A 72,089-nucleotide genomic window follows, 5' to 3' on the forward strand; every position below is an offset into this window, starting at 1 on the left:
GCACAATAATCGTCATTATATTATTGCGCAGACTGAGAATTCTGTTGATCAAAATAATTCATAGTATTCTGCGGGTGTAAGGAACGCTGTCCTTGAGGCAACGCACCTCGTCCTCTATCCTAGGTGCTGACTGAAAACCACCACGGCCTCGTGGCACTGGCTGTCCACCAGTGCGTTGTAGTCAAACCGGACAATTAACCTTAAAATGACCTTCCTCTTTACAATAGGCACACTGATTAGGACCCAACGGAGGTCGCGGAACAAAAGGTGTGGGTTTCTGTAAAAATCTCTGAAACTGTGGAGGCTGTTGCAATTGGAGCTGACCAGAACGAGGGGGATAAGCCTGTTGCAAAAGAATCTTCGTTTTCAATACTTTAATCTTTTTCTCCACTTTATCCTTTTCTTCCTTATCCCTATTCCCATAATACTGAGCAGTAGCTAATATGTGGGCAGTCGATGAAACGGCCCATGAACTTTCTGATTGTTTCAATTTGTGCGATAATTCTGGAAGTAGATTAAAGACGAATTTATCCACGAATAATCGCTGTCCACCTTCAGTACTCATATCTTGACCACTATGGTCGATGAAAGTTTCTTTGAAACGAGTAAAGAAATCGGAGACACTTTCATCCGTCTTTTGTTTACACGCCGCTAACTTATCCCAATTAACACGCACAGCAGGCATCATCTTTTACCAGGCAATTCTGTTATCAAATCCTCGGGTTTAGCACCACCTATTTGTCCTGCATCTGCGGCCGTTATAGCAGCCCAATTGCCACCAAAAGCTTGATTAAGGTCTTCCCTACAAATATTAGCCCATAATGCTTGTGGGACTACATTTCCCATCAACAAATCAATAACTGCCAAATTCATAATACACGCATCAACAGTCAGGGACAACTCTTTATAATTCCCAGCGGGATTCTTACGAGGGTCCGGTAAAGACTCCTTAAGCGCCAACACTTCCGATCTTTTCCAAAGATCATGTAAATATATACGCTGAAAATGAGCGGGGACACCTGGAACATTACCTGCCTGTGGAACCGCATCCCTGCATATCGGAGGAACTTCTCGCATAGGATATTGTGTCATTTTACGCCGAACCGCAGGATCAGGTACAAGAGAAGCTTGAGAGAAAAAGGAAGACCGGAAAGTAACAAGTGTTTTGACAGCATGCTCTACATCAGAACCCACAATAAGTCCTTTATCAAATTGGTCCCGTATCACGAACAAACCTTGAGGAGGTAAATGCAAATCCATATCTCCCCATCCTTTGATAAGAGTATTACACATAACATTAAAGGCATACCTCTGTGTGGGTGCATTCCACTGAAGAAAAGTGTCTAAAATATCACGCACACTATACTGTGGACCACTCATGATCCAATTACGAGTGAGAGAATCTAGCTTACTCTGCTCGTCAGAATCCGGAATCTGGCTACGAGATTGCCTTCGAGACGAGGCAGGAGAAAAATGAAGAGGCCCAAGAAAAGGTGACAAAAGACCGGAAACGGTGTTAACTAATCGTTGACGAGCTGCAGGGGAATCCGACACTAGAACAGGAGACAATGTATACTGTACTGCAGGAGAAGAGCTAGTAGCAAAAGAAACTGAAGGTGAAGGGGACTGGGGCACAGAAGACTGGGGTACAGAAGTCGGTGGCAAAGGAGGTGGAGGTGGAATTACTGGAAGAGGCAATTGTGCATAAACCGGAATAACTGGGTTAGCAATATTTTGTTGAACAACAGGTTGTTATGGGGGTGCATTAGCACCCAATACATAGGGTGGAGGTAATCTCAACAAATGGGACATGAAAGGATCTTCATCAATATCCTTACGCTTTGGGGAAGTAGGCAACACAGGGTAACATCTATCTATTACCATACAATGCTGTCTTTCTGAAACTTCAATCATCTAATCAGTCTCATCATTTTTAAACTGCTGGGCAGCCTGTAAAATGTCATATTTTGCTCCTTCTTTTATTTCTTAGCTTGCTTATTTTCTTTCTGTTTGGCTTCCTTACGCCATAGGCGGAAAGAGTCAAACATTGCCGGCCGGGCTTTCCTCTTAAACAAAATCGCTTCCAAAATATTTAATATGTCAGGCTCAAAGCTACCATTTTGTGGCCACTGTAGACCACCATCTTTTTTCGTGTATCGGATCCATGTTTCATTGAAAATATTAGGACCAAGACCATGTTTCGAATAGAGCTTGTAAGTGGGAGTTCCAACCGGAGGAATCCTCTAGCCGGGAATCCCTAGAACAACCAAAACAACAACATTTCTTAAACTTACTAAATCCAGGCATTTCGTAACGAACTGGACTTTTTACAAACTTCAAGGGGTTTAAGACAATATAGTCACAGCACAAACGTAATTACAACTCGGCTTCGATAAGTGCACTGATCGAATGACAAAAACAAAACAAAGAGTGGGCGCTACCCACAAATACTTAACTAAATGTTTTCTAACACCAACAGATGTCCGTCTAACGTCTCGCGATACCAATAATTACCAGAGGGCCAAAGCAGGGCGACAGTCAGAGCAGCAGTCGTCAGCAGCCGTCGGAAAGGAGTAGCCACCCTGCAAAAGACCTTTGGTCCACTTTGACATACAAGGGTCGCTCTTGTGGTTCGCAAATTCTTCAGAATTTTCTTGCGAAGCTCCTCACGTCTCTCGGGCTGAACTACTACCACTGACGTTGCCCACACGTTGGGCGCCAGTTGGAGAACCAGGCCTTATGGGCCGGGCGGCGCAGGGCATGCCTAATATCTCCGGGTTCACCTGCCTTGTCAGACAGAGACACAAGACACTCTGTTAGGCGTAGAAAATCAAATTTATTACCTGCCGCCAAGCACAGTTGTCCAAGAAGTTACAGAATGTAGATTCTTAGGAGACTGTCACTTAACTACGTGCCTTACAATCTCTTATAGTACACATGTTTACAATGCCCACTCCCAAAACATACAAAACCAACAAATAGGAATAGTTCGAAAACAAGCTATTGAGTATCAAAAACACACCCTCCTTTCAGGCCCCGTGTGTTCTCCTCCCCTCAAGTTAATCTACAATAGTGCCCGTAATTCAATTTGCAGGTGGTAGAACATGTTTGTATGCTTCAAAGGATAGTTTATGTAACAAGAGAATACACGAAGAGAATAGCGAAGGCCAGTCAAAAAAAATAAAGTCTGAAAGAATGGTGGGACCCAAACAGTGGAGTAGGCATGGATTAATCAGTCTATACATGGATTTAACAAACTCGGCCAGGCCCTGACATCGGTTTGGTAATCAAGAACAAGGGGTTACTTTTTAACAGATGAGACACGTAGCAGCTGAAAAAGCAAAAACACTGCGTTCGCCGTGCTGCCTGAGTGAGGCAACACAAAATGGCGGCTGGACACAAAATGGCAGCTAGATACGAAGCAGAGTCGGAAACCACGGAACCTCAGTCCTTGTGGGACCCCCTAACCAGGCCTAGGGGGTCAGGGTGTTTCTACCCTGCCCCCTTTGCATGTTTTTCACGTTTATTTTGCAGCATTCGAGGCACAAGATGGCTGCCAACGCTTCCCGGTTCGGAGGGTTGACAGCCAATTAGCATAAAGCTCGTGCTCGGGAAGGTACAGAGTATGGTACTTCATCTCTAGATATATCTATGATTTTACTTTTGATTTTCTCAGGAACTACAAAACGGATTTACACCATTTAACAAAAAGCGTAATCTGCTAAACGAAATCTACTTTTTTGCAAAATTTGGTGTAATTCCGTTCAGCAGTTCGGGCTGTAGCCTCACTTAAAATTCCCTATTGAAAATTGCATGGGGAAAACACATTTTGAGACCCCCTTTTTTCTCAGCCCCCGCTTGACAAATCATCCCCAATCTTTTAGTGAAGGAGCGGAGCAGAACAGGCCATTTTCTTGGAGAATTTTGTGAAGATTCGTCGACCGGCGCCAAAGTTATTCCAAATAGTATGTTGAGGATTTCCTATGGAAACTAGGCCCTAACTATAACTACCTACTGGCAACCGCCAGTAGGTAATATATATATATATATATTCAGGTTTCTGGCCTGATATAGTTAGGAATTAGCATTTAAAAAACCTTAGAAATTAACTGAAAAAACCATAGGTTTGAGGGGTGTTATAGTTAGCTGGACATTTTACTCGTACAAAACCATTGAAATTCCTCCGATATAGTTAGTTGTACTAACTACATCTCGTGCGCCCGCAATCCATTGCTGATGATGTCACATATTACATCATTCATGACATGGTCAATGACATCACTGATGACATTTCAAATGACATCACTGATGACATCACTGATGACATCATCCAGTGAATGTGGTTTGGTTTGTTATTTAAATATCTATTATATATATATAGCAATTTGCACTGAAGAGTGAGTGGATATATAAATATATAAATATAAATATCTGGATGGAGTATTTAGTAGCAGTGTGATTGACTGTTTACTTGACTAATTTATAGTGTCTCATTAAATATATTGGTTAGTGACTAAATTGAGTGAAAATCTGTATCACTTGTCAGTTGTTGTGTAAACTGCTGCACCAGTTCGGTACTATCTATGTGACAGTCTATATTAGTTATTGATAAGTTAACTGAGAATTTGTGTGGTAGAGTGAATGTGTGTGTGGTTCGTGGGGGGTGTGTGACAGCCCAAAGATGTGTGAATACTTGATTCAGTAGGTATATGACGTTAAAACTACATGTTATAACAGTTGTTTGGGTGAGTAAATATCTTTATGAGTGTGGTGATGAGCAAATATATGTCTCAATGGTACATGTCCAACAAACTAGAAAAATAAAAGCCAGTGTATGTGTCAGTTGTTGTATATAAATAAGCATACATAAGACTCAGTGATTGTATGAGTGACTGTATGGATAACTGTATACTTGTAATAGTGATTTTATAACACTCTAAGTATGAGTTACTATCTATATGAATAAATGAAGTGGTGTTTGTATAAGTGTGTAGCTAAGTAAATGTAAGTATGATCCATTGTTTCTATAATTTAGTAGGATGACTCCATAAGCGATTAGGATGTGTGCTGGTTCTGTCTTGGTAACAGGTGAGTAAATTGGAATTCGTAGTTCGGTTGATTTTATAGGAATTTTTTTAAGTTCCAAAACTCCACACTTATACACTTTTCTGGTGAAAACCACACAATGGATTCCTATGGAAGGATATTCAAGTAACTGGTAAGTGCGGTTAAAATCACTTGATAGGATCAATACTGGGCTTAAAGTTGCAGCACTGAGGTCACTCATGATAACAGGTGAGTAAATCAGAATTCGAACTACGGCTGATTTTAGAGAAATATTTTAAAGTTACAAAACTCCACACTTCGAAACTTTTCTTGTGAAAACCACACAATGTGTGCAAACACGTCCTGTGGCACGTTTTAAGTTGGGAAATTAATTCCTCTTCATTCCTGAGGTCCAATGTGGGCCAGCTAGCCAACCAGGTACCTCCAGTACGCGCCAGGGAGTTGTTTTGTAGAGAGTTGTTCAGAGGCCACGCCCCTTTTCACAACACTCTGCAACGCAGCTCTGTGGAGCTTACTGGAGGTACCTGGTGTAGTGTTGCGCACTAGTTCTTGTGCTGTGACGCAACGACAAAGAGCGTGACCACCATTTCGGCATTGAGCGCAGAGCCCGCGAAGGTTGCGGATGTGCTCCCGGCGCTCTTCTAACGCGATAAATAAAAGTTATACTTACCTGTAGAATCTGCCTCCGCAATTCATTGGGTGGTGAATCACGGTCCTACAATTGGCGACGAGAACGGGAAGAGGGACGGCGAAGCGCCCCGAGGCCCCATGTCTACCTACGAACCCCGCAAATCACGGCCACAAGATAAAGAAAGGCCGCAGGCAGGCACACGCGGAGAGAAGAGTGTTGCAGTGGAGAGCGTACGTAACCGGCTTCCAAGCCCCACCACACACAAGGGTTGCCCCAGGATAGGAGGGCAGAGCACAGAGCGGACCGCAGGTGGGGGAGACCTACCCAACAGCGAGTGCAACAGCGGCAAGTTTAGCCCACCACCATGACAAAACGCTAAGCGTGGACCCCAGTGGCACATCAGGCATCGGGACCAATGTCTGTAGTGAGTACTACGGCCCACGACAACGGGGAAGAAAGGCAGGGAACAAGAGAATCATGTTTGTCTCCTCACCCACGCACACAAGGCCCTCTACGACCTAGGACCCAGATACCTCAACAATCGCCTGACTTTTTACACCCCCACCCACCAACTACGATCTTCCAACCAAGCCCTCACCGTGATTCCACGCATTTAAGAGCCACCATGGGAGGAAGATCCTTCTCCTACCTGGCAAGCAAGTCCTGGAACTCCCTCCTCACCCACCTCCGTCTTACCCAGGACCACCTTTCCTTCAGAAAGCAACTCAAGACCTGGCTGTTCGATCAGTAACAAACCCCTCTCCCTTAAGCGCCTTGAGACCCCCTGGGTGAGTAGCGCGCTATACAAATTTCTGATTGGATTGATTTGATTGGATTGGAGGCGAGAAACACGTCGGTGCACAGCAGCGCTGGGCACCACAAAACTAATACAATAAAATAATAACCAGCTTCTCCCTCCGGGGGCCCTGGCAGAGCATACACAACACAGCAAGGGGGCGGAGCAGTGCCTCAACAGAGCCCCATGCGCCAACACAGGCAAAGTGTGCCAGGGAATCCCAGAGGGGAGGAGGAGCAACCTGAGAGAAGAGCAGAAATGTGCACCCAGGCCTCCTCGCTCACAACGCCGGTCCCCTTCCTCCCCAGACCGGAGATCCCTCAATAAAGTGGGAAGACTGGAGAGACTACTTCATGAACTATCTAGAGGCGATGGAAGAGGAGAATAGGGAAGCCTTTCCTAGCAAAAGAAGAAAGAGAATATTACTCCATAACCTAGGTCCGGAAGGCATTAGAGTAACCCAGAATCTGGTTCCCACACCATGACAAGCGTCAGATGACGACGACACGCCATTGAAGACGTGAACAACCACTACAGACCAGCGGTATGCAAGTCCATTGATAGGTACAACTTCCAACAGAGAAAACAAGCTGTGGGGGAGTCTATAGACGAATAGGTAGCAGCACTAAAGAAACTGCCAGTCACATGTAAGTTTGGCACCCTTCATGATGAATTAATTAAAGATCAACTAGTCAAGCACACCACGAACTCCGCAATCCAGGACAAGTTGTGGGTGAACGGAGATGCATCACTGAAGTAAGTCATAGCCATGGTGAAGAAAGCGGAACTATCCAAAAGGTGCGCGGTGGCAGAAAAGAGGGAAATCCCTGCAAGGCCCATGGTCAACAGGGTCACTGAAGCAAATCCACCAGACAGGGGCAAAGTAGAAGCAGGAGACACGAAGACACAAGTCAGGTGGACATCCAGACCTTCTCGAGGGAAGAAACCCAAAAGGGACGGCAAGAACACGTGCTACAGGTGCAGCAGCCCTACCCATGCATCCCATGACAAACGTTGCCCAGCTTTCCGTGCCAAATGCATGTTCTGTGGAATCATGGGGCACTTTGAGAAAGTGTGTTGCCGCAAACAGGGAAGACCAGCAGTCAAGTACATTGCGCAGGGGCCAGAGGCTGCGCAGGGGCCAGAGGCTGACGGAGAGGGAAGATGAAGACAACGTGTTATGCATAGAAGAACATATTCTAGGCATCGATAGCGCCCGCTCCAAGAAGCTACAATGCGACCTGATTATAGGAGGAGTACAAATAAAGATGGTGGCTTCTCAGGATCCCTGTATACCATAATACAACGAACGGTGTGGGACGATTGTTTCAAACAACACCTAGGACCAAACCTGGAACCTCCAGACATTTGACCAGTCACGTTCACAGGAGAACCCATCTCCATAGTAGGGTATAGGACCCAGAAATTTGAATTTAAGAATTGAAGTGCAGACTGCAAGCTATACGTGGCCGAAAAAGGTTCTAGGATGGGTCGACCAAGGAGACTTGGGCATTCAGCTGAATCTGAGGAGCACCACACAAGCTCTGATGACCAGCCCTGAGCAACAGCCAGAGGTTGCCAGATTGAAGATAAGCTTCCCCACGGTGTTCGGAGGCAGAGTGGGAAAATTGACCAAATTCACGCACAAGATTGACCTCAAAGCGCATGCCAAGCCTGTATGCCACAAACTAAGAAACATCCCGCTGGCAATAAGAAAGACGGTACACAAGGATTTACAGAGACTGGAGGACAATGGTATCATTGAGCTAATAAATAGTGCAGAGTGGTTGGCGCCGTTGGTTGTGACGAGAAAGCCCAAAGGCAAGGTCCGCCTGTGTGTGGATCTCAGAGAACTGAACAAGAACATAATAGTTCAAAAGTTCCCGCTACCGAGAATAGACAAGATGTTGGCAAAAACGAAGAGGGTGAAATGGTTTTCCATCATTGACCTCACCTCGGCATACCACCAAATAGCCTTGCACCACACGTGACGCAAGTTGACGTCTTTCATTAACCCTATCGATTTCGCAGGATGCCTTTCGGGCTGGCATCGGTGGCGGCCGTATTTTAGAAGCTTATGCACAGACTGTTCAAGAGCACCGAAGGGGTACAGTACTTTCTAGACGACATCCTGATAATGGACAAGAACAAGACTGACCATGATGCAAAGCTGTCCATGGTGTTGAATGTCTTTGAATGCAATTGGCTCACAGCTGAATGGGAGAAGTGTTGGTTCGGAATGTCGTCAGTCACCTACTTGGGCCATGAGAACAGCGATCAGGGAATCACTCCCAAACACGCCAACGCTGAAGCTATTTGGGAGGCGCCCCCAACGAAAAGCAAAGAAGAAGTTCGCTTGTTCTTAGGAATGACCGAGTTTTATAGTAAATTTGTGCCGCATTTCGATACCAAGATGCACCACCTGCGCCAACTCCTCCGGCACAAGACATCCTTTATGTGGACGGAGGAGACACAAGATGAATTTCAGAGGATCAAAGTGGACATTGGCACGGCAGTCCCTCTACATGGGTTTGATCCGCAAGGACGATCTATACTGACCATGGATGCCAGAGAAAGGGGACTGGGTGCAGTTCTGATGCAGGAGACAACGAACTGGGAAGTGTCCACCATCAGCTTCGCGTCCCGGTCGTTGTCTCCAACGGAGTAGAAGTTCAGCGTGGTAAAAAAAGAGATGTTGGCAGAAGTCTGGGCCATAGAGAAATTTTTCTTCAAAAAACTAAGGAGTGACTCAGTGAAAAGTAAAGTATGTGTAACAAAATATAAATGTGTCAAAATATAAATGTGTTAGACTTTACAGAAGCCCCTACCCGGTTAAGGTAACTGCAAGATTGGAAAATTCCAATACTAACAACCAGGAGGTAGAAACCTAGTGTGCTATTGGTTTAACACACAACTGAAAGGGCAAGTCTACTTCTTTGTTAAAAGGACCCTCACTCACCACTAGTTGGTGACATGCTTCATCATTGGGTCCCCGCTGGGGTGGCCAGATGGCCCCCAGCGTGCTACAACGTCTGATTTACAGCAGAGCGGGTTGGTGGTGAGTGCAACAGTGATTTAACTCAAAGTGTACTAAACAAATGTGAGTGCAGAATTAAAAAATACATGGTTGAAACCAAAACAAAATATTTAATGTGGGCCAACCTGTATTGAGGTTAAAAACGTGTATGGGCGGATAAAACTAGGTTCTGGATTAGGAGACCTGTGTCCTTAGATAAGATAGATGGTCAACATGTTTCTGCTGTCAAAAAATGCAGGATCGCACAGCATTCGTCAGGACCATAGACAAATTGCACTCCGGTGGTATGTACGCGCTAAGGTACACCCTACCGTGAGGCACTTAATGTGAAAAAGAAAAAAGTCATAGTGATATTAATCATGGATATTGCCCGTGCCGGCACACTGTGGTTCACAGCAGCCAAAGTTACAGATAGAAGGAGAGAGATCCTCTTCCTGGGTTAAGACGGCGCGGGAAATGTTCACGCAGTGTAAAATTATTCCACTCGCAACTCCCCGCGTGTGACCTAAGATTCAGGACTGCCGTCTGCCCGAAGGTGAAGTTTTGCCAATTCACCTGGGGCACGAGATTCAGACTAAGGACGGACCACAAACCACTGGTCAAAGTTCTCACGTCGTGTGGGCATGCAAATGCAACCCAGCGCATTGCAAAGATGACATTAAAACTGTTGGACTACAGGTATGATGTGAAATACATCCCGGGAACGAAAAACAAAGTGGCTGATTATCTCAGTCGGGCGTCTGCCATGGAGAAGGCTCCACTCTGCTCGGAGGAAGAGGATGTCAGCGTAGCCTTCATGGAGGACCATGAAAAAATGATAAGCGCGCAGGAAGGGAAAGAAACTTATCAGAGCAACTCAGACATCAAGATGGTCAAGCAATTTATACTACAAGAATGGCCGGAGAAGAGGCACCTGAGGGCAGAGCACAGGAAGTTCTTTAAAGTACAGGAGGAATTATTTATTGAAGACCAAGGGACCTTCCTGCTCAGAGGAGATAAAGTGGTCCCCCCCTACGTCCTTGGTGCTGCGCCTTCTCACCATCCTACATGAGGGGCACCTAGGCATTGTGAAAACTAAACTACTGACAAAACAGATGTACTGGTGGCCAGCTGTGGATGGCCAGATAGAAAGGCATGTTCGAGAGTGTTTGCAATGCCAAAATGCAGACAAGTCACAAAGCTTGATGCGCCCATCCCTGGGGAAGTTCGACAACCCCTTCAACCCGTGGGAGGAGTTGTCGATAGACATCCTCGGTCTGGTGCAGGACGCACAAGGTATCCCAAAATATGTGGTGGCGCTCATGGACAGGTACTCCAAATGGCCCGAGATAGACTACAAGAGGACATGGACACGGAGAATGTGTTGAAGTTCCTTACTGCGACCTTCCTGAGGGAGGGTATTCCACGCTCCATTCTAAGCGACAATGGGCCCAAGTTCATGTCGGAAAAATGGAACACCTACATGGGGAGAAATGGCATTAAGGTCAAGCACACATTGATATATCATCCAGCCGAAAATGGCTTAGCCGAAAGGTTCAATATGGTCATCATGGGCTCAATACAATCGGCCATTGGAGCAGGAAAGAATTGGGAGAAAGAATTGAGGAGCAGGTTGTGGGCCTACAGGATCACACCAACCAGCACGGGATACAGTCCTTTCCAAATCCTAAGGGGTAGGGACCCTTTCCCCAAGGACAAAGTTACTTGGAAGGAATGCACCATCACAAGCAAATGGTCCCCGGCGGTAGTCCACCAAAATCTGGAAAGAGCACAAAGAGTATACACCGAACACTTCAACAAAAGGCGGAACGTGAAGGAGACTGTGCTAGAGAGAGGTGAGTGGGTCCGAGTCAAACTGGCCCAGTTGAGAAGAAAGGGAGACAGCAAGTTCAGCAAGATCACCCTGTTGAGAGCACCCCAGAGGGGGAAGGAGAGGAAAACTCTGGTGAAGTCGAGAGAGAAGAAGAGCTGTGAAGGATGAACGACCCGATCACCGGGGAAAGCCAAAGAAACACCGGCGAAACAACCCAGAGGGAGAATCCGGTGAGAGCGGAAAGAATAGGTTTAAGAACTCCACGAGAAGATTCTGAGAACGCCTCCAATACCTCGGTGAGACGTACCCATGCTGGCAGGACAGTGGTAAGACCAGCGAGGAACAGAGATCATGAGATGGGTGAGGTGAATAAGTGAGGAAACGCATAGACACTGTGACACTATTCCTTATTGTTTGTTCAATCTATAAAGGAGGTAGATATGTGAAGTTGCGCTCTAGTCGTTGTGCTGTGACGCAACAACGTAGAGCATGACCACCATTTCGGCAATGAGCGCGGATCCCGCGAAGGTTGCAGATGTGCAACCGGCGCTCTTCTAACGTGATAAATAAAAGTTATACTTACCTGCAGAATTTACCTTCGCAATACATTGGGTGGTGAATCACGGTCCTACACCTGGTCCTGCACCTGGTGGGCTAGTTGGCCCCTAGGGGACCTCTGAAATTAAGAGGAATTAATTCCTCAACTCAAAATATGCCATTGGGCATGTTTGCATACACATCACCTCAAGCCCCGCCCCCTACCTTCACCACTGTGAAAACACGCCCTGTGGCACGTTCTAAATTGGGGGATTAAGTCACCTTGAATACCGGGGGTCCCTGGGGGCCAACTAACCCACAAGGAACCTCCACTATGCCCCAGGGGGGTGTTTCAGAGAGGTGTAAAAAGGGGCATGGCCTCATTACACTGATCTGCAACACAGCCCCCTGGCCCATACTGGAGGTTCCTGGTGGGCTACTTGGCCCCCAGGGACCCCCAGTATTCAAGGGGAATTACTTCCCCCTCTGCAAACGCGCCAGGGGGCACGTTTGCCGAGTGGTGCAGGGAGGGGGTGTGGCCTCCTCCCCGATCCTGTTTTTTTGTAGCCCCCCTTTGTTTTGTTTTTTTTAGGGCCCTGGGGACCCCCAAAGATTTTTTTGTTTTTTTTAATGGGAAGGGGGCCGCATGGCCCCCTCCTGCGGGTAATTCCAGGCCCCGGGGACCCCATCCCCCAGGGCATGGCCACATTTTAAAAATATTTTTAAGGAGGGGGGCTGCATAGCCCCCCTCCTCAGGCCTCCTTTAAGACATTTTTTTAAAATGTTTTAATTATTTGGGGAGGGGGGCCGCGTGGCCCCGCTCCTGGGCCACTTCTAGCCCCAGGGACCCCATCCCCCTGGGCTGGCCTTCTTCGTTGGGGACAGTGGAGGGGTCCCCCATCCCCCACAGTCCCTGCTGGGTTCCCACATCCTGCAGGAGCCGGCATTGCTTTTCTACATGGGGAGCAGCTAACATGCACGGGTGGGGTGACGGACAGTAAAACACTTGGAACCCCCGGGGGCTAATTAGAATTAAAGTTCATTTTTGTTGGATCTACAGGATACGCGTATCCTACACGCATCCCGTGATTTAAAACAAAAAAGCTTTTTTGGCCTTGGGGGTCCTTGTGGGACCCTCCAAGCAGGTCTAGGGGGTCAGGTTGTTTCTACTGTCCCCGTGTTTCTTTTTTCATTTTCTTGTGCCTCAGTACTACCGAGGTACAAGATGGCTGCCAACACTTCCTGGTTTGGAGTGTTGACAGCCAATTAGCAAAAAGCTTATGCTCGAGAGGATACATGTACCCTACTTCGTCCATAGATATATCGATGATTTTACTTTTTATTTTCTCAGGAACTACTGAATGGCTTTACACCATTTAACAGAAAGCGTCATCTGTGAACCAAACTCTACCTTTTTGCCAAATTTGGTGTAATTCCGTTCAGCAGCTCGGGCTGTAGCCGCAGCTAAAGGTCCCTATGGAAAATTGCATGGGGAAAACATGTCTTGGGACCCCATCTTTTTTCTCAGCCCCCGCTTCACTAATCACCCCGAAAATTTCAGGATCGGATCGGAGCGGAGCGCCCCATCTTCTTTGAGAATTTCGTGGAGATTTGTTGACCGGTGCCAAAGTTATTCCAAATAGAATGTTGCGGATTTCCTATGGAAACTATGTCCTAACTATATCTACCTACTGGCGACTGCCAGTAGGTCATATATTTATTACCTACTGGCGGTCGCCAGTTGGTAGTTATAGTTAAAACCTAGTTTCCATAGGAAATCCGCACCATTCTATTTGGAATAACTTTGGCGCTGATGGACGAATCTTTGTGAAATTCTCCAAGAAAATGGGCTGCTCCACTCCGCTCCTTCCCTGAAAGTTTGGAGGTGATTCGTGAAGTGGGGGCTGAGAAAAAATGGGGGTCCCAAAACTTGTTTTCTCCATGCAATTTAGGGCCCTTTAGCCAGGGCTACAGCCCGTACGGCTGAACAGAATTACACCAAATTTGGCAGAGAGGTAGAGTTCGGTTCACAGATAGTGCTTTTTGTTAAATGGTGTAAATCCGTTCAGAAGTTCCTGAGAAAATCAAAAGTAAAATCATAGTGATATCTAGAGACAGAGTTCAGTACTCTGTACTGTACTCTGTACCTCCCGAGCACAAGCTGCATGCTGATTGGCTATCAACTGTCTGTTAACACTCCAAACCAGGAAGTGTTAGCAGCCATCTTGTGCCTCGGTAGAACCGAGGCACAAGAAAATAGAAAAAGAAACACGAAAAATGTGAAAAGGTGGCAGAGTAAAACTCCCTGACACTCTAGGCCTGATTAGGGGGTCCCACAAGGACCCCCAAGTCCCAAAAAAGATACATATATATTTTTTTTAAATCACGCGATACACGTATGGTACACGTGCCCTGCCGATCCCCCCCAAAAAATTGAGGCACCACTCTGCAAACGCGCCCCCTGGCGCGTTTGCATGCAGGGAAATAATTCCCCTTGAATACTGGGGTCCCTGGGGGCCAAATAGCCCACCAGGAACCTCCAGTATGCACCAGGGGGCTGCCTTGCAGAGACATGTAAAGAGACCACGCCCCTTTTTACACCTCGCTGCAACACATCCCCCTGGCGCATACTGGAGGTTCCTGGTGGGCTTCTTGGCCCCCAGGGACCCCCAGTATTCAAGTGGAATTAGTTCCCCCTCTGCAGAGGGGGAAGTAATTCCCCTTGAATATTGGGGGTCCCTGAGGGCCTAGTAGCCCACCAGGTACCTCCAGTAAGCGCCACGGAGCTGCGTTGCAGGGTGTTGTAAAAAGGGGCATGGCCCCATTACACCTCTCTGCAATGCAGTCCCCTAGTGCATACTGGAGGTTCCTGGTGGGCTAGTTGGCCCCCAGGGACCCCCAGTATGCAAGGGTATTTAGTTCCCCCTCTGCAAATGCGCCAGGCGGCTGCATTGCAGAGAGGTGTAAAAAGGGGTGTGGCCTCATTACACCTCTCTGCAATGCAACCCCCTGGTGCATATTGGAGGTTCCTGGTGGGCTAGTTGGCCCCCAGGGACCCCCAGTATTCAAGGGGAATTAGTTCCCCCTCTGCAAATGCGCCAGGGGGCTGCCTTGCAGACACATGTAAAGAGGCCATTCCCCTTTTTACACCTCTCTGCAAGGCAGCCCCCTGGCGCATACTGGAGGTTCCTGACCCCCTAGGCCTGCACAGGGGGTCCCACAAGGACCCCCAAGGCTAAAAAAAATAATATTTTTTAAAATCCTTGAATATGCGTATGGTAAGCGCACCCTGCCGATCCCCCCAAAAAAAACTTAAGGCACCACTCTGCAAACACGCCTCCCCCTGGCGCATTTGCAGAGAGGGAAATAATTCCCATTGAATACTGTGGGTCCCTGGGGGCCAAGTATCCCACCAGGAACCTCCAGTATGTGCCAGAGGTATGCCTTGCAGAGACGTGTAAAGAGGCCACACCCCTTTATTACACCTCTCTGCAACGCAGCCCCCTGGTGCATACTGGAGGTTCCTGGTGGGCTAGTTGGCCACCAAGGACCCCCAGTATTCAAGGGGAATAAGTTCCCCCACTGCAAACGCGCCATGGGGCTGCCTTGCAGAGACGTGTAAAGAGGCCACGTCCTTTATTACTCCTCTCTGCAAGGCATCCCCCTGGCACATATTGGAGGTTCCTGGTGGGCTACTTGGCCCCCGGGGATCCCCAGTATTCAAGGGGAATTAATTCCCCCTCTGCAAACGTGCCAGGGGGCTGCCTTGCAGAGACGTGTAAAGAAGCCGTGCCCCTTTTTACACCTCTCTGCAACGCAGCTGCCTGGCACATACTGGGGGTTCCTGGTGGGCTAGTTGGCCCCAGTATGCAAGGGGAATTAGTTCCCCCTCTGCAAACGTGCCAGGGGGCTGCGTTGCAGAGAGGTGTAATGAGGCCATACCCCTTTTTACAACTCTCTGTAACGCAGCTCCCTGGCGCATACTGGAGGTTCCTGGTGGGCTAAATGGCCCCCAGGGACCCCCAGTATGCAAGGGGACTTAATCCCCCAACTTAGAACGCACAACGGGGCACGTTTGCACAGTGGTGAAGGTAGGGTGGGGGCTTTAGGTGATATGTGTGCAAACATGCCCTGTGGCGCGTTTTATGTTGGGGAATTAATTCCTATTCAAAACAGATGTCCCGTATGGGCCAACTAGTCCAACAGGTACAGCCAGTAAGCGCCACAGAGCTGTTTTGCAGAGTGTTGTAAAAAGGGGGCAAACCCTCTGAACACCTCTCTGCAACGCAGCTCCCTGGCGCATACTGGAGGTATCTGATGGGCTAGTTGGCTCACAGGGGACCTCAGGATTGAAGAGGAATTAATTCCCCATCCAAGAACACACCACAGGGCGTGTTTGCACTCATGTCACCACAGGCCCCACCCTCTTCCTTCACTATTGAGCATAATATTCCTCTAAAATCAGCGCAACTACGAATTCCGATGTACTCATCTGTTATCATGAGAGATGTCAGTGCTGCATCTTTGAGCGCACTACTGATCCTGAAAAATTCTAACCATACTTACAGTAACTTGAATTTCCTTCTGTAGGCTTACTTTTCATAAGGAAATAGCAGGCTTGGTGCTTGAGCCCTAACATGTGAGGGGGTAGCGCCCAGTGTTGGACCTGAAGGAATGACAAGTGTTCCGTTTCGGGGAGGCCATAGTGTTCCCTGAGCTATGGAAATGGGATAATACCCTCTAAATCAAAGAGATGTCCCAGTGACCTACAAGGGGAAGAACGCCAGGCTTGAAAGGCTTGGGCCTCAGTACTGGGTTGAAACTCCAGGTTATCGAATAAGGGCATGAGAGGTGATGGGAATGTGGTCAGTTGTGCATGAGTATTGGTGCGATCCCAGGAGCCCATGATGGTGCTCATGATGTATGCCGCATAAAGATTAGCTGGTCGGTGAGTTTTGTGGAGAAAGGGGATCCCCTGCAGTGGTCTGCCAGCAACTGCCTGGTCTTGGAACAGCCAGTCCTTTTCTGATTCCAGCCACTGCCATTCTACCTAATATCTGGGCTGAGCAGCGTGAAAATATGACTGAAGATCAGGTACCCCCACTCCCCCCTTCTCCAGTGGTAGAATTGCGACCTGATGGTGGAAATGCGACTTGCGACCATGCCATATAAAACGTGAGAGATCTGCCTGAGTCTGCTGGATCCAGCCTAACGGCAGTCGGAGTGGATGGGTCTGGAATATGTATAAAATTTGCGGTAATATGGTCATTTTATTAGCTGCTATTCTACCTAGCCAGGATATTGTGCACTGTTTCTACCGGTGCAACTCTTTTCTGACGTGTGCTCGGAGGTTGGAGTAGTTAATGTCGATGGTGGCCTGAATGGTGGGAGCTAGCTGGATATCTAGGTACGGAATCGCCTCAGTTGACCACTGCATCGGGTGTTCCTCTTGGAGGTAGGCAAGAGTACTTGGAGAAAGGGAAAGACTTAGGGCCAGCAATGTATCCATGTTAATTTTAAAGCCTGACCCGTGGGCAAATTCGTCTAGTTCCATGAAGAGGGCTCGCATGGACGTGATCGGGTCCGAGAGGGATAGCAGGACTTCATCAGCATAAAGGCTAATGGCGTGGGTATCTCCCCCAAACTTAATACCTGTTATTAGAGGATGGTAGTGGATCTTGAGTGCTAGGGGTTCCATGTAGAGTGCGAAAAGGAGGGGGGACAGGGGGAAACCCTGTCTAGTGCCCCTCCCAATCGTGAACCCGGAAGACGTGCGGCCTTTGACGCAGACCATCGCCATTGGCGATCTGTATCAGTTTAGGATGCGAGTGCGGAGCTTTTCACCAAAGCCAGCTGCGATCAGCGCCATCTCCAAATAGGGTCAGTGCACCTTATCAAAGGCCTTTTCGCATCTATTGCCAGGAGCATATACTCACCCTGGGTGCGGGATCCTTTCTCTATTAGGTGTAGTATGCGCTTAGTGTTGTCATTTGTCTACCGCTCTGGAATAAAGCCTGCCTGGTCAGGTTCGACCAACTGTGCCATGTAGGGCGCTAATCGGGTCGCCGGTTGAGGCTGGGCTGGTGTGATTTCTCCCAATACTCTACAGTGGTGAACCAGAGGGTAGCTGTGATGAACCAGAAGGTGCAGTTGTGAACCAGAGGGTGCTGTAATGGACCAGAGGGTGGCAGTGGTGAACCAGAGGGTGGCAGTGGTGAACCAGAGGGTGCTGTGATGAACCAGAGGGTGGCAGTGATGAACCAGAGGGTGGCAGGGTTGAACCAGAGGGTGGCAGTGATGAACCAACCAGAGGGTGGCAGTGGCGAACCAGAGGGTGTCAGTGATGAACCAAAGGGAGGCAGTGGTTAACCAAAGGGTGTTGTGATGAACCAGAGGGTGGCAGTGATGAACCCGAGGGAGGCAGTGATGATCCAGAGGGTGGCAGTGGTGAACCAGAAGGTGACAGTGATAAACCAGAGAGTGGCAGTGGTGAACCAGAGGGTGACAGTGATAAACCAGAGGGAGGCAGTGATGAACCAGATGGTGGCAGGGGTGAACCAAAGTATGGCAGTGGTGAACCAGAGGGTGGCAGTGGTGAACCAGAGTGTAGCAGTGGTGAACTAGAGGGTGGTAGGGATGAACCAGAAGGTGGCAGTGATAAACCAGAGGGTGGCAGTGATGAACCAGAGGGTGGCAGCGATGAACCAGAGGGTGACAGTTGTGAACCAGAGAGTGACAGTGGTGAACCAGAGGGTGCTTTGATGAACCAGATGGTGGCAGGGGTGAACCAGAGGGTGGCAGTGGTGAACCGGAGGGTGGCAGTGGTGAACCAGAGGGTGCTGTGATGAACAGAGGGTGGCAGTGGTGAACCAGAGGGTGGCAGTGATGAACCAGATTGTGGCAGTGATGAACCAGAGGGTGGCAGGGGTGAGCCAGAGGGTGCTGTGATGCACCAGAGGGTGGTAGTGATGAACCAAAGGGTGGCAGTGGTGAACCAGAGGGTGGCAGTGATGAACCAAAGGATGACAATGATGATCCATAGGGTGGCAGTGGTGAACCAGAGGGTGGCAGTGATGAACTAGAGGGTGGCAGAGATGAATCAGAGGGTGGCAGTGGTGAACCAGAGGGTGCTGTGATGAACCAGAGGAGGCAGTGATAAACCAGAGGGTGGCAGTGGTGAACCAGAGGGTGCTGTGATGAACCAGAGGGTGGCAGTGATGAACCAGAGGGTGACAGTGATGAACCAGAGGGTGACAGTGATGAACCAGTGGGTGAAAGTGGTGAATCATAGGGTGGCAGTGGTGAACCAGATGGTGGCAGTGATGAACCAGAGGGTGGCAGTGGTGAACCAGAGGGTTGCAGTGATGAACCAGATGGTGGCAGTGATGAACCAGAGGGTGGTGCTGCTAAATTGTGGGTGTGAGCCCCCGCGCTGCTGAGCTGCCCAGGGTTTGTGAGCCCACATGCTACTGAACTGCCCCGGGGCCCAGTGGGTGTGAGCCCCCGTGCTGCTGAACTGCCCCGGAGCCCTCTCAGTGTGAAAATCGTTTGTGCTCAATTGCCTGGGAGCCCTCTCGGTGTGAGCACACATTGTGCTAAGTGCCCCCCTGCCCCAGTACATATATACTTGCATGGTACAGCACCATTATGCTCTTGCACCATGAAGTCTGGTGCCTGGATGCCCCTGATCCATGTAGGTGGTACCACCATCTGGTGCAGTCAAAATGTAAAGTCATAACTTGCTACACAGCACCAATAAACATGTGAACCCCTTGGCACCGGTATGCACATGTAGCAGGCATGGAGCACCCGCATGTCACTGCACCCTACTGCCCAGCACCAGCACATGCCTGTACGGGGCAGTTTAGTATGAGATGGGACATTGTCCACCACCAGCAGCTGCATGCGCCTGAACCCAATGATCAGAATCAGAATGGCTTTGTACCAACACGCGCAGCAGAACTATCTTGGACATCTGAAGGATTCTGGGGTCCTGTGTCAAACATATTTTTGCATCTATGAGTTTCCCGAGCGCCATCCTCGTGTAGCTCCTGTGACCAGGAGTCTGCTTTCTCCTCATCTACTGCTCTGCTCAGTCTCTGACCCTTTATAAACAAGATGCATGTGAACTCGCATAGAAGCCCCGCCCGTTTAGCCCCATCCACCACACACTAGCGGTATGAAACGTCTTCCCACCCATCCCCGCTATAATGGCCAGCTCAATCAAGGGACCTCGGCGCCTTTTGGCGTGCTTGCAAAGTGACCAGAGGGGGTGTTGTTTTTGCATTTGTCACCCCGAGTGGGACGGGTATGCTCAGACGTGAGTCCCGTGCTCTCCATGCCACTGGAATCAAGCTATCCAGGCTGATGAGGGCTGAAAGCCCGAAACCGGTCCTTGGATGCTTCTTTCAAGTCCAAGGAGGACCTGGCTTGGCAGTTCGGGCTGGACTGTTCACATAGGGCACAGGGTCAAGACTGATTTGCATATGGCTGGGTTCAAACTGGAATGGCATGGTGAGCAGAAAAACGATGGATTTAGGCCCATATCTCTGTACTGGGGTGAATGTATGACATTGTTCTGCATTCTGTCCATCACCTGTTGTTTTTGCATTTGTCACCCTGAGTGGGACGGGTATGCTCAGACGTGAGTCCCGTGCTCTCCATGCCACTGGAATCAAGCTTTCCAGGCTGATGAGGGCTGAAAGCCCGAAACCGGTCCTTGGATGCTTCTTTCCAGTCCAGGGAGGACCTGGCTTGGCAGTTTGGGCTGGACTGTTCCCATGGGGCACAGGGTCAAGACTGATATGCATATGGCTGGGTTCAAACTGGAATGGCATGGTGAGCAGAAAAACGATGGATTTAGGCCCAGATCTCTGTACTGGGGTGAATGTATGACATTGTTTTGCATTCTGTCCATCACCTGTTGCTTTTGCATTTGTCACCCCGAGTGGGACGGGTATGCTCAGACGTGAGTCCCGTGCTCCCCAGGCCACTGGAATCAAGCTATTTAGGCTGATGAGGGCTGAAAGCCCGAAACCGGTCCTTGGATGCTTCTTTCCAGTCCATGGAGGACCTGGCTTGGCAGTTCGGGCTGGACTGTTCCCATGGGGCACAGGGTCAAGACTGATTTGCATATGGCTGGGTTCAAACTGGAATGGCATGGTGAGCAGAAAAACGATGGATTTAGGCCCAGATCTCTGTACAAGGGTGAATGTATGACATTGTTATGCATTCTGTTCATCACCTGTTGTTTTGGCAAAGTTACAGGCACACGTGGTCACATATTTGTGCAAATGGCACAAAAATCCGCGAGTTTGCGGGAAAATTCGTGAACTCTCTGACTTTTTTTGCAATTTCGCACGAATTCGCGGACCGCGAATTTGCAAATTTGGCCGATACTTAGAAAATTCAGTGAGTGTGCTGGTACACTGCTGGCCTAGTGTTCTAGCATATCATAGCAGAACTCTTTTCCGCTGCCATTGTAGGTGACAGTCTAGTTGCCGGAGTGGGATACTATTGAGATTGGACTCTGGAACAGTCGAGCGTAGGTGGCAACCTGCTGGCGTGCCAAAGGCATGCCTGTGTGCACCCATTTGTGCTCTGACCGTGCTCTGAAAGTGCACAGCACCAGATCACCTGGTGGTTTTGTTTTCCATCACATCCAGATGTTAAGTTATGATAGAGAAGAGCTACTACTCTATAATATCACAAGTAAGGATGCTACCTAAACTACACTAGATCCAGGTACGATAGCGCAAGCTTTTAAAATGGCATGTCTGGGATTTAACTTCTCTATGAGAGCCCTGGGACACTACGATGTAGTAAGTTGCTCGTAGTTAATATGGGGACGCACCCTCCCTCTAAATGCACCAGCAGACAAGGTAAAGTTACTTGAGCTCTCATTAAATCAAGGGAACTAGTGACATATAAAATAGAATTTCCAAACATTCTTGAAAATCACAAACTAGATTTTGTTTATATAACTCGAAACCTGGGCTGCTCTCTTTTTGGACCCAGATATGGTCACAGAAATTCCTCTGGTTACTCTATGCACAGACTAGATAGGACCCGGAAGATAGGTGGAGGATTAGCTGTCATATATCACGACCACATGTCGGCTATCTTTTTACCATTTTATTCCTTAGATCCTTTAGCACTCTCCTTCAATATCGAACTGTCTAAAACACAATCTTTTAATTGGTTGCTAATGCATCATCCTCCCGGGCATCGAAAAACTTTTGTATAGGCTGTCAGTTTTCTCAGTTCGTGTTTATTTTCTGGATTATTCAGTTTTAGGAGATTTCAATTTTCACTTGGAGGCCCTTTCAGATAAAGATAAGGAGGATGTAATTGATGCCATGTCTTGCCTTGGCCTCAGTCAAGTGGTGAACAGTTCAACCCACAGTGTGGGTCACACATTCAATGGTGTTTTCACAAATGCCCCCCTCTCCCCCTTATAACTCAAACACAAGCCTTAACTTTGACCTTGTCGGATCACAAGGCAGTGATGTTTGAAATAAACATCATTCACAAAGGGCTCTCTGCCAGTGCGACACACTGTACCCAAACTTCACGTGCTTGGCATGCAATCCAATCTGATCAAATTAATTAACTTTTAGCTGGATTTCAACCCAATTGTACAGAGGACTTTTATCAACAAACTCTTAATTATACAAACTGGCTGAGCTCCTGATCAACACACTCTTAATTATACAAACTGGCTGATCTCCACTGTACTCTCACTCGCCCCTGATCAAGTTATGGATAAACTGAGGCGCCAGAAACGAGAGCGTATGAGACAGGAGAGTAAATGGGGAAAGGAATATATTAATTTTGAGAAAGACAAATATAAGCAAGTAATTGCAAAGAATAAGATTCTGCTAATTTGCCGAAACATTTGAATCATCACAGAATTTGGTGAAAGAACTATTCAAGCCAGTTAATAATCTCACTAATGTCCCTAATAATAGCATGGCAGGGAGTACTCAATCCTTGTGCAACACCCTTACAAAAGTCTTTCAAAATAAAGTTGAACAGGTATATAACAGGTTCTGCTCAAACATCAATACTAATTTGGAGGAAAGTAATCTAACCCTTTTCAATCAGAGAATGTCACCTTTAGTTAATTTACCCCCTCCAGCCGAGCAGGTAAAACTGCTAATTAATTCTATGAAATCAAGTGTCCCCAATTAATCTCTGCCTCCCATCGGTTGTACAATTAGCGCCTGATACCATTGCAAATCATCCTGTTGGAATTTTCAATAAAATGTTCATATCAGGATACTTCCATGAACAGTGGAAAATAGTTCCAATACTTCCTTTAATAAAAAATAGAATCTTCATCACATGGAACCACATAGTTATTATTAAATTTCTAGGTTTTTGCTCCTGGCAAAGATCATGGAGAAATCTATGAATCAGCAACTAGACAATTTAATACATAACAACCATCTCCTGGATCCCACTCAGTTCAGATTCAGGAGTGGTCTTAACATCAAAACTACCCTGATAGTGCAAACTGAGGAGACTAGGGCAGCCCTTGATCAGGGAAGAAAAGCAGCACTTATCTTATAAGACTCCTCTGCTGCATTTGATACGGTCAATCACAAATTTCAGATTGACTGTCAACAACATTGGGATCAAAAGGGCTGCACTGGCCCTTTTAAGATCAATCTGTAGCACTAAAGAAGTTCATATTGCAACTCTTCTCCTTACCGTGCAGGATCCCCTAGGTGTACTCACTGAGTCCAACGTTGTTTAACATTTATGTAACCTCTTTGACCAATTTGATTAAATCATTCAGCTTTTTCTTGACATCGTAAGCCGATGACACTCAGATAGTCGTCTCCCTTTCCAACCACAACATTAATACTGGAAACAGATTCCATAATTGCATGCAGGCAGTGAGCAACTGAATGAATAATAATTGCCTGAAGTTAAACTCTGGGAAGACAGAGGCCCTCCTGTTTGGTTAGGAGGTCTCATTTTGGTCCCTGTCATAGTTTTCTCAAGAGATAGGAGCATTTCCAAATCCGGTCAGGAAGGTAAAAAACTTAGGAGTTATAGTAGACAACAATCTAGCCTACGGAGATCAAGTGAATACTATTATCTCATCTTCTATGCTCTAAAGATGATAAAGAAAATCCACCCTTACATTCCACTTGCTTCAGATTCTGTTGTGACAGACTTAGATTTGTCCAAAATGGACTATTGTAATGGTCTCTATTAAAACATGCACCAGCAGTTAGTGAATGAGCTCCAAACTCTTCAGAATGCTGCTGCATGTATGTTGCTCAGGATACCCAAATTTCATTTACCATCTCAAGCTTTGCGGAAGCTTCGTTGACTACCTATCAAGAAGTGGCTTACCCTCAAGGCCTTGTGCATTGCCTGTAAGGTGCCTCTCAACACAGGCCTGGAGGATTTGAAGGGCAATTTTAAATGGTACTATCCTAGCTGGTCTTTGCGTTCTACTGGGACAAATATATTTGGTCCCTAAATTCAAACACGCTTCATTTGGAGGGAGAAGTTTTGTCATTTGTACATCTAAATTATGGAAAACTCTCCCCTAAAAATCAAATCCATTACAAATCTTCTATCTTTCAGGAAAGTTCTAAAAATTTGGCTCTTCAGTAATCAGTAACAGGTTATTTTCTTGACCTCTTTGGACGGTGGCAGTGCCAAAACAACTCAGAGTGTTTACACACTTTAGATGTATTATTATTATGATATAACATAAGATAACATTTAAAACCCAGCTCACGGACTAACTGTGGTCGAAACAATATGGCTTCCTGTAAAATTTCTAAGGGCTTAAATAACCCAATCAAATGCTGTTTTGTTATCACAATGTACCCCGATATACCATTAAATTACTGGGGTATGCGGCTGCCCAATATATAGGTACATTTGGTACCTTATAACTTTAAAACTACTGAACCAGTCTAGAACTACTACTAAAAATGACCCTTTGCACCCTAAAATCTATATTTTGGCAAAATGTCATATATGTATCCGTTCCGCCATTTTCCAGCAGGATCTATTTAAACAACTCTCTACCACACCCTACTCTACTTCACTGTACCACATGCCACTCCACTCTATGACACATCATTCCACTCGAAAACTGTCCACTACATGTTACAACAGTCCATTGCACTCTACGACACTGCACACTACTTTACTCATTGACACACAACTCTACCCTAGGACACACCACTCTACTCATCTCTATCAACTCCACTCCACTCTGCAGTATTCCGCTCCACTTTGAGCCACCCTCTGCCACTTTACTACTCTCTACTTTATAACACCCACCTATTTGACTATACTCCACAGTACTAAAGTACTCCAACCTATAGCACACCACTCTGCATCACTGTATTCCACTACACTCTATTGAGCAGTCTATTCCACTCCCATCTGAGACAGCGTACAACATTCCATTCCAGTCCACTCTACACTGCTCCACTTTATAACCCTCTTCTCCAATGTATGCGCATTCACCACTGAATGCCACTCTATGACACCAATGCACAGAATAGCATCGCACTTCACAGTATGATACACCACTCCACTCTATGACATTCCACTGAATTTTATGACAGACCACTAAAATGTATACTATTCTAGTCTGCAACACTCCAGTTTATGCCACTCCACTCTATGCCACATATTTCACAAAACAATACTATATGACACGCCACTCTATGCCAACAACTGTATACCCTTCACTCCACCCTTTTACATGCCACTCCACTGTATGATATGCCACTGCACTGTATGACACTCCACTCCACTCCACTCTATGACACTCCACACCACTCATCTCTGCGAGAGGTCACTCCACTGTACGACAAGCCATTCCATTCTACGACATAAGACTCCATTCTATGGTACTCCATTTTATACCCCTCTACTCTAAGACACTGTATCACATCCCCAGCTATGATACACAACTCCACTGTACTTTATGACATGCCACTATGCTCTATGCCGCTCCAATCTACTTAACTACACGAAACCTGATAATAAGCCACTCCACTCCACTCTTCTCCACTCCCCTCTACACCATTCTACTCAATGTCACTCCACTCTACGCGTCTCCACTGTATGCTATGACACTCTAAGCCATGGCATTCTATGTCATGTAAATGTAAATGTACAGGAATTTATATAGCGCAAATCACCGAGCGATTTCTAAGCGCTTGCTTAGGGAACCCGTCCTGGTATTCCCCTGTGAGATAACCCCGGCAGGGTATCCGCAAGGTGAAAGCCAGGCATCCCGCCGCGAGGTGCTGTTGTGGAGATTAAGCAACCTATTGCCCAGAGTCGCAGAGTGTGAACCCGTGAATCGAGTAGGCACCGGAGCGAGAATTGTCGAGTCCATGGACATTTTAGGACTCAAGACACCGCCGAGCCGGGAATTGAACCCTGGTCCCGGGCTGACCTCTGCTTCCAGGTCTGCCTCCTCTAACCAGTGAGCCACACTTCTCCACGACACTCTATGCCACATCATCTATGACCCTCCACCTTATGACACTTCATACCACTTTATGCCTCTCTAAAACACTGTTCTAGGACAGTCTATGGTATACTCTCCATACCCTACCGTCCACTTTACTCCACTCTACACCACCACTCCACTCTACGACAGTTCACTGCACTCTATGCTCTCCACTGTATGACAGTGCGCTCAACTGTAAGACATTCAACTCTTCTCTATGATTCTCTGCGACACTTCGCTCTATGTCATGACACTCCACTCTATTACACTTCTCTGTACGACACGCAGCAGCTCTCTAACATACGCCTCTCGAGTCTGAGACATGCCAGTCCAATGTACTCTACTCAAATCTATGACATCCCTGTTCACTCTGCACCATTGCACCCTGTGCCCTTCTACTTGAAGACACTATAGCATATGCCACTTGATGACATGCTACTCCACTCTACTGTATGAAAAAGCACTGCACTCTATGCCACTTCACTCTACAACACTCTACTACACTCTATGCCAATGCACTCCACTAATTGAATATGTATAACACGCCACTCTATGACTCTCCAGTCCATTCTAGTGTATAACACACTACTGAACTCTGGGCCACTGCACTCTACAGCACTCTGCTCTACTGTATGCCATCACACTCTTTGCAACGTTAATCCACACTACAACACTGTATGACATGCCACTCCTCTCCACTCTAGGACACATCCCTCCACTCTGTGACATGCCACACCACTCTACAATACTCAACTCTACAGTACCACCAGCCACTCCAATCTACGACACACCACTCCACTCCACTCTACGTTACTTCACTCTATGATGCACCATGCCACTCCACTTGATGTTACTTAACTATATGTTGCAACATAACGCTGTACCCCACTCCTTTCTATTCCACTCTATGACACTCCACTTTACACCAATACACTCTTCATCACTCTCCCAGTGACACTCTACCTGAAAACATTCCACTCTGATTTAAAACACATTTTTATTTGAAAAACACATTGAAATTGAGGGAAACAACCTAATGTTAAAGCTTAGTTATAACTATTCTTTCTATACACCCCCAAAGTAAACTACACAAACATTAGAAATTCTAAAGTTGTAGTTACTTAAGTTTATAATTTACTCACCCCGTCATTTCAGTATGAATGGCGCACCTCCACACACTATGTTGTTAACTCACTAGGCATACTACATTTAATATACTTAGCACTGTACCATGACAGTGTTCTCATAAATAACATCATGTGAAATGATTCCACATGGTATAAGTAATGTATTAAGAACGGGTGTACGCACTTCATCTTAATAGCTTGACTTATAGGTACTATAGAATTGTAACTACAATATATGAGTCCTAACTATCAGAGACAGTAAAGATATTTGATGCAAGTAACTTACTAGCTATCATAGAAAGTACTCCCATCACATGCTCACAACCCATATTTAAATAAAAGGTATTTGATGCATGTAACTTATTAGGGTCCAGTACAATGCAAAATGGATCTTCATTAACAGCCTGAAATTCTGTTAGAGGCATAAATTTAGTGCTGAAATGTCATGTATTTAATGACGTTCAAGAGTATCCCTCTTAAGCCAATAAACTAAACTCTTTTATAAAGTATTGAGAGTTTACATTTCATGATAGACTTTCTGTCCTTTATTATAAATGTTGTAAATGTTCAGGCACTACCAAGTTGGAAAGTCAGTTAACGGATGCCAAATGCATCAAACTTTGCAGATGTCCTCCTTTTTTCTCTTCATTGGCCAAAGATGCAAAATGTTATAGTGATTCATTGTGGGGGTGAATAGAAAAATGGGGGGGGGGGCGCTAAAATAATTTTTTTACCACTGTGTTTTACATAGTCTATTGAGATATCTGTAGTGCCAAAATGCAAGTCAGATTTCTTTTAAAATTGGCAAGAATATAGTTTATGGGGTAAAAAAGGGTAATTTAGGAAGTAGATGTTATATAGTTATGAAGTTTAAATGTTTGAAGGCACAAAATCTTAGTAATATATTTGGGAACAGTATACAGCAGCATTTTTGCGCTATACCGTGGAACATGCCAATGGCAAAGCTGTATATAATTGGGTAATAAAAACCCTTACTAAATTTTATAAAGGCATTTTTTTTAGCCCACACTTAGGGGCTGATTAAGATCTCGGTTGGAAAGCCACCGACCGCTAGTCAGTAGCTTTCCGACTAACACAGTCGGTTTCCGGTCCGACCACAGAATTACGATGTCAGTTGTCGGGGCATGAATAGGCTGGTCATTCCGACGTTGTTCGACTGGCTCTCAGAGTCTTGTGGCTGGTCCGAACCGCACCATAATCCCCTTTAGACGGTGTTTCCACCATCGGGATTATGATTTCGGTTTTCCACAAGCTTTCCATGCCGGCCTTTCCAACACTGAGAGGTTGTCAGAAGGCGACTTTGGGGGCCCCTAGCACGGCCCCCTTGCCTCTGCGTCCTACATTTGGTGACCAAATGCCAGAAACCGGTCCCCGGAAGCTTGTTTCTGGTCCAGGGAAGGCATGGCTTAGCAGTTTGGGCTGGACTGTTCCCATGAGGCACAGGGTCAGACTGATTTGCATATAGCCATGTCTGAACTAGGGTGGCAAAGTGGGCTAAAGAACAGTGATGGATTAAACCCAGATCTTTTGACTGGGTGTGAGTGTTTGATTGGTTGAGATGCTCCGTCCATTACCAACCCCTTTTGTACCGCTTTTGGCCGCCATAAGTGTGGCAGGGTATGCTCAGACGTGAGTCCCTTGCTCACTTTGCCACTGGATTCAAGCAAGCCGGGCTGAAGACGGCTGTAATGCCTGAAACCGGTCCTCGGAAGCTTGTTTCCGGTCCGGGGAAGGCATGGATTGGCAGTTCGGACTGGACTGTTCCCATGAGGCACAGGGTCAGACTGATTTGCATATAGCCATGTCTGAACTAGGGTGGCAAAGTGGGCTAAAGAACAGTGATGGATTAAACCCAGATCTTTTGACTGGGTGTGAGTGTTTGATTGGTTGAGATGCTCCGTCCATTACCAACCCCTTTTGTACCGCTTTTGGCCGCCATAAGTGTGGCAGGGTATGCTCAGACGTGAGTCCCTTGCTCACTTTGCCACTGGATTCAAGCAAGCCGGGCTGAAGACGGCTGTAATGCCAGAAACCGGTCCTCGGAAGCTTGTTTCCAGTCCAGGGAAGGCATGGCTTGGCAGTTTGGCTGGACTGTTCCCATGAGGCACATGGTCAGACTGATTTGCATATTGCCATGTCCGAACTGGGGTGGCAGAGTGGGCTAAAGAACGGTGATGGATTAAACCCAGATCTTTTGACTGGGTGTGAGTGTTTGATTGGTTCAGATGCTCCGTCCATTACCACCCCCTTTTTTACCACTTTTGGCTGCCATAAGTGTGGCAGGGTATGCTCAGACGTGAGTCCCTTGCTCACTTTGCCACTGGTTTCAAGCAAGCCGGACTGAAGGCTTCTGTACTGCCAGAAACCGGTCCTCAGAAGCTTGTTTCCGGTCCAGGGAAGGCATGGCTTGGCAGTTCGGGCTGGACTGTTCCCATAAGGCACAGGGTCAGACTGATTTGCATTTAGCCATGTCTGAACTGGAGTGGCAGAGTGGGCTAAAGAACGGTGATGGATTAAACCCAGATCTTTTGACTGGGTGTGAGTGTTTGATTCGTTCACATGCTCCGTCCATTACCACCCCCTTTTGTACTGTTTTTGACCAAAGAGGTACCTAGGGTGCCCTGGTTATCAATGCACAGTGTGGCAGGCACCATGGAATACCTGCCACAGGGTGTTGTGTTTTAAACACCCCCCCCCCATTTCTTCAAGAGAGACTGTATTACGGTTAGTTTATTGCCTTAACACATGCTCACATAGAGAAATATGGGAGTCCAACCGAACAGTGTTTGGTCATATTGTAATCAGGTGATCGGAACCGCCGACCCGAGGTCAGTCAGTCCCAAGACCGATATGGTGTCGGACAGAGGCAACTTCGACCAATATCTTAATAAGCCCCTTAGTCTGTGATTTTGGGTTTAAGTTGAATTATAGTGTACTGCGGTTTTATAAGTACATAGGAAGGAATCTCTCAATATTTCACCCTTACAGAATTAAAAGGCAGCCATTTTGTTTAGACCACACTGTCCGAATTCTGGCTTTTAAGAGGAAATGAAGGGCCAAATGTATAATGTTTTTTTGCGTGCTTAAATGGGTTTAAGACCTGTTTGCGCCCTCAAAACAATGGTGGCCCATGTACTAATCCTATTTTGCGAGTCACAAATCACTTTTCGACTTGCATAATAGGATTAGCGACTCGCTATTAGGAAGGGGCGTACCAAGGGCGTCCCTTCCGAATAGCAACTCCTTAAGCTATGCAAGAATGTTTTGCGACTGCAATTGTAGATGCAAAACACTCGCAGTTTACCACCCATCTCAGAAGGGTGGTAAAGCAGTCGCAAATGGGAAGGCTTCCCCATTGGACCCTTTCCTATTTGTGAATGCATGCACACATATTTTAAGTAAGCCTGGGCGTAGTTCGCGTAGCCGCACTCCGCGGAGCTACGCGAAGATGCACTTGCACTCCGCGAACTACGCATAACTCCGCGAACATGTGTAGTAGCTTGCTTGACCCGTTCGCGAGCCATTTTTCGTCTTCGGGAGCGCCATGGAACTCTGGAACCTGCTCGACACCACATCTCCAGACGTCGCCTTCCTCACGGAAACATGGATGAACGCCTCCTCAGCGCCCGACATCGCCGTCACCATCCCGGACGGATACAAGATCACCCGGAGAGACCGCGTCAACCAGACAGGAGGAGGCATCGCCATCGTCCACAAGAACACCATCCGCATCACGACCAACTCAGATGACACCCTCACAGCCGCCGAACATCTTCACTTCCAGATACACACCGATCTCAAGACCACACTCAGAGGCATCCTCATCTACAGACCCTCAGGACCTCGCACACAATTCAGCGAAGACATCGCAGACTTCATCAGCCCGCACGCCCTCGCCTCTGCTGACTACATCCTCCTAGGGGACCTCAACTTCCACCTGGAGAACAACAACGACAACACCACCACCACCCTGCTGGACAACCTCGCCAACCTCGGACTCATGCAACTGGTGAACACCCCCACCCACTACGCCAGACACACGCTTGACCCAGTCTTCTCCTCCAGCAAGTACATCTCCTTCAGCCACTCCACCGGACTCCACTGGACAGACCACAGCTGCGTCCACTTCAGCTTCAGAAAGACCACGACTCACCAACACCCGCAACAGTTTCCCCACAGGAACTGGAACAAGATCACCACCGACCAGCTCACCACTTCACTGAGCCAGAACTCTGCCGCCAGCTCAACGGACCCCAACCAAGCAGCCAACAACCTCACACAGTGGATCACCAATTGCGCTCGCCCAACCAGCCTCGACCACTTGCAGTCCGGCTTCCGCGCCAACCACAGCGCCCTCATCGCAGACACTGACGACATCCGAGCCCTGCTCGACAACTGGGAGACAGCGGCCCTCATCCTCCTGGACCTCTCCGCAGCATTCGATACGGTCTGCCACCGCACCCTAGTGCAGCGCCTCAGCAACATCGGAATCCAAGAGAAGGCACTGGAGTGGATCATCACGTTCCTCACTGGAAGAACCCAGAGAGTCCGCCTCCCCCCGTACAGATCCAAGGCCACCGAAGTCATATGCGGCGTACCACAAAGATCATCACTCAGCCCCACCCTCTTCAACGTCTACATGAGCCCCCTCGCAGCCATCTTACGCCAACACAACCTCAACATCATCTCCTACGCCGACGACACCCAGCTGATCCTCTCCCTCACCAACGACCCAGGAACCGCCAGAACCAACCTACATGAAGGGATGAAAGACGTAGTCGAGTGGATGAGGAACAGCCGCCTGAAAATTAACTCAGACAAGACGGAAGTCCTCATCCTTGGATCATCACCCTCCGCCTGGGACGACTCCTGGTGGCCCCCTGCCCTGGGCAGCGCACCCAAACCAACGGACCATGCACGGAACCTGGGCTTCATCCTGGACTCCTCCCTCTCGATGACTAGACAGTCAACGCCGTCTCATCATCATGCTTCAACATCCTACGCATGCTCCGAAAGATCTTCCGATGGCTCGCCACCGAAACCAGGAAGACGGTCACACAGGCACTCGTCACCAGCCGACTGGACTACGGAAACACCCTCTATACCGGAACCACAGCCAAACTCCAGAAAAGACTCTAACACATCCAGAATGCCTCCGCACGACTCATCTTGGACATCCCCCGACACAGCCACACTCCGGACACCTGAGAGACCTTCACTGGCTCCCCGTCAGCAAGAGAATCACGTTCCAACTCCTCACCCACGCACACAAGGCCCTCCACGACCTGTGCCCCAGGTACCTCAACAACCGCCTGACCTTCTACACTCCCACCCGCCAGCTACGATCGACCAGCCACGCCCTCGCCGCCGTGCCATGCATCCGAAGATCCACCATGGGAGGAAGATCCTTCTCCTACCTGGCAGCCAAGACTAGGAACTCCCTCCCCATCCACCTCCGCCTGACTCAAGACCACCTCTGCTTCAGGAAGCAACTCAAGACATGGCTGTTCGAGCAGTAGCGGACCCCCCTCCCCCAAGCGCCTTGAGACCCTCTGGGTGAGTAGCGCGCTATACAAATATCCTGATTGATTGATTGATTGATTGCCTGCATGCTCGGGATGTGTAGCGCGCGAAGTTACCCATGAGGTTTGTCCTGCCCGCTCGCGTCCCCTTATTTCCGGTCACTACTAACGTGTTCGCAAGTTATTCTGTGCCAGATTGCAGTTTCTGCGTGTTCGGCAACTCGATCTTACCGACAAGCATCCTCGTGCACGCGAAAATGCTATTGAGCGCGCGAGAACTACGCTACGCAGAAGTTTGCGGAGTATTCGTCAACTTCGCGTTCTCCGCGGAGCGCGGAGTTGCCGAAACTCCGCAAACTCCGCGAACAGAGCGTAGTTCTTTGCCCAGGGCTAATTTTAAGGGCAGGTAGGAGTCCCAAGGACTACTGCCTACCTTTAAAAAATGAAACTGAAACTGAAAAGTTGAAATTTTATTTTTTAAATGCATCCCGGTTTCATTTAAGGAAAACGAGCTGCTTTAAAAAAAATTATAATTACTTTATTTAAAAGCAGTCCCAGACATGGAGATCTCCTGACCCCAACATGCCACCTTCCCTGGGCGTGCCACCCATTCCCAATGGGGTCGCAAATTGCGACAGCCTCATTAATGTGTGTTAGACTTGGTTTCTTTTGGCCTGTTTCTCCTGAGTTTTTGCTTTCTGAACTACCGTTTTTTACTCTGTTTTTGCTGGGGTAATGATTCTGCGCACTTTCCTCAGTGCTGTCCAGTGGTAAAGCGCAAGTGCTCCTGTATAAAATGTGTTATGGATTGGCGTTTCCATGATTGGCCTATTTGATTTATATGTCAGTCCCTTGTAAAGTGCACTGCGAGTGCAGGGGCCTATAAATCAAATGCTGTTGGTGGGCTGCAGCACTGGATTTTGCCACCCCCCACGCAAACATCCCGTAAAGTGTAACTCTGGCCTGCCTTCGCAGAGCCTTTGTGCAGCCTGGGGCTGCCATGTCGACTTTGTAAGTGCACACACTTGCAAGTCTCTAACCCATCCCTTTTCTACATGTAAGTCGCCCCTAAGGTAGGCCCAAGGTACCCCCATGGGCAGGTTGCATTGCATGTGAAAGGTAGGACATGCCCTAGTGTGTGTGGCATGTCCTGATAGTGTTTAACAGCCTACTTTGTTTTTCACTATTGCAAGGAGACCTGTTACCCATAGGCCAGAGTGAGCAGTTTGATTATAACATCCTATAATCCTAACTGACACAGGGAACATGGTAGAAATTCGAGTTTTGTATGCCTGAATACAGAATGATAAAATACATATTTTAGTGAAGTTGGCTTTTACATTCTGCGTTTAAAAATGACACTTTTAGAAAGTAGGTATTTTCTGACCTAACCATCCAGCCTGTCTCTGCTAGCTTGTGTATTTTGTGTCTGTTTTGTGAGTGACCGGTGCCGGGGGAGACTCCAGGAGACAGGGTGAGTCAGCACAGGGCTGAATAGGCACATCTACACATAGATGGGTGGGAGGAGTAGCACCTGGGTCTGAATAGGGCTGGGCTCACCTTCCACAATGCTAGCTCCCCCTCCTGTGGTACGTCTGAGTACCCTGGCCCACACTGACATAGGAAGAAGGTGCATACAGGCAGAATGCACCCCAAACTGGTTTGAACTAGGTCCAGGCCCCTCTGCCTTCAGAGGACAAAGAAATTGCTGGTATAAATATTGGGGCCCAGACCCCAAGACTTTAGAACTCGGTGGAATCAAGGAACATGCCAAGAAGAAGAGCTGGAAGAGCTGCCAGGAGGAGTACTGCTCCTTTGCAGTGTTATTGCTTTGTTGGGTTGTCCTGCAGCAGCTGCTTCTGCCTTGAGCAGTGAAAGTACTGGAATGAACTTTCTCTACTTGTGCTGAGTATCTCCAAGGGCCTGGAACTGAGCTGGCCTCCTGTTATGAAGTTTCAGGGACTGCAAAGACTTCACCAACCTCTGGGTACTGCTCCTGGAACTGCTGTTTCAGTTGCCACAGAGAAGAGGGAACCGCAACCGTCCCCGTCATCTGAATCCACCGCTGGTCTTGTGTCCTGAAGGCATCGCAGGCTGCACAGGCACGCCCTGCACCGCTCACCTTGGTCTCACCGAGGCCGTCTCCATGATCGTCACCGAGCCGCTGCCTGCACCGCATCGAGAGGCACCTCAACCAGCACCGCCTCGCTTCACTTTGCTGGCCTGGTTTTATTGACACTGTTGCCGCTGGCTCCACACCTTTCACCGCCTCATTACGCACAGCTGTCCGGCTCGGCCAGCACCGATTCCCGCCAACCGACTCTGTCGCTGCATTGCAACTTGCCAGCACCGCATCGAGCAACGTTTTGCCCTGCACCACCCACCTTGGGCTCCCGGATGCTGTCTGGACAGTCATCACCGAGCTGCTGCTTGCACCGCATCGAGGGACACCACACTGTGCACCGCTTCCATTTTGCACCGTAACCGCGACAGACGCCACGACCAGCTCTGTCACCTGCACTGCAACCTGCCAGCACCAAATCAAGCATCATCTCGCCCTGCACCACCCGCCTTGGTCTCATCAACATCGTCTGAACTATCGTCACCCAGCCGCTGCTCGCAACACATCGAGGGACACTACACCATGCATCGCTTCCACTTTGCATCGCAACTGCGATGGATGCCAAGACCGACTTGCACCTCCGTGTGAGCCGCACTAAGAAAGGTACTGTTAACGAGTCTGTCCCGCTGTTGCTGGTCCATACCGACGCGGTCAGCTGGAACTAAGTATGGGCTAAATTTGCGAATTCGCGTGCCACGAAATAGCGCAAAATCAAATTCGCAATCCACAAAATCTGTGAATTCGTGCGAATTTGCGGATTTTTAGTTTTTTGCGCATTTGCGGGGTTCTTTGTGTGTTCGCGGGGCTTTTTGCGTGTTCACGGGCCGCTTGCATGGCGAAGTTACCCATGCGGTCGTGTATGGGCAGGGCAACCTCTGGTTCACCACTTCCACTCTCTGGTTCATCACTGCCACCCTCTGGTTTACAACTGCCACCCTCTGGTTCACCCCTCCCACCCTCTGGTTCACCCCTGCCACCCTCTGGTTCACCACTGCCACCCTCCGGTTCTGCACTGCCACTCTCTCGTTCACCCCTGCCACCCTCTGGTTCAGCACTGTCACCCTCTGGTTCACCACTGCCACCCTCTGGTTCACGACTGCCACCCTCTGGTTCATCACAGCACCTCTGGTTCACCACTGCCACCCTCTGGTTAACCACTGTCACCCTCTGGTTCAGCACTGCCCCCCTCTGGTACACCACTGCCACCCTCTGGTGTACCCTGCCACCCTCTGGTTCACCACTGCCACCCTCTGGTTCATCACAGAACCCTCTGGTTCACCCCTGCCACCCTCTGGTACAGCACTGTCACCCTCTGGTTCATCACTGCCACCCTCTGGTTCACGACTGCCACCCTCTGGTTCATCACAGCACCTCTGGTTCACCACTGCCACCCTCTGGTTAACCACTTTCACCCTCTGGTTTAGCACTGCCACCCTCTGGTTCACCACTGCCACTCTCTGGTTCACCACTGCCACCCTCTGGTTCACCCATGCCACCATCTGGTTCACCACTGCCACCCTCTGGTTCACCCCTGCCATTATCTGGTTCATCACTGCCACCCTCTGGTTCACCCCTGCCACCCTCTGGTTCAGCACTGCCACCCTCTGGTTCAGCACTGTCACCCTCTGGTTCACCCCTGCCACCCTCTGGTTCATCACTGTCACCCTCTGGTTCACCCCTGCCACCCTCTGGTTCAGCACTGCCACCCTCTGGTTCAGCACTGTCACCCTCTGGTTCACCCCTGCCACCCTCTGGTTCATCACTGTCACCCGCTGGTTCATCACTGCCACCCTCTAGTTCACCACTGCCACTCTCTACCGAGACCTTTAGTGACGCAACGGCAGCACAAAAGATGCCCCATGGTGCTGGGTATTAACAACGTGACGCATCTGAGAGATGCGTCACGTTGTAAAGCCCTGCACCATCAGGAGGCGTTCCGGAGCAGGGGAGGGCGTTCCTGCGCAGGAACGCCTCCTAAAAGTGGCTGAGTGAAATCTGCAAGATTTCACTCAGTCACATTTAGGCCGATGCTGCATCAAAACCCTGCGCCTGCTTGAAGCAGGCGTAAGGCTTGATGCAGCATTGGGGAGATAGGGCCCCCCAGAGCATTGCTGGAGCTGCGTCGCAAGCGCGACGCAGCTCCAGCAATGCGCTGCTTTTACGGCACAGATGTGTGACTCATCTGTGCCATTTTTGCCACATGGTGCACCGCATCATGGGTGGCGGAGCACAATAACTGGTGCATCCCTGGGGATGCGCCAGTAAATCTTGGAAATCTGCCCCTGTACATTTAGCCAACGAGGGAGCACTTACTGATTAGACAGTAGAAAGTACTACAGTTGAGTAGAGGTATTGCACAAAAGGGTGGCATCTTCGTGGACAAACACGCAGGGCGGTATTCATTCTGCACCCCTGTTAGACTTGTTTTTGTGCCCTTCTGCCCTCTGTTAGACTTGTTTTTCCCTTGTTTTTGTACCCTTCTGCCCTCTGTTAGACTCATTTTTCCATTGTTTTTCTGCCCTTCTGCCCTCTGTTAGACTGGTTTTTGTGCCCGTCTGCCCTCTGTTATTCCCTTGTTTTTTTGCCCTTCTGCCCTTGTTAGTCTCGCTTTGTGTGCCCTTCTGCCCTCTGTTAGATTCATTTTTCCATTGTTTTTCTGCCCTTCTTCCCCTCTGTTAGACTCGTTTTTTGTGCCCGTCTGCCCTCTGTATTTCCCTTGTTTTTGTGCCCTTCTGCCCTCCGTTAGTCTCATTTATTTTGTGTGCCCTTCTGCCCTCTGTTAGACTCCTTTTTGTGCCTTTCTGCCCCGTTAGAGTCGTTTTTGGTGCCCTTCTGCCTTCTGCCCTCTGTTAGACTTGTTTTTCCCTTGTTTTTCTGCCCTTCTGTCCTCTGTTAGACTGCTTTTTGTGCCTTTCTGCCCTCTGCATCACCACATCATCACTCAGCGCTACCCCAGCATCACTCAGCACCATCACATTATCACTCAGCACCACCACATTATCACTCAGCACCACCACAGCACCACTCAGCGCCACCACAGCATCACTCAGCACCACCACAGCATCACTCAGCACCACCACAGCACCAATCAGCACCGCCACAGCACCACTCAGCGCCACCACTGCATCACTCAGCACCACCACAGCATCACTCAGCACCACCACATTATCACTGAGCACCACCACAGCACCACTCAGCATCACCACAGCATCACTGAGCAGCACCACAGCATCATTCAGCACCACTACAGCACCAGTCAGCACCACCCCTGCATCACTCAGCACCATCCCAGTATCACTCAGCACCACCACTGCACCACTCAGCATCACCACAGCACCACTCAGCACCACCACAGCACCACTCAGCGCCACCCCAGCATCAATCTGCGCAACCATTCAACAACAACTGGTTCAAATATGTTCTCTCAATGTTTCAAACTTTATTACAAATGTCACAAAAAGATGTTAATTTTCGCCACAAAAATATACAATGAACATAATCTTCACAAAAGTTATTTACAAAAGTTAAAGCTATTGCCATTATAAATTAAAATCACTTTTATTTAAGTATTAATTATTTAAAAAAAATTAAAAGCCATTGTAATTTGTAATATCAATACAGCTAAGTCGCGTAAATACAAAACATGTTGCATTACAAATGCTATAGGTATCACATTTGCGAAAGTTATAACTATTGGCATTGTAAATGACAAAGCTATCAATGTAGCTATTTTCAAAACTAACACATAAATAAAAAAAATTGTCATTTACAAGACCAATAGCTCAAACTTTCCTTATGCGAGACCTATTGGATTGCAAATGCTTGTTTTTATATCTGTCAGTGCTTCCTGTTGAGGTTTAATTTTCGTGACAGGCGCCTCATTGCCTACTTGTAACTATCTCTGACCCCGCTTTCAGCCCATGCTTAGCTGGAACTGTGGGACCCGGTTGTTTTCAGCATTGTGGTAGACTCGGACAGAGCTACCGACTCCTACGAACTGTGTTTTCAATGTATTTTTGCCATTTAAAGGCATCTGGTGAAACAACTATTTTGAAAGTACTGTTTTGTGGATTTTTATTGTATTTGGTCTTGTTTTAAGTATATAAAAATAATGGTTATTTTTCTAAACTGGTGTGGTGTCCGTTTGTAGTGCTTACATTGTATTACTGTTGGTTTCGTACAAATGCTTTACAGACTGCCTCTAAGATAAGCCTGTCTGCTCCTGCCAAGCTACCAAGGGGGTGAGCAGGGGTTGTTTTAGGAGTGTAACTCCCTTATCCTGACTAGAGTGGTGGTTTCTGCCTGGCTTTGGTGCAAACCTTGGCCAACCAGAAATCCCATTTCTAACAATTTGCATGAGGCATGCAATTTGCAACCCCAGTGGCTATCGCAAATAGTGTCTCAAATGCAAAGCATTTTGCGACTCGCTAATTCAGGGTCATACATCTGGCCCATAGTGTACTAGAATGTATTTTTTACATTTGTTTACATATTATTTTTTCCAATTTCTGAAACTACTGTGCTACTTTCTGAGAACTAGCAGGGTTCACCATAAAATTTAAAAAGATATATAAAGTAATACTTTTCAATAACTTTCCAAACGTACCAAAACTGTTATTCCTTACTATGCACTCATTGTACATTAGCAATAGGGGTGGGCGTAATTTCACCCCACAGAATTCCACAGAGTTACAAAAAAATTCAGCATGATTTTGTGGAGTTCCACTAAGGAGCAGAAATAGGTATGTCTTGCTGCTCGCTCTGTTGTAGTGTAGTTCCTAGTTTCCCACTAGGCCCTGCGCATTGGAATAACATAAACAGTAGTATCGACGTGGAACTGCTTATATTCCAGGCCTCCACTGACTATGCTAAACTTAATTGGGTTGTGTTACCAACTAGCTCAGAGGTCACTGGAAACTTTCTTCTCTGCATAGGAAGTGATCAGCTTCCTTGGCACAGACAAGAAGGGATTCAGTTTTCCAACAACCGTGCAACATGACAACTTTGCTCCTCAGATCAAGAGTCGATCTCTAGGGTCGTGTGAAACAATAGACATAGATTTCACTCAGTCAGTCTAGTGCAGTTTACTTTCACAGTATGTAGAGAATAGAGAGACGGGAGTGTATCAATAAAGGTTAACATTTATTGAACAGTCTTTCTTCTCATACAAGAGAAATGTATTGCCACAATTGCAATAATTGTTATTATAAAAAGTACGTACAGTAAGATAAGAATTGTGAAATAGAACTGTAAAAGCATTGATATGGTTTCTTAGCCATACAATGGTTTAAAAGTAATAAAACATATATATACAGTCATATATACATTAGGCTAACATACTCAACTGGTGCTTCTAACTAAGCCTACCCCAGTGTGCCTGACCTAAGCCTAACACGTGAGAAGGGGAGTAAGTAAGTAGCTTTAAGTTAAGTTGGTTTTGCCAAGGTTTGTTTCAAGAATTCTCGTCTAAGGGTTTAGTCAACACCATACCTCTGAATAGAATGATGGAGGATTGGTATCTCCTTCAGTGGTCTCTCTCGATATCCCAGTCACCCGCGAGGGTAAACCGGAAACGCCGTGGCTGGATTTCTCTGCACGAGAAAGGCAGCGGCTCTCTTCAGCGCGTCGAGGAAGGAGGGGTGACAGCGTCCGCGGGCAGCTGGAATCTGCTGGATGTCTTCGCAGAGGACGGCTGTTTCAGCTCCTTAAGCGTACTACACCATAGTTCGCGCTGTAGCGGCGATAATGGTAATCAGCAGCTTCACCACCACAGGATAGCAGGCTGCAGCGACAGAGTGCTAGATTTACCAACACGGGGTCGTGCAGGCAGCTGGCTTCAGTAGCTCGTACAACAGGCACTGCTTAAGGCAACGTTGGTAATATTTATACCTGACAGGTGCCGGGTTTGACGCAAGTTTGCTGGACATAAGACGTCAATTAAAGATGTCACTAGGAAGTGACAGTTATCAGTTGCTCATTAGAGTTCCATTACTAATCAAAACATAGCAAGCGGGGATTTCCAGGTTTGCTAAGTTTTTATCTTGTTGAAGAACTCGGAGTGTTATCTAGGAATATCAGATAGTGACTGCTGCTCTGTCATTGCACTAATTGGTCGCAAAGGAAGTAGCAGAGAGTCATGCTGGAATGTGGCTCTGTTCGTGTGAGGCCAGAGATGACTTTTCAGAAAATCGCACTTGAACGGTTATGCCAATATAGGGAATAAATGGATTTATAGCCAAATAGGGGCATAAGGTCACAGTATCGATCAGGAACCTAGATAAGCACGCAACACCCACTCCACGTTTTCATGTCCATCAAAAATTACTAAAACTAAGCAATAAGATGCACGTGTAACATTGCCCACCCCAAAATACATAAATGCATTCGAAATAGGCGTACTTGTAATACATGGAATTTAGGTACTGTACGTTTTTTAAAGCATAGTAATCATTCAAAAATTATTGCATATGAAATCAATGAACGATTATGCAAAGGAATTACACATGAAGTATCTCTGACAGAAGAAATGCGAGATAAATCATCACATAAAAATGCATTGTAATAACATGTGTGCTAGAGGCTGGTGTTATGTTGTTATGTCTCTAGATGTGCTTAGAAATAGAAGTGTGAAGCTTCTGTTCTCTAAGAATAGTTTTTACGTTAAGCAAAGAATTCTTCGTGCCAAAAAGGGTCAATATTTAGAAAAAATTGTCCAATTCAAAGAAAATAGATTTCCAAAGCTCCTGGCAGTTTTTGTTGATCAAAACTGAAGGCCGAATTCAGAGTTCATGGGAACGCTGTGTGTCGGAAAGCTTCTCAAAAAGTTATTGTTTCTCTGTGGGTGAGAACATCGTATCAGACAGGCTCGCAAAGAATTGGTCTACAAAATCAGGTGATAGTTCAACCAAATTAGATAGCGCTGTAACATGGCAGGTGTGAGAATGATTGCTGTCATCGAAGGCAGGACCAGCAATGCTCACAGAACCAAAAAGGGTCAATATTTAGAAAAAATTGTCCAATTCAAAGAAAATAGATTTCCAAAGCTCCTGGCAGTTTTTGTTGATCAAAACTGAAGGCCGAATTCAGAGTTCATGGGAACGCTGTGTGTCGGAAAGCTTCTCAAAAAGTTATTGTTTCTCTGTGGGTGAGAACATCGTATCAGACAGGCTCGCAAAGAATTGGTCTACAAAATCAGGTGATAGTTCAACCAAATTAGATAGCGCTGTAACATGGCAGGTGTTAGAATGATTGCTGTCATCGAAGGCAGGACCAGCAATGCTCACAGAACGTTGTACCTGGATGATGTTGCTTTTGTCACTCGCTCCACTGTTACCACTTGGCTGTAGTACAGGAGTTTCCACGAATGCCGTCATCAGGATTGGTAGCCGCTGGGGACAACACAATGCGTGAGCCGTTATTGGACTGAGCAAAGTATCGACGTCCATTGGTACTGCTGATGGAAGTGAAAGACAGATGTCCAACACGCATTCCTCGCCGCAAAGCATACACCGTAGCACAGGTTAAATGCAATTTTGCCATATCGGTCTGAATGAAAGGAACCAGGTCATGTTTAGATCTCTCAGCCTGGCCAATCCGAGGACGTTAGTTATCCTGTCCCTGTAGCGCATTGCTAGGATTGTCTCTTCCATTCCCATGGGAGCTATGTCTGAGCCGAGGCTTGCCATAACGTAGCAGGAGGGTCAAAAATAGAATCCCTGCAACGAGTCCCAAAAATAGTGGTATGCCGCCAAAAATGGAGTGCACAAAATTAGGAAAGATTCCCAAAATTGCCTGGAAGGGTGTTAGCAGTCCCGTAAAGACTGTCTTAAATATGCCTGGGATGCTTGTTGCACTAGACATGTTAAGGAGTTGGCTCAACATTTCTACGAAATGCACGGGGCAATTTGTTGATAAAAGGTCATGGACTTCAGTAGCCGTCCTTGCGACTAGAAGATCATACGTCTCTTTAGATGACGTTATAGGCACTGTTGTCTGTAAAAGCACAGATTTCATTTTGCTTAATGTATCAATTCGTATAGAATAGAGATTCAGACGAGGCCAGATGGGAGTCACTATGTCTGGAGGCCCGCTCGGGAACAATGCTTGCATACAACATTTGACCATGGACGTTACTTGTACTAGATAACTTTTCCCTGGCGCGAGGCCACAACATCTTTGATCTGTTCTAAGAATGTAACTCCCGTTTGCGAGTTGCATAAAGAAGGGCTCTATCTGAGTTGCAGGTGTGACTAGCTGGTGGCATGAAAGGTTGTTTGAATTTCCATCACATGCTCCGTGTAAATTAATACCCTGACACAAAAGTATACCGCTTAGTGAGTGTTTACAGTTGTTACCACTAAGAAATACATTTTTGTCACTGTCACTATAGCAAGAATGAGTGTATGGTAATTTCCATTCGGATTTTACATATCCTTTACCCAATTGTTCATACTGGCCAGCAGGTATGTACTCAAGGCACTTTTTAAATCGGAAAGTTGTAATCGGAATTGTGATAATTCCGTGTATTATCCATTCAATGACAGGACTCTCTGACATTGTCAATGGTAATCTCTCGAGTTTTTCGATGCTCAGGATTGTATAGTCTGCTCCTTTCTGTGCCAAACTGATCTGTTTATCAGTAAGGTTAAAACTGGAAAATAATGACGTTGTGTTGATTAAACGCCAAGGCACATAGCCTGAACGAAGATTTTGCAGCGTCCAGCCTAATTCTATAATAGAGCGTAATTGAGACTGGCCATATTGTAACATTAGCAAGTCTCTGTCTATCACATCAAAGGCAGAGGATACAATATTGTCCAAAGAATATATTCTGGAAGACAGAGTCATTAACCCATTGTCTACCACAGAAAGTGATTTCTCCAAATTAATACGATCAATTTCTCGTATTTTTTCAGCAGTTTCAATTTGCTTTACTTTCCAAGCCTCGTTGTAAGCAGCATAGATGCTGGTCGCTATGAAACGCTTTTGACGCTGTTTGCGTGGTCCAAGAATGAAGTCGCGCAAATCAGCACCATCTTTTAATAAAGACAAGTGTTGCTTAATTTCAGCCAGTGTGGACGAAGTTAGCCATTCTAGGCAGAGTTTCCCTACACTGTATGTTGTTATAATCCCTGGATGTTGACTCTGGGAATATCTAGGGTCTAATCTGGTCATTTTTAAACCCTGTGTTTTATTCAGGAATCTATCTTGACAGCTATTTGTGTCTGTAGGCCAGATTAACCATTTTTTCCAATCAGGATTTGTTCTGTTGAAATGTAAAATTTGTGACACGTCTAACTCAATATCAGCTGTTGCATTTTCAGGTATTGGCTTTGGTATAGACGGTGTTTTAAGTTCTTTGTTCTTAGCTAGGCCAAGACAAGATGTTTGGTGTATTGTGTCATTTAAAAATAACATTTGTTCTGGTATCATGCAGGTTCTAAACAGTGCTTCTATGCCTTGCACCTGCCAATCTTTTGTACCCCAAATGGTTTTCGTTTCAATATTATTTTTCCAATAATCAAAACCAAATGTCATCATTCTGTCATAAAATGCTTCAGAATATATCAATTTTGAATTTGTCAGCATTGTTTTCATTCCTGTTTTATCTAACAGTTTATAATAAAACGTTTCTGCATCACTTGTGTTAAACCCTGAGAAGTATTTGAATTTCTCAAAAAATGCTTTAGAACTGCTTTTAGGTGGTGTAGAACAATGTTCCCATTGATTATACATAAAAACATTTCTAGGCTGTGCAGATTCATGCAAGTAATGATCCCCATAGTGGGTATAACAGAATAACTGCTCATAACTAGATGAACCTTGTAAATAATCATGATCTGTGAATCTAGCTGACATTACTAAATCAGACATCATGTCATTAATACTGTTAAAGTCCCAATCATCAGAGAATGTACTTGGTGTCACAAAGTCACTTAAGGAAACCTTTAGTTGATGAGGATACTTCAGGATTTCGACCGGACCATAGATCTCATAGTCTGTTTTCTCCCATACTACCCCACCAGGTATTGGAATTGCTGTGACATTTACTGTTGACAGTTCTCTTTTCTTCACGTGGGATGATCTGTGTGGTTTCAGGACTAGGTTGATGTTCTGACTTGCTGTGTCCATTGTAATATATTTTCCTTCAATGAATTTTCCCAAACAAAGTACCATGATGAGCCAAAGCAGGAGGAAAAATACACCTAGACCGAACCAGAACTCTAGCCAAGGGGAAATAAGGTAGATTTCCTTTAGTTGATGAAAGAGTTCCGTTGCATTTTCTTTAAAAGACTTTTTTGTTTCTGGCATCACTTCGGGGTCATTTAAATCTTCAGAGAAGTTGTCGAAGTTGATGAAATAACCAGAGGCAGTTCTGTCAATTGATGGGATTGTTCTTTCAATCTGTCTCTCGGTAGCACTTTCTGATGCCACATTAGTGTAGACTGGTGTTGTTTCTTGACGAACTGTTTCAATCTGTGTTTCAAGAGGCACAAGTTCCATGGCATTATTGCATAGTCCTTCATTGTGCACTGCAGGCTGATCGAATGTGATTAGTCTTTCAGTTTGAACCTCTTGGATTGTTGCAAGTTTGGGTATTCTGTTGTTTCTTGGGAGTCCACTGGGCCTACTGTTGATTATAGGCCACATGCTTGTGGTTTTACCAGATCGATAGACACGATTCTGTTCTCCTTTTTACCAGCAAGGGGCGGTAGCACAACTGATCTTGTTCCGGTGACTGCCAAGACAGGTACTGCTTTTCTGTAAGAAGGCCCAAATTCCTTCTTAACTGCGATCTTTTCTCTGACTAGATCCCCAATCTTTGGAATCCAGACAGGCCTTGCTGGGGCTGTTGCGGGTGGTGCCTCGTCAGTGGTACTTGGCTGTTGCTTTAACTTTATGTTGCTTAATGATTTTCTTGTTTCATTCAGTTCCTGTAAAACAGCCAAACGGTCTTTTACATCAAAGTGCGTTGTTTCTTCTTGTACCACTGACATCTGACTATCGAGGTCCTGAACGCTCATTCTAATTCCGAACAATAGTTCGTATGGGCTGAAACCTTTTAGAGAATTTCTTGGCATGTTGTTAAGACTAGTCTGGACACTTATTAAATGTTTGACCCACCCAGCGCCTGAACCTAATACCTTCGCTGTTATAGATTGCTTTATGTCCCGGTTTTTTCTTTCTACCACACTATTCCCTTCCGGGTGCGACGGACAAGAATACCGCAACCCAATTCCCATGCTGGCCATGGCCTCCTTATATGCTCGAGAGCTGAAAGCAGGACCCTGGTCAGAATGGAACGTGGTAATTGCGTATATGCCGATATGGACTCGCAAATCTTTTATAACCGTTCTAGCGTCAGCCGAGCGCTGGCGGCCTCATTTTTTAAGTGCTTTTCGTCTTAACTGTGTACACTGGGACGCGCTTCTCTTCTTTGATTGCGCAGATAGACCGCCTTATGCTGTCTAGAAGGGATCCTGAAACTACACTGGCCTGTTCATTACTGCGATCTCTGTTGCAGTTTTCACAATTTTGAGCAAAACATTGAATATCTATACTCATTCCTGGCCACCAGTACTCTGATTGTAATTCTTTCAGAGAGGATTTGATTGTTTGGTGTTTCAGACCCAACCCCATGTGTGCTTCCAGTAAGAGGAAGCCCCTCCTGCTCCTGTTTGGATTTACTCTGTCCCCCACTCCAGGGATTCGAGCAAAAGGAACGGAGTTTGCATCGATTATGTATGCATAATTGAGTGGATAGTTTACGGGTAGTGCTGCACAGTCGCCTTTTACGGTCGTTTTTACTGCCAGCATGGTTTCCCCGTCTATATACTTATCTGTACGCTTTTTTGTGGCTACGGAAGCCGGTTTAGTTACTTCCGCTATGGCTGTATTAGCCAATGAATTCCCTGCAACGTGAACGCCATCACGTTGAAGACTCTGTGCGTGAATCACGTGAGTCTTTTGTAGTTCTTTGTGTAAAAGAGCTACCTCGTTCCAGAGCAATTTATGCTTTATTGTGGCACCTGTGTCATCTTTGTAGTCGTTTTCGATCCAACTCTGCAGTTTATTGTTGTAAGAGTTGACGCAAAAATGAGAATCGCACACTATAAGTGTCGGGAATTCACGTTCTGCATTTTCGAGCGTCATCTTTAAAGATCTGATTTCAGTTCTCTGAACCGAACAGTTTCTTACAGATTCAGTTTTTGTTACTTTCGGTCTGAATTTACCGCACAGCCAACGACCTTTAATGATCGCACATGCTGCATTGTAGAATTTACTCTCTACGTTGAAATGCTGTACAAAGCTATCTGTATAGATTATACAAGCGTATTGTGGGAGAGGCAGGATTTCGTTTGGCAGAGGATATTCTTCTTCATATTCTAAATCATTCAGTTCTTTGTATTGCGGGGCGAAATAGTATTTCACGTCTTCCGCTCCTAGAGAATCTATGCACTGTATCCATTTCGGGTCCAGTGACACTGTAGGCAGGTTTACTGGGCTGAATAGCGCCTCGAAGGCGGATTCCGCTGTGACGATATTAATCCTTTTGCCGTGTGCTAGTTCTCGTTCATTTGCCAATGCGATTTGCACTGCGTTCACAGTTCTTCCTGTGTGACTGAATGTTTTTTCTGCTTGTGTGTACAAGTGAGATTTAATTGAAATAGGTACCTTTTCTCCCTCATTAGAGGTCAGGTACGTGAATCCGCATCTTCCTGGGATGACTCGGATTACAAGATCGATCGTGTTGTCACGTGTATCTAATTTAGTTTTTGCTAACATGTCTGTTTGCAGTGATCTCAAAATTTCTGTGTGTTTTTGAGTCCAATTGATTTGTTTTAAATCAGGTTTTATTAGTTCGTAGAGAGGTTTAACCCTTTCTGCGTAATTCAGAATGTAAGTTCTTCCGAAATTCAGAAAACCTAGTATTGATTGTAAATTCTTCAGCGTTTTTGGAGCTTGGAGCACAGCGCACTTCTCTAAGAAGTTGTCCGCTAGGCTTTTCCCTTCACTTGATAATTCGTACCCTAAAAATAGTACTGTCAGATGGGCAAATCGGGACTTTTTAAAGTTGAATTTGTAACCCTCTGCTGCGAACCCAAGTATAATGGTGTTCACTCTTTTCAAGTGAGTATCCAAGTCGTCGTCTGTGAGATAAATATCATCTACGTAAGACAATGCTTCATCATCATAGATTTGTAGTAACTCTGTTACCCTAGCTGAGAATAGTCCTGGGCTGTTCTTGAACCCCTGTGGGAGTCGACAGAATTTTTTCTGTGACCCAAATGCGGAGAAAGCGGTCAAATATCTGCTTTCTTGTGCAATGTTTTGACAAAAGAATCCATTAGAAATGTCTAATGTCGTTTTATATTTTTTCCTAACTATATTATTCATTAGGGCTGCACTATGCGAGTTTTGTACTGCAAAGGTTTTGCAACATGTATTAAGGTGTCTGTAGTCCAAAACTAGACGATATGAATTGTCTGGCTTGGAGACAGGAAACAAAGGATTGTTCATTTGAGAGGTGCATGTTTCAATCACCCCCTGGTACTCAAGTTGATCTAAGATCTCCCTGACCTGTTTTTTAGCTTCTTGCTTTATGGGATACTGCCGTTGGGCAGTTGGTTCACTTTTTAGTTGGATTTTGTGAGGCGTTGAATCCTCATCCCATCCTACATGATTTTTATACAATGCAGGTGCCTGGGCTACTGCCCATTTCCTTGCATATGTATATTTTTTATGAATCGGTATGTGATTCGAGAAGGCAGGCATAATCACTTCTTCGCCACGAGGGCACTCCCTGACAAACTCTGGGGGCCAATCTTTTTCAGCTAACAGAATATCATAGCCTTTTGAGAGCTTATCCCAAAATAGACTCTTAATTTTCCTAGTCTTATCACCCTCCATATGCAATGTTATTTCGTATATTTTATGGGGCTCGCTAAGTCTGGTGTCGGCAGTTTCAACCTGAATGTATTCATTCGTGTCCACTGTCTCCAGATGACTCATCAAGATCTTGCGCGCTATACTGATTTCTGCTGCACTGTCCAACATTGTCAATGCCCACTCCCCGTTTTTCAACTGTGTCCTCAGTATTCTCGGCATGGTTGATTACTCTAATACTGGCTACCTTCTTTTTCTGAAATTGAGATTTTTTACTCTGAGCAGGTTCCTTGTCTTTGGACTTGGTGTGCTCTCCTGGGTCTGACCGTCCTCTTCTTTCCGAATTCTGTGGAAAAGATCGAGAGGGACGTGTATCAATACTTTGATATCTATCAGGTTTTTTTAGATTATCCCTATTTCTAAGGTTATATCTTTTCTCAGAGGGCTCCCTCTGGGGAGACTGGCGTTCTCGAGTCGGAGTTCTTTCCCTCCGTCGAGGAGACCTTCCTCTGGACTGGAAAACTTTTTCCTTGGGAGTGGATTGTTTATTTCCATCCCAGCTCTTTTTAGGAGTATTTAAATTATTTTTAATAAATAATTTTTCAGGATTTTCGAGCAGTTGGGGCTTTACTGGTTTTCCACCCAAGCTGTCTCTACCTAATTCTTCATAGCATTTTTCTATGATTTTTGCAAGCTCAACAGGATCTTTTATATCTGTTTCCCTCAACTTCTGGCGGATCGCCACAGATGCTGCTTCTCCCTTTACGTTGGCTAATAATATAGCCGTGACCTGCTTGAAGTCTTTCAGTAATTTCATACCTAGATTTAAAGTGGGCTCTGGACCGAATTCATTTTGAATCTGTTTTAGCACTTCTGGTATTACCGCCATAGACGGAACACCGTGTGTTTTTGTGTAAATGGAAGCAAAGACTGTACCCCAAGTGTTGCAGTCCTCCACGTGTGGTGCGATTCCCATAGGAAGGCAGATGGTCAAGATTCTGTGTTTCTCAATAGGGGTAGTATCAGGAAATACTGCCTCTATTTGAGTGATTTTCTGGGCTAACCAGAAAGGAATTTGTTCCCGTTTTACGGGTGTTTTACCAAGACATGACTGTATGTTCTGTGGTGTAATTTTATTTGTGTTCCCCTGATGAGGGGTCAGCTGTGGTGTATTAACAGCTGGCTGGACTGTTGCAGTCCGCATTACATATTGGACTAATTGCCTATGTATTTTTATTAATGTGTTTAGCTGTACTAACAGCTCTTCTCTAGACATTTTTACAATGTCAGGATGTGGTGGCTAGAACCGGCCACGTGGCTCCTGGTCTACCTAGTGGACCGAGCCTAGTTATGTGATCATTGTGTTTTAGGGCGCCATTAAACCAGAGCAGGTGCTCTTGAAATTTAAGTGGGATTTCAATCTCCTCGAAAGGAGCGTACTCTCCCGGAGGTTCCTCTATTTTGTAATAGTGAAACTCTTGTGTTATAGCGTTTACCGCTGGAAAGTTTATCCATGAATAGAATACCTCTGTCTGCCGATATTCGTGAGCCTCTATCACGAAAATTACTGTACCACCTTGAGGTGTCAGTCCGTGTTCTATAAGTTTTAAAGTTATAGATCTTCTTAACTGGACCGGGATGATAATAGCATCCGGGTCTGTGTATTCGGGACCTTGCTGAGTCGCATCTGCTGCGGCCCCAGAGGTTCCGTTTTCTGGCATTGTAAAAATGCGAAGTTTGCAGAGTAGGTCTCCAAGGAGACAAAGATTAGGTGCACAATATTTTGGAACACTGTATCCTTCAACGTTGAATAAACCAGAGCTTTACATAGGAATCTCTTCCTACTAAGGTCGGGCGGATTTTAACCTTTCACCCACTCCAGACGTCTATTGGAGTATTTACGGGAGAAAGGGGTGTGAAATATGCACGACTGAGTTACTCTACAAGTCTTGCGTTAGTTTATCGCCTTACCAAACGTTGGGCGCCATGTAGTGTAGTTCCTAGTTTCCCACTAGGCCCTGCGCATTGGAATAACATAAACAGTAGTATCGACGTGGAACTGCTTATATTCCAGGCCTCCACTGACTATGCTAAACTTAATTGGGTTGTGTTACCAACTAGCTCAGAGGTCACTGGAAACTTTCTTCTCTGCATAGGAAGTGATCAGCTTCCTTGGCACAGACAAGAAGGGATTCAGTTTTCCAACAACCGTGCAACATGACAACTTTGCTCCTCAGATCAAGAGTCGATCTCTAGGGTCGTGTGAAACAATAGACATAGATTTCACTCAGTCAGTCTAGTGCAGTTTACTTTCACAGTATGTAGAGAATAGAGAGACGGGCGTGTATCAATAAAGGTTAACATTTATTGAACAGTCTTTCTTCTCATACAAGAGAAATGTATTGCCACAATTGCAATAATTGTTATTATAAAAAGTACGTACAGTAAGATAAGAATTGCGAAATAGAACTGTAAAAGCATTGATATGGTTTCTTAGCCATACAATGGTTTAAAAGTAATAAAACATATATATACAGTCATATATACATTAGGCTAACATACTCAACTGGTGCTTCTAACTAAGCCTACCCCAGTGTGCCTGACCTAAGCCTAACACGTGAGAAGGGGAGTAAGTAAGTAGCTTTAAGTTAAGTTGGTTTTGCCAAGGTTTGTTTCAAGAATTCTCGTCTAAGGGTTTAGTCAACACCATACCTCTGAATAGAATGATGGAGGATTGGTATCTCCTTCAGGGGTCTCTCTCGATATCCCAGTCACCCGCGAGGGTAAACCGGAAACGCCGTGGCTGGATTTCTCTGCACGAGAAAGGCAGCGGCTCTCTTCAGCGCTTCGAGGAAGGAGGGGTGACAGCGTCCGCGGGCAGCTGGAATCTGCTGGATGTCTTCGCAGAGGACGGCTGTTTCAGCTCCTTAAGCGTACTGCACCATAGTTCGCTCTGTAGCGGCGATAATGGTAATCAACAGCTTCACCACCACAGGATAGCAGGCTGCAGCGACAGAGTGCTAGATTTACCAACACGGGGTCGTGCAGGCAGCTGGCTTCAGTAGCTCGTACAACAGGCACTGCTTAAGGCAACGTTGGTAATATTTATACCTGACAGGTGCCGGGTTTGACGCAAGTTTGCTGGACATAAGACGTCAATTAAAGATGTCACTAGGAAGTGACAGTTATCAGTTGCTCATTAGAGTTCCATTACTAATCAAAACATAGCAAGCGGGGATTTCCAGGTTTGCTAAGTTTTTATCTTGTTGAAGAACTCGGAGTGTTATCTAGGAATATCAGATAGTGACTGCTGCTCTGTCATTGCACTAATTGGTCGCAAAGGAAGTAGCAGAGAGTCATGCTGGAATGTGGCTCTGTTCGTGTGAGGCCAGAGATGACTTTTCAGAAAATCGCACTTGAACGGTTATGCCAATATAGGGAATAAATGTATTTATAGCCGAAGAGGGGCATACGGTCACAGTATCGATCAGGAACCTAGATAAGCACACAACACTGTGATTAACAACAAATGGCGCCACCAGGTGTGCCAGAGGGCGCACCTGCTCAAGGCGGGAAAACAAACCGGCAGTTGGTGGATTTTTGTGTTACAAGTGTAATGCGGAGTTATCAAAATTCAGATGATTCCTCCAGCAGAACGAAATATTTCGCCTAACCTAATTAGTACATTATATTTCCACTGTTTACTGTGGAGTACTGTTTTTAGGGGAATATGTGGTGAATGTGCTGGTATACAGGCCTAGTGTTCTCGCATGTCAAAGCAGAACACTTTTCCACTGCCATTTTAGGTGATAGTCTAGTCGCCGAAGTGGGATACCATTTAGATGTGACTCTTGGGCGGTCAAGTTTAGGTGGCAACCTGCTGGCATGCCAAAGGCAAGCCTGTGTGCACCTATTTGTGCTCCGACCATGCTCTGACCCAGCACAGAACCAGACCCCCTGGTGGATTTGTCTCCCATCACATCCAGAGATTAAGTTATGATAGAGAAGAGCTACTAGTCCAGAATACCACAAGTAAGGATGCTACCTGAACTGGACTAGATCCTGGTGCTATGGTGCAAGCTTTTAAAATGGCATGTCTGGTATGTAACTTCTCGATAGATAGCCCTGGGACATTTTGTTGTAGTAAGATGCCCGTAGCTAATATGGGGACTCACCCTCACAATAAATACAGGGAAGACAAAGTTACTTGTGCTTTCAATAAATCAAGGTAACTAGTGAAACATTAAATAGAATTTCCAAACATTCTTGAAAATCACAAACTAGATTTCGTTTATTTAACTGAAGCTTCGGCTTATCCCTTTTTGGGCCCAGATATGGTCACAGAAATTTCCATGGTTACTCTATGAATAGACTAGATAATACCCAGAAGAGAGGTGGAGGATTAGATGTCATATATCAGAATAACATGTCAGCAATCATTTTACCATTTCCTTCCTTTGACTCTGAAGCACTCTCCTTCTATATTGAACTATCTAAAACACAATTATTTAATGGGTTGGTAGTGTATTGTCCTCCCGGGCATCAAAACACGTTTGTACAGGCTGTCAGCTCTTTCTCAGAACGGTGTTTATTTTCTTTGCATTATTTAGCTTTAGCAGATTTCAATTTTCACTTGGAGGCCCTTGCAGACACAGATAAGGAGGATTTAATTGATACCAGGTCTTGCCTTGGCCTCAGTCAAGTGGTGAACGGCCCAATCCACTGAGTGGGTCACACTTTAGATGGTTTTTTCACAAATACCCCCCCTTTTAACTCAAACAAGAGCCTTAACTTTGACTTGGTCAGATCACAAAGCAGTGATGTTTGAAATAAACATCTCTCACAAAGGACACTCTGCCATTCCCACACACTGCATCCAAACTTCACAGACTTGGCATAAAGTTCAATCTGATCAAATTAATTAATTTTTAGCTGGATTTCAGCCCTAGTGTGCAGAGGAGCATGATCAACAAACTCTTAATTATACAAACTGGCTGAGTTCCACTGTACTCTCGCACGCACCTGAGCAATCATCTGAGAAGTATACAATTGACACCGTGGTTTACAGACAAACTGAGGAGCCAGCAACAAGTGTGTATGAGACAGGAGCATAAATGGGGAAAGGAATATGTACATTTAGAGAAAGACAAATATAAGCAAGTCGTTGCAAAGTATAAGATTCTGCTGAAAAAAGAAAAGTTTGCTACTTTACCCCAAAAATGTACTTATCACAGAATTCGGTGAAAGTACTATTCCAGCCAGTTAATAATCTCACTAATGTCCCTATTAATAGCATGGTAGGGAGTACTCAATCCTTATGCAACACCCTTACTAATATCTTTCAAAATAAAGTTGAACAGGTATATTACAGGTTCTCCTCGAACATCAATACTAGTTTGGAGGAAAATAATCTAACCATTTTAACTCAGAGAACTACACCTTTAGTTAATTTACCCCCCTCTAGTCGAGCAGGTAAAACTACTAATATAATTCTATGAAATCAGGTGTCCCCAATTGATCTCTGCCTCCCATCGGTTGTACAATTAGAGCCTTATACCATTGCAAATCATATATTTAGAATTTTCTATAAAATGTTCATATCACGATACTTCCATGAACAGTGGAAAATAGCTCCAATAATTCCTTTATTAAAAAATCGAATTTCAATCCTATGGATCCAAATAGTTATCATCCAATTTCTTAGTTTTTGCTCCTGGCTAAGATCATGGAGAAATCAATGAATCAGCAACTAGCCACTCTCATACATAATAACCATCTCCTGGATCCCACTCGGTTCAGATTCAGGAGTGGTCTTACCACCAAAACGACCATGATAGTGCAAACTGAGGAGACTAGGGCAGCCCTTGATCAGGGAACAAAAGCAGCACTTACCTTATTAGACCCATCTGCTGCATTTGATACGGTCAATCACAAATTGCTGATTGACTGTCTCAACAACATTGGGATCAAAAGGGCTGCACTGTCCCTTTTAAGATCAAGCTGTAGCACTAAAGAAGTTCATCTTGCAACTCTTCTCCTTACCCTGCAGGATCCCTCAGGTGTCCTCACTGAGTCCAACGTTGTTTAACATTTATGTAACCTCTTCTGCCAATCTGATTAAGCTTTTTCTTGACATCGTAAGCCAATGACACTCAGATAGTCATCTCCCTTTCCAACAACAACATTAATACTGGAAACAGATTCCATAATTGCATGCAGGCAGTGAGCAACTGAATGAATAATAAATGCTTGAAATTAAAGTCTGGGAAGACAGAGGTCCTCCGGTTTGGTAAGCTGTTCTCTTTTTGGTCCCTGTCATGGTCGTCTCATGAGACAACTTAGAAGTTATACTAGATACCAACCTAGCCTAGAGATCAAGTGAATACTATTATTTCATCTATTTTCTATGCTCTATTGCTTATAAAGAAAATTATCCCTTACATTTCACTTGATTCACAGAAAACTGCTGTGACAGACTTAGATGTGTCCAAAATAGATTATTGTAATCGTGTCTATCTAAACATGCACCAGCAGTTATTGAATGAGCTCCAAACGCTGCAAAATGCTGCTGCATGCATGTTGCTCACGATACCCACATTTCATTTGCCACCTGAAGCTTTACTTAAGCTTTATTGACTACTGATCAAGACACTGATTAACTTCAAGGCCTGGTGCATTGCCAATAAGGTTTTTCTCAACACAGTCCGGGAGAATTTGAAACCTTCATAAAACGTGATGTTCATAATGAAGTGATTTGGAAGAAAATTCTTAATGTCTTTGGAATGATTAAAGGCTTTCAGGTACATGCATCATTGTTGCCGTTTGCGATTCCTTAATTGCGAAAATTAAGGAATCGCAATTAAGGAATCGCAAACGGCAATGCATCAAAAATTCGCAATTTTTTTAGCGATTCCTTATTTTTCCTTAATTGCGACTCATAATTTGCGAATCGCAATTAAGGAATCCCTTCCCATCGATTCCTATGGGCCAAAAGGCCCATAGGAATGAATGGGAAGACAATCTCAATTTGCAATTCGCAATTAGCTAATCGCAAATTGAGATTGCGATTTCAATGGTGCAGGGGTGTCCAAAGGACACCCTGTTGCACCCCTGAAATCAATCTATGCACATATGTTGTGCACACACTTGCCCTAAGGGCATGTGTGTGCACAACATGACAGTTTGAAAAATGCACAAAACAGCATTTTTCAAATTTTTCGCAAATTACCATGAGGTCCAACCTCATGGCAATTTTTCCTCCTAATTGCGAATTCGCAATTTTTTTAGGTGTCATGCATTGCATTTAAGGAATCGCAAATTACGATTCCTTAAATGCAATCGCATTTTTAGAAATCGCAAAAAATAGCGATTTCTTGTATTTTTGGTTGATGCATCCCAAATAGTGATTTAGGAAACGCAAACGGACAAATTTTGCGATTCGCACCGTTTGCGATTCCTAAATCCTATGATGCATGTACCTGTTTGAGTACTATCCTATCAGGTCTTTACGTTCTACTGGGCCAAAGTTTTTTTGGCTCCTAAATTCAAACACTCTTCCTGCGGAGGGACATGTTTTGTCATTTGTACATCTAAATTATGGAAAACCTTCCCCTAAAAATCAAATCCATTACCAATCTTCTATCTTTCAGGAAGGTTCCAAAAACTTGGCTCTTCAGTAATCAGTAATGGTTTCTTTTCTTGACCTCTTTGGACGGAGGCAGTGCCAAAACAACTCAGAGCGTTTACGTGCTTTAGCTGTATTAATAATATGACATAACATAACATAACACATAAATCCAAGCTTGTAGTCTAACTGTGGTCTAAACAATATGGATTCTTTTTAATTTTGTAAGGGCTTAAATAACCCAATCAAATTGCTGTTTTGTTATCACAATGTACCCTGGTATACCATGAAATTACTGCAGTATGCAGCTTCCTAATATATAGCTACGTTTTGTACCTTATACCTTTAAAACTCTGAATCAGTCTTGAACTACTTCTAAAAATGACCCTATGAACACCAAAATCTATATTTTGGCTACATTTCATCTATATTCATCTAGCCATTTTCTAGCATGGTCTATTTAAACAACTCTCTACGACACCCTACTCGACTTCACTGCACCACCGGCCACTCCGCTCTATGACAGGTCACTCCACTCGACAACTGCCCACTCCAGTCTAAGACAGTCCAGTCCACTCTACGAAACTACATACCACTTTATTCAATGACACGCCACTCCATTCTACGACATACCACTCCACTCTAACACCAAAATCTATATTTTGGCTACATTTCATATATATTCATCTAGCCTTTTTCTAGCAGGGTCTATTTAAACAAGTCTCTACGACACCCTACTCGACTTCACTTTACCACAGGCCACTCCACTGAATGACAGGTCACTCCACTCGACAACTGCCCACTCCAGTCTAAGACAGTCCAGTCCACTCTACGAAACTACATAACACTTTATTCAATGACACAACACTCCATTCTATGACATACCACTCCACTCTAACACACGCCACTCCACCCCATACTAGTTTATGCCACTCCACGCCACTCCATACCTCTCCACCCTATGACACGCTCCTCTACTCTACCTCCCGGCACTCTAGGACACACCACTCCACTCAACTCTATTAATCTCCACTCCACTCTGCAATATGCCACTCCACTTTTGGCCACCCTACACCACTGTACTGCTTTCTACTCTATGAAAACCTACTATTATACTATAATTCGCAGTACTACAGTACTCCAACCTATAACACACCACTCTGCACCACTGTATTCCACTCCACTCCATTGAGAAGTCTATTCCACTCCCAACTAATACAGCGTACAACATTCCATTCCATACCACTCTACACTACTCCAATCTATGCCCCTTCAGTGCACGTCACATATTTCACATTCCACTCTATGCCAACAATTGTAGACCCATTTCTCTACCCTATTACATGCCACTCTACTGTATGATATTCCACTGCACTGTACTCCACTCCACTCTATGACACTCCACACCACTCATCTCTGCGAGATGTCACTCCACTGTACAAGAAGCCATTCATTTCTATGACATGCCACTCCACTCTACCGCACTCCATTTTATACCCCTCTACTCTAAGACACTCTATGACATCCCCAGCTATGACACACAACTCCACTTTATGACATGCCACTACGCTCTAAGCCACTCCAATCTACTCAACAAAATGCAACCTGACAATAATCCACTCCACTCTTCTCTACTCTACACCATTCTAGTTAATGGCACTCCACTCTACGCCTCTTCACTGTATGCTATGACACTCTAAATCTTGACACTCTATGTCACGACACTCTATGCCATAACACCCTATGACACAACAGTCTATGACACTCCACTCTATGAGGCATCATCTATGAACTCCACCTTATGACACTCTACACCACTTTATGCCACTATAAAACACTGTTCTCCAGTCTACAACAATCTATGGTATACTCTCCACTCCCCACCACCCACTGTACTCCACTCTACTCAGCTCTACACCACCACTCCTCTCAATGACAGCTCACTGCACTCCATGCCTCTCCACTGTTTGACATTCCACTGAACTCTAAGACAGTCAACTCCACTCTATGACTCTCCATGACACGTCACTCTGTACCATACCACTTCTCTTCATGATACTTCTTTCTATGACACGCAGCTCCACTCTAACAAACGACTCTCAAGTCTGAGACATGCCACTCCAATATACACTGCTCAAATCAATGGCATCCCTGTTCACTCTGCACCATTACATCCTGTGTTCTTCCACTTGAAGATACTATGCCATATGCCACTCTATGACATGCTACTTCACTCTACTATATGACACACCTCTGCACTGTATGCCACTCCACTCTACAACACTCTTCTCCATCCTATGCCCCTTCACTCTATGCCAATGCACTCCACTATATGAGTATGTACAACAGACCACTCTATGACCCTCCAGTTCATTCTACTGTATAACACACTACTCCGTCTGCGCCACTGCACTCCACAGCACTCTGCTCCACTGTATGCCATCACACCCTTTGCCACTTTATTCCACACTACAACACTGTATGACATGCCACTCCCCTCCACTCTAGGACACATCCCTCCACAGTGTGACATGCCGCAACACTCTACAACACTCAACTCTACTCTACCACCAGCCACTCCAATCTACGACACACCACTCCACTCTATGTTACTCCACTCTACGATGCACCATGCCACTCCACTTGATGCCACTTAACAATATGTTACTCCATAACACTGTACCCCACTCCTCTTTATTCCACTCTACGACACTCTACTTTACAACAATACACTCTACAACAGTCTCCTTCAAAGTAATCTACGACACTTCACTTAACAACACTCTACCTGACAATATTTCACTCAATGATTTAAAGCACATTTTTATTTATAAAAAACACTTTGAAATTGAGTGCAACAACCTAATGTTGAAGCTTAGTTATATCTATTCTTTCTATATTCCCCAAACTGACCTACACAAACATTAGACATTCTGAAGTGGCAGTTATTCCGTAAGTTTATAATTTACGTACCATCTTCATATCAGTCTGCATGGTGCACCTCCGCAGACAATGTTGCCAACTCGCTAGCCATACTACATTAAATATAACTTATCACTGTACAATGACAGTGTTCTCATAAATGACTTCATATGAGATGTCATGAATGTTGTTATGAATGCTATGATTTCACATGGTATACGTAATGTACTATGAAAGGCTGTAAGCACTGCATCTTAATGGCATGAGTTATAGGTAATATAGAAAAGTAGCAACGATAAATGCGCCTTGGCTATCATAGAAAGTACTCCCATGACATGCTCACACCCCATATTTAAAAAAAATGTATTTGATGCAAGTAACTTATTAAGGTCCAGTACAATGCAAAATGGATCTTCATTAACTGCCTGACATTCTGTTAGAAAAAGGGCTAACAGGGATGACAGAAAAGGCTGCACCATCAATTTGAGAAAATACTCAATATTGTTTATAAACCAAGACACTAATCACAAAGTTGTACAGTTATATACAGCTTGTCACATAATCATGTGAACACAAAAAGAGAAAAGGTGCACAGTGTCCCAAGTGTACATGTGAAACCAAAAACATTAAATACATAAACAACATATATTGATTACATACAAAGGTTTCTCATAACATAACTAGTAGAAAGGAAAATGACAAAAATGTTAATAATAAATAAATCGTAGTGTCAATGTATAATCCTAGGCACTAATTATTGGTTCAATTCCTTGTGGCGTCGACGGTCATGATGATCAGACGAACCACGCGTGTTTGCAGGAAACGCCATTGAGTGGCACCGTTACCGATTCAGGCATCGTCCTGTCCGGATTTATCTACATATTCAGTCTCATGATGTGGACATATCGTGCGCTATCAGGCGCCAATTCAAATTTATAAGTCCACACCCTCTACGCATTTAAAAGCATCATGCCTCGGAAATTTCCTGACCACTACAGTGTACCCGGCTGGGCTACCTGTAAGTCATTTACATTTTTTATCATGCTTGCTTTAACATTCAGATGTCCCCCATTGTCCTGTCCTGAGGAGACCCACATTCCCAGGTTACTATGTGGATGAATACCTTAAGCTATAATTACTTCATTGGTGCCGGGAACTGAATCTCATTTCAGAGTGGGGGAGGGTGAACCTAAAACAAAAGGTGGTAGCGCAACTGGTGCTCTAGATAGGATTCTGCTGACAGTTAATTTGAAGTAGCAAAATTACATGTACCATCTACTTCCACAGAGACAACCTTTGCTCCATGGGGTGTACCATTATGATTTCAAGGGAGTGAAGACAGTGTTTTAATATTCATAATCTTACTTAAGAACTAACAAACACTAAGGCCTGATTTAGATCTTGACGGACAGGTTACTCTATCACAGCGTTGATGGATATCCTGTCCACCGAAATCGAAATGCCATAGGATAAAATGGGTTTTATATTTTGGTGGACGGGTTATCCGTCGCCACTGTGACAGAGTAACCCATCCGCCAAGATCTAAATCAGGCTCTATGTTATAGACAGACACTATCTCATGGGGTTAAACAGGGTCTAGCTGGAACAGTAAATAGGCCTGAGCCACCAAAATAAAAGTGGCCTCTCAATAGTGAATTAAGGAGATAATAAACGTTCAATGTTTGAAAATTAGGCAATTCTGAACACGCTGTATAGGCAAGGTATAGAAAACTGCATGGATTTGAACTTGCTGCATACAATTTTTGTTCAATACCTGAGAAGTAAACAATAAAAAGTGGTCCACAAACACCCAAAAAACAGCCACACACAATGGCCTGTCAGACTAGCCCATCAGGCACTGCCTGTTTTCCCAGTGGGCCAGTCCAACACTAGTACTAAATAAGGGTTCAGAAGAGCCAAGACAATTCATACAAACCAAAGACAACAGGTGCTCAGTTCTCACATTTTTCTTGGAAGGTGAAGCTGAGTTGATCCTTCAGATAGTGGATAGTGTCTTTAGCAACGGCCAGTGGATCAAATTGATGAGAGATTCTGCAGATTTATTTTTGCAGGGCACTATCATTTTGGAGGCTTCATTTGTGTCCTCAGTCCTATTACAAGGCAGCCTACTGGAAGAGGTTAAAGTTAAAGTGTCACTTGCCAAAGGCTAATTGCCAAGATCAGCCTCATGTTGTTGTACGTATGATTCCTGCATGTATGACATCACTTTCTCAATAGAGAAACAGGTTAGGACACAAATCTAAAATATTTTCAAATATGAATGCAACAGGAAAACGCCCAATCGGCTAAAGGAGATTTCATAGTTTAAGCATCTTCCTCTCTGATCCACTCCTGGAACACATAAATCAAAGTTCAATATAAGTAAAACAACCAATCCAATGACAGCTTTACTAATGCACATCTTTTATACATGAGACCAAAAAAGGGAAACGATTCTTACTTGGCAGTTTGAAGACAATCATCCAATGTACAAACCAAGTGCTCAATAGCATATTTTCCCCTTGTTGGCACTATTATAAAGGAATTTCACCAAATCAGAATTGCCCAGGCTTTGACAGGGGTGGAGGCTTGACTTGTGTGTGGCACAAGGACTTTCAGGGTTTGGAGTCACCACAAACAAATCAATCATGAATGTAACATGGGGGGAGAAGAAGGACTCTGGTACAGTGTCTTCTCGTATCACTTGTACTACCAGTGCCCGCGCTGAATGCAGCACAGCCATATTATGTAAAACGTATTTACAACCCCCTGAAACAAGGAGTGTAATGGAGGAGTGTGTGGGCAGAGGCATTTGGTGCTGGAAATTCCTTGAGCAAGCAAAAAAAAGATACCATAGAGCAGGTTCTCCAAGCCAACATGCTTTTAGCTATTTTAGCTTAACTTCTTTAGTCTGTTCTATTTTAATTAGTTAGCTTAAACTGCTTTAAAAGAAATCCTAATTTTCTCAACATTTTTACAAGATAGTTTTAGAAGAAAATACTCATGAATAAGAGCACCAGGTGCTCATTTAGTGGACTGGTAGAAGAATGATCTTGGAATGAAATCAGCAATAACATTCAACATCCCTGGCACTAGAGCATTCTTTTCACAAGAGATGTTTGTGCAGTTAGAGCAGTGATAGCGCACAGTCCAGCCCTGGCATAGGATGACTCCAGGTAAACAGAGCCCCAGAAGGGCAAGGGTCCCTGTGATTCAAAGCATCTCTCGATGAAGAGCAGACCTGGCACATAGAGCAGGGCTAGTACATCAGATGGTATGGGGCTTGGAATGCCGCTGGCACCAGAGACTGCCTGGCACATAGAGCAGGGTTAGTACATCCGATGGTAGAGGTCTTGGAAAGCCCATTTCCCAGAGACTGCCTGGCACATGGAACAGGGTTGGTACATCAGATGGTATAGGAGTTGACATGTTATGTTATGTTAGGAGGATTTATAAAGCGCATGGCAGCCCCAAAATCGGGGTGTCCCAATAGTATCAGACAAGGGGGTTCAGAGCAAATCAGCTAAGTGGAAGAAAAAGCCATGGTGTAATTAATTTCGTATATGCACAATGATCTTGTGTGCTCTGCACAGCAAGAGGGGCTTCATTCCATTGGGCGGGGGCCAATGCCTTAAAGGAGCGTCCACCCGCTCTTTGCCCTCCACTCTTGGAAGACTAGCCATGTGCAGATTGGCAGAGCGGAGAGCCCGCCCTGGAACGTATTAGGAGCAGAGCCCTTTGCAGGGTTTGAGGGGCTTGGCCATGTAAGATCCTATGCATGGTGCAAAGAGTCTTGAACTGGACTCTGTTCAATCGGCAGCCAGTGGAGACGGCGGAGGAGATGGTGATGCTTGAAAGTGCCTCGGTAGGGCGAAATGGGTATGTGCTGCCGTATTCTGTGCCCGTGGGAGTCTTTTGATGACAGCTTCATTGACTCCATGTAGGAGCCCATTAAAGTAGTCCAGACGGGACAGCACAATTGATTGGACAATTGTTTGGCGAATAGATGCATCAAAGAATTTCAGGATGGGTTTCAGACCGCATAATAGGCGGACACAAGTCACCTCACTTTTTTCACTTGGTTCTGGAATGAGAGGGTATTGTCCATAAGGACCCTTAAGTTTCTAACTGCCATTTTTGTTTACGGAGGAGTGCCTGTAGCTTTTGGCCATGATTGATTGTTTCATGGATGGATATCCCTACCTATCAGGAGCACCTCAGACTTGGTAGAGTTCAATTATGGGCAGTTGTCTGCCATCCAGTCTGAGATGGCCAGAAGGTCCTCTTCGAATTTCACTTGATCCTGTTTAACATTGTTAGAAAAGATAAACACCAGCTGAGTATCATCAGCGTATGATACCATTTTGATGTTCCGTGCTTTCGCCAAGAGGGCCAATGGGCGGACATATATACGTTAAACAGCGTGGGGCTCAGGGCAGGGCCTTGCGGGACACCACAGCTGAGGGGGCAGACACTGGATCGATAGGGAGGGGTGTGGATCTGAAAGGTGCGCTCAGTCAGCAAAGATGCAAACCAGGATGGAGCCTTCCCTTTGACCCCATTCTTCCCCCACCCTTGAAGTAAGATCTCGTGGGAGACATTATCAAAGGCTGCACTGAGGTCAAGTAAAACCAATGCCGAGGTGTTACCTTCATCCAGCACAGCTCGCAACTGCTCTGTTACTGCCAGTAGGGCAGACTCTGTGCTGTGCCTGAACTGGAAGCCATTTTGTGATCCATCCAGAATCAAATTTGCTTCCAGATAGTGAGTCAGGATGGTGCTTACATGGGACCACAGGCAATGGAGACTGCCTGGCACATAGAGCTGGGTTGGTACATCAGATGGTATGGCACATAGAATGCACCATGCCCTATAACCTGTCAGGCACATAGAGCAGGGTTAGTAAATCATATGGTTTGGCACAAAGAATGCCACAGGCACCAGACACTGCCTGGCACATGTAGAAGTATTAGTATATCAGATGGTGTGGCACACACAATGCCCAATGCCCCAGAGACTGCCTGGCACATAGTCATGGGTTTATACATCGGATGGTGTGGCACGTAGAATGTCCCATGCCCTATAACCAAAAAACAGCAGCGGACCCTATGATGCCGCACCTAAAAGCCAGTTCCAAAGTTAGTCCTATTTTTTGTGTATATATTTTTTGTGCTGCCAACCCCAACGCCAGCTGCTGTTTGGCGTTGCTGTGCTTTCCAGATCAGTTAGATGGTTTGTTCGATGTTTGTGGGGGCGCACCAAATAGAAGTCCAAACAAAACGTTTCATTTATATAGTAGAAAAATTATTTATTTATCTTTATCCATTCTTAAAATACAGATCACCAAGTAGTATACAAAAAGGTCAGCCAACGCGTTTCACTCCCTACCAGGGAGTTTCTTCAGGGCACTGCAGTCTTTTCTGGCAGCGTGGGGTGAACTAGTTCCCTTTTTCAAGCTATTTCCTTATCGGTCCTGCACTTACTCATTCTTATATTGATCTTTTGCCAGTGTAATGTATTTCCTAGCTTGGAACCAGCCATGCCGCTACGGTGAAGATTACAACACCGAAAATACAGTATCACAACGACCTCATATGGACACGGGCAGGGAAAGGAAAAAATTGGATTTCCTGAACTATCTTGAGGCAACAACTGCCAACATTGGAAGCGTGGAGATATATAAGGGAAGAAATACATTACACTGGCAAAAGATCACGCATTGGCTGACCTTTTTGTATAATACTTTGTGATCTGTATTTTAAGAATGGATAAAGATAAATAAAGACTTTTTCTACTATCTAAATGAAACGTTTTGTTTGGACTTCTATTTGGTGCGCCCCCACAAACATCGAACAAACTGTCCCATGCCCTATAACCTGCCTGGTACATAAAGCAGGGTTAGTACATCAGATGGTGTGGCACGTAGAACGCCCCATGCACCAGAGAATGCCAGGCGCATAGAGCAGGTTTGGTACATAAGATGCTATAGCATATTGAATGCCCCTGGCACCAGAGACTCCCTGGAAGATAGAGCAACATTGGTCCCGAAACTAGCAAATCTTGCAGGAGCACAGCTGGAGCAAAGAGCAGCATCTGGTGCCTGCCACTCAGAGGAGCTGGGAACAAAAATGGACCATCATCGCCATCATCACCGGGGCATTTCTAAAGCCTTACGGGACACTACTGCTGGTCATGTAGAAACATCAGAGAACCCACTGCTTTTTCCGAATATTTTTCATGATTTTACCTTGTAAAACTTTGCAGTAACGAGCAGAATCCCAACATTACTGCCACAACAGGCAGGCATTGGCATGTTAAAAGTATAGTCACATGGACATGTTAAACAGTCAAGCATTAACTCTAATATCTTGATTTTCATGTAATGCCTTCAAAGCCCATATAGATTTACATCAACACTACACTGATGGATTTCACCTACAGCGATCTACTGTTAGGTGAAAATATTAGGATATTGTCCTGCTCAGTTTTATCACCTCTCCTTGATCTATACAGATTAATATCTTGAGTTTCTGCCCGTTCTTGCTCATCTTTTACCACAAATTCAACTTTGAGGCCATTAGGAAAAACCATTTACCAGCTCTACAACTTGTCACTAACAATAGCTCTAGGGACATGAACGTGATATTACCATTCCTAGATTTCGTTTTCAGTCCCTGTAAACTTGATCTGAGCTGCCTACCTTGTTCTGTCCTATGCTTTTTGTTTATTCTACTATAGTTATATGACCCTCCCTTAGTATTCATCTGGGCTATTGTAGGTCTGTTAGTTATAGTGCATTGAAATAGTAGTGGCGAGCACTAAAGAAAAGAAAATTATTATGAACGCGCTGGTCCTTGTGAAAAGTGGGCCTGTGTGATATTTCAGTTACACTAGTATAATTTTGTTTAATGTCAGTACTTTTGTGTTAAGCTTGCTATATGAATTCCAGAAATGATGTTATTATGCCAAGCCACATGATTCCATTCCGTTCTAGGCTAAAATTGTGCAAGCAAACATGTTGTGCCAAATCCCAGATTTTGAATTTCAAGTAAATGCTGGAAACCAAATGACACACATTTTGCACCCTCACAGTGAAAAGCTGCCCTGGCCCAATTGAAATTCTGAGGCACAGCAGAGCCCTGACAAATACAGCAGCCCTTGACAAAGGACACTTGTTGCACAAGCCCAGCCATGGTAGAGACAAGCGCCCTTGCAATATAGTATATTGGGTCAAGTGCAGTCCTGGCATGTGCAGAAGCCTGGAGCTTGAAGCAATATGATCTAGGCCAGCCATAGCAAAGGTTCACCAAGCACACTAAGCATCCCTTGGACATGAGAAGAACTGCAACACAACACAAACAGAAGAGTGTTGGTGCCACAAAAATAGAATTTCAGACGCGTGCAGCCTTGTATTTGTGAACTGTACTCCTCACACGTGCAGTAGCATAGAAAGGATGGCTTGGGCCTAGATGCAGTCAGGGATAATCTCCCATTTCACTGTAGTTTGTGTAGCAAAATACAGCAACTAACAGGGATCATGGGACAACTCACCGCACCTGCTGTGCTAATGGTTGCTTTGCCCCTGGATTCAAGAGCCAGCTCTCATGAAGTATCACAACCACAAGCACATCTCTGGCCTAAGGACACCTTTGGTAAAGGTGAGATACTGTATCATGGTCTGCCTAAACAAAACAGCCACCCTAAGCACACAAGTGATATGCCACCTGTCTCAATTCTACTGGCACGTTGGCTGCTCTGGCATGAATGAGGAACAGCACAGACAAATGATCAACACTGGCACTGGGCACACTGAGAAGCAACCAAGAAGATACTTATGGGATACAACGTTCTTACTATCTAGTTGCTTTCTTGTATGATCTTCTGGTAATGTGGTTCTGGTGTGATTTTAATTGGAACTGGTCATTGCCACGAAGGTTGAACATGCAGAATGGATAACTTATGTTATTTTTCTTGTCCAATGTTTTTACCACACATGTTATGTGTTTATGGGAACTTACAACTTATTTCTGCCAAAAAGGAATTTTGGAATTAGTTGTAAGTTTCTCTCCTTAGAGGACCACCTCTGAAACCTATTGAATTTTGGAGGTTTATATCCAAAATATTGAGCTTTTATATCAACACATGAAAAAATGTAATCCAGAATATCAAGTACCACTATACTGTCATGGTATGAACATAGGAAGAAAAGTGGGGTAACTTTATTCAAACTCAAAACCTAGGCATGGCGTGTATAATGTGAGCGGTGCCCAAAAAGTCCCTCCCAGATAATGATGTCATTTCCATCCCATGTGACCAAGAAGTGATGTCACCTGTGACTCCTGACCCAGTATTGCTTCTCTGGAAATTAAGTCATCAATTGTCCCTAAGACAGAAATGATCTTGTCCCTGCCCCATCCCTGCCCGTCATGGTAGTAAAGTCACTTTTAGTCCATGTGACTGGGAAATGACGTCTCAATCAATCTACTTGTAAAGTGCGCTACCTACCCGTGAGGGTCTCAAGGCGCTGAGGGGAGAGGGTGCCGCTACTGCTCGAAGAGCCAGGTCTTGAGGAGTCTTCTGACGGTGAGTAGGTCTTGGGTCTGCCGTAGGTGGGTAAGGAGGGTGTTCCTGGTCTTGGCGGCAAGGTTGCATAAGGATCTGCCGCCGGAGGTTGTTCATTGGTTGTTGGGGACGGCAGCGAGGGCGAGGCTGGCGGAGCGGAGCTGGCTGTTCAGGTAGGCTGGTCCGGCGTTGTGAAGTGCTTTGTGTGCGTGGGTGAGGAGCTTGAAGGTGATCCTTTTGTTGATGGGGAGCCAGTGTAGGTCTCTCAGGAGGGCGGTGATGTGGCTGTGTCGAGGGACGTTGACTATCAGTTGGGCGGAGGCGTTTTGGATGCGTTGTAGTCGTCGTAGGTGTTTGGCTGGGATTCCTGCATAGAGTGCGTTGCCGTAGTCTAGTCTGCTGCTGACAAGGGCCCGTGTCACCATTCTTCTTGTTTCGGTCGGGATCCACTTGTGGATCCTGCGTAGTATGCGGAGGGCATTGTAGCATGAGGAGGAGATGGCCTTGACCTGTTGAGACATGGAGAGGGAGGAGTTGAGGATGAATTCTAGGTTGCGTGCATGGTCGGTGGGTGTCGGTGCTGTTCCCAGTGTGGTAGGCCACCAGGAATCACCCCAGGCTGAAGGGGTGGGTCCGAGGATGAGTACCTCTGTCTTGTCTGAGTTCAGCTTCAGACGGCTGTTCTTCATCCAGTCGGTGACGGCCTTCATTCCTTCGTGGAGGTTGGTTTTTGCAGTATGTGGGTCCTTGGTGAGGGAGAGGATGAGTTGGGTGTCGTCGGCTTAGGAGATGATGTTGAGGTCATGTTGGCGTGCCACTTGTGCGAGGGGGACCATGTGGACGTTGAACAGTGTCGGGCTGAGGGATGTGCCCTGGAGGATGCCGCAGATGATGTAAGTGGCCTCAGAACGGAAGGGCGGGTGGCAGACGCTCTGGGTTCTGCCATGAAGGAAGCACGTGGTCCAGTCAAGCCTTCTCTTGAATTCTGGCTTGTAGGAGATGTGTTTTTAGCATGCGATGGCAGACCATGTCGAAGGCGGCTGACAGGTCCAGGAGGTTGAGGGCTGATGTTTCGCTGTTGTCTAGTTGGCGTCTGATGTCGTCTGTGGTGGCAATGAGGGTTGTCTCGGTGCTATGGTTGCGTCTGAATCCGGACTGGGATGGGTCCAGGATGTTGTTGTCTTCAAGGTGCAGGTCAGTTGCATGTTTGTTTTTTTAATATTGTTATTAACATTGTTATTAACCTTTTTCAAAAAGTTCTCACAGTACATCATAATGGAACTGATTGCGTTACAGTGGTATACATATGCAATTGGAAAGTAAACTGTTTACACAGAATAGTAACATTGTGGGCTTCAGTCCATCTGTCAGTGTTCCATTGTGAGTTCAAGGGGAAACTGGCGGAGATACACAGCGAACCTCGTATGGGAGGAGAGGGGAAATAAAAGGAAACTAAAACATGCAAGGGGGAGGGGGGAAGGCAGACAGAGTCAGGGCAGAAGGATCATGAAGGATATGCTGTGGTGCATCAGCTATGGGCTAATCAGGGGGGGTTTACAGTGCTCACAAAGATTAGTCGTCGGGGAGTGTTGTCAGGTGTGACAGAAAGAACCGCGAGTTCTGGCGCATCTGTACTACTGTTGTTAAGGCTTGGGGGTGGGGGAAAAGGGGGGAGGGGCGGTACCAGAGGACTAAAGTATAAATAAGCCCCATCATGGTGTTGGCGCAATTGGGACCATCGAGTCACTCTCGGAGGCACTGGGGGTAGCGCGCCTATGCGCTTGTTTAAATTGATGTGACAACATGGCCCACTCTAGGAATATGGGGTATTTGAGGTGACCTTTTGCCTCTTCCTCTCTCAGGGTTTCCTCCTCTGCCGCCGCCCATTTCTGTGTCGCACCCACCCATGCCTCCAAAGGGGGTCCCAAAGTTGTTCGGCAGTGCATGGCGATGCTTCTCTTGGCTGAGAGCAGGGATAGAGCCGCAAACCGGATCTGCTTTTTGTGTGTTTTTGGCCTACGGAATATTCCCAATGCTACCGCTTCCCAGGAGTTTAGTCCTGTGAGCCCTGTGAGTGTGCTGATAGAGTTGAGTATGGCAAACCAACATGACGGTTGAACTGGGCAGCGCCAGAACATGTGTTGGAAGTGCGCGTCTGGGGAGTGACATCTGGGACATAGGAACTGAGTATCGGGGTAGAATCGTTGGGGCGCGCCAGCGTTTTGTACGCTCTATGTAGGCTGCAGTACTGTATACTTTTGAACCTCGCGTTTCTGGTTTGTTAGGAAATTCCAGCGCTCTATACCATTCCTTATCGTGTAATTGTCGCCCGACCTCGTCCTCCCAAGTGGCCCTCAGAGCATGTAGAGGCCTGTGTGCAAGCTCTCGTATTGACCTATATAGCCATGTGACGAGGTGTAGGCCTATGCCCATATAAAGTATGGTGTGAATTACTGGGTGTGTTGCTGGCTCAGCGATTGTAAGATCACAATGTGGGCGGAAATTGTACACGAGCTGTCGGTGTATTAAAAACTGTCCCGGGGGGAGGTCGTAATCCTCCATGAGTTCCACATACGGACGAAGTTGTCCCTCCGCGAACTACCCCTCCGCTTTCGTTATCTCGGACTCTGTCCATATTCGTAGCATGGCTTGTGTAAAATAGGAGTCCCCTTTCAGCCAGCCAACTAGCGGCAGTCGCGGGGAATAGCAGGGGGTCTCTGCCGCAATGCGGTGGATCCGTTGCATGCACCTACGAGCAACCAACACCTGCAACGGGTACGTCCGGCGAGGTTTGGTGCTGGGGAGCAGTAGGCGCCGGAGTTCTGGGACGGGGATGGGGCCTCGTGTTGTGCTGGTCTCCCCAGTATGTCTGCCCGCCGTCCAATACGACAGCCAGTGAAGCTGTGCCGTCAGGAAATACGACTCGAAGGCGGGGGTGCCCAGACTCCCCTGAGTGGTGGGTAGCTGCAGTTTGTTGAGGGCGATGCAGTGGCGACCAGTCTCCCACACGAGTGCACGGAGGAGCCTTTCTAATTCGTGGAAGAACCCTCTGGGTGGGATAACTGGCAAATTTGTAAAGTAATATAATAGCCGGGGAACCATGATCATCTTGGCTATAGCCACCCGACCAATTGGTGAAAACGGGAGGTTCCTCCAGAAGCCCACCGACGACCGAAGTCCGGCTAGCACCTTGCAATGATTGCCCTCATAGATGTCAGTGGGAGAGTGGTAGAGGTGGACACCTAGATAGCGGGGTACACCCGTGTTCCAAGGCAGACGTTGCGTGCCTATTCGTATCTCCCGTGGGTCAAGGGACTGGTGCAGGGGATAAACTGTGGATTTGTCCCAGTTCACCTGGAGACCCGACGCTTCCGCAAACTCCGACAAGACTGTCCATATGGGAGTAAAGTCCTCAGTTATATCTCGGATATATAGCAGGAGGTCATCCGCATACATGGAGACGCAGTGGACCGTGTCCGCAATGGAGATGCCCCAGGCGGTTCCCTCCGCCCGTAGGCGTATCGCTAGGGGCTCAACGGCCAGGGCGAAGATCAGGGGTGACAGGCGGCAACCCTGTCTAGTGCCCCGTTCAACCCGCAATGGAGACGAAATGTACCGACCGAGCCTGACCCGTGATGTGAGATTAGTGTAGAGCAGCCGTGTGTACCGTAGCAGGGTAGGGCCCATTCCCGTCCATTGTGGGACAGCAAATAGGTATGGCCATGTCACAGTATCGAAGGACTTTTCAAGGTCAAGGATGATGCAGGCCGCACAGGGAAGTCAAGTCAAGTCAAGTCAAAGAATTTATATAGCGCACTACATACCCAGAGGGTTTCAAGGCGCTTAGGAAGGGGAGGATGATTACTTGTCAAATATCCACGTTTTAAGTTGCTTTCTGAATGCTAAGTGGTTCTG

Source organism: Lissotriton vulgaris, chromosome 6, assembly GCF_964263255.1.
Source record: "Lissotriton vulgaris chromosome 6, aLisVul1.2, whole genome shotgun sequence".
NCBI classification, from domain to species: domain Eukaryota; kingdom Metazoa; phylum Chordata; class Amphibia; order Caudata; family Salamandridae; genus Lissotriton; species Lissotriton vulgaris.